We start from the raw sequence: 72089 nt of genomic DNA, 5'->3' as shown, positions 1-72089 counted from the left end.
AATAAAATCAGTATTTTGCATGAAACTCTACTGATTGCACAGCTTTTCTATATCCATGAAGGTAGATGTAAAAGCAGACATGCAATTCATGAGTGAAAGTGCTTCCATTAATAATGCAAATGAATCAGCTATGAGCAAAATATTTGTGAGGCCTTCAGGCAAAACAGTAACAAACATCAAGTGCTTTTTATTCACTAAAATAAAATATATTAAATCTCCTTTCCTGCTGTGTTTCTTGCCTGCAGGATGGAGTGTGATGAAGGAGTCCTTTGGAACACAGGTTCATTTATGCAGCTCTGGTCTGTGTGAGTCAGACAAGTGGGAGACTTACAGTAAAACAAGATCTCCAGGTACTTATGGTTTTGGAAATTTTCTATTCTACTTGGTTAGAATCAGTATCAAGCAAATAAGGAAGCTGTGGACAACCAGTGAGCAGTTGCTGGTCTGCAATCCAAGAGGCAAATCCCCTCTTCTCTGGTAAGTCATGAATCAATGCATTTTTTATTGTTTTATGTCATGTTAAGAAAAAAAATAACCTTTTCTCATATAAATCAGGTCAAAAATACAGTCCCAAGTTTTGAACACTCACCTCTTTTTGTTTTTTTTCCTTATATTTGTTTGTGGCAAGAGTAATGGAGCCTTCTAGAGTATCAGTAGTCTGACACTGTAATTAACATGTCATATTCATTTCATAACCAGTATCTCTATTTTAACTTTTTTATTTTTGCTCTGAATAAGAAAGGAAATATTCCTGGACTTGCTTTCTTGTCTGGCATACATGCTAGGGAAGAAATGCTCTGGTTTTAAATTTTCTGTCTGTTACTTTAAGGGGCAAACGTAAACGCATGTCCAAAACACTTTACTGCTTGTAAAGTCCTTCTGTATTTTAATGTGCCTCAGTATGACAAAATAAGAGGATATCTTTAAGTTTAGTAAGTCTCCTTTTCCTGTGTACTTTAATTTATTTTTCAGGCTTTTCAAAGTGACTGTGTGGCACTCTATACATTGTAAAAAAAAAAAGAAACCACCTCTAGAAATGCTAGTCATGTCTCAAGTGAGAATAATTGGCCCTGACAGAGAGGAAAGTAGTAATTGGAATGAGAGTTGTTTAAATAACAGTTTAAATTTTCTTTCCTTACTTTCCCGATTATGTGCACTATAAAGCAGGATTTCTTTGCCTTGGGTGTTTCACAGAGTCGTTTCTGTATGCAGCATGTCCACAAGTATAACTCAAGTAATAAGCCTGGCTATAATTTGAACTAGACTTTCAGTTTAGCTGCCTTACATACAAATACACTATTCAATTGGTATTAACACTCTATCATCAAAATATTCAGTTGGCTGTAGCAGGACAGGCTAATTGCATCCTCTAATTCTTCTAAGTTATCATTATTTCTTCATTCTGAATGGTTAAATGGAAATTCAGATGCAAAATGGAGGAAAAACATGCTTAAAAACTTGAGTTATGAATATACTTCATGTTCTGCTAAACACTCTCCTCACTGTTAGTATCCAAGGAAGAGTAAAGTTACTGTCTCTTAGCCTTTCCTGTATGTGATTTCTGATTTTTTTATATAAGCTTGCTCAGAGCTATGCAGAACAGGTGTTTTAAAAAGCTTTGGAGTATGTCAAAGTTTAGTACACTGACATGACTGAGATTATTTTCCTATTGAATACATCAGTCTCCTGCAGTAGATGTAGCCCTCATCTAAATAGTGGTGAGGGTCTGTGTGGTCACATCTGCCCTACTTCAAAATATTTATGGCAAATATAAATCAAGGCAGGGATGGACTTGAGAACCATCAAGTGGCATCTGCAATGGAACAAATGAAATCTAAACGTGCCTTAATATGCAGAATAATATGTAAAGAATATTGTACGAGCTTGGTAATTCCCTACTGCAGCTTTAATGGACAGAGCCAGAATGCATTAGCCCTGTTAATCTCAGGGATCACTAGTCTTTCCAACAACCTTTGATGTTTGTCCCCTGACCTTTATCTAAAACATTTAAAGTGTCTTAGATGAGTTTAGTATTTGTTTTCCACTTCTACTCCTTTTTTCGTTTTTTGTGTGTTTGTTTTTTTTTAAAACTTTTTTTTTTGTTGTTGTTGCTGGTGTGTTGGTTGTTCTTTTTTAAAAAGGAAACAAACTCATAGGTGAAATTTGACTTTATTAATATGAGCGATAAACTTCTACTGAATTCAATATCAAAGAATTTAACTCTTCTTAAGCAAACTCATAGGTGAAATTTGACTTTATTAATATGAGCGATAAACTTCTACTGAATTCAATATCAAATAATTTAACTCTTCTTAAGCAGTGGGTTGTCCACTTTTGAATAGTGAGTCTGAAATGTCTGAAATTCAGGACTCAGAATCATTTGAATTCTGAATGCTGTCTGAGCTGTAAAATGGAGACCAATTATAATAGTTTATAATTCATAAGGCCATTTTCTGTTACATCCATTTGAGTAAAAAAATCTGGACTCTTAACAGATGTACTCTCTTTTCATGCCTGCATGAAAAATAAACTACCCAGGAATTTAATAATACAGAGATAGCAAAATGAGATCAGTTTTTCCAGTTAATCAATATTTGCAATTTTTTCTGTGTACATTTCACAATATAGATGATGTGGCATTAGCTGCAGGTGTTTTCCACCTGAATTTTTAAATTTTTTAGTGTTTGCAAATATAGTCACTATTTTTTTTTTATAATGAGCTATATAAAATATATTTATATGTGGAAATTGCTAAACTCTGCTTGAATGTAACAATTCTAAAAAAATAATGAGGTAGCAATCAGAAAAATAAGGAGATTTTATGGAAATTTCTGACTTCAGGAACAAGATGAAAATTTTGGCCTTTACAAACTTTTCGGTTTAATTTTAATTTCTGTTCAGGTATACTAGTGAAATTCCTTACAAGAGGTTCAGTTCAGCTGCTGGTATCTTTTTCTCTCTGATGAATCAGACCTCTTCAGCTGAATGTCCATGAGACACCAATGGCTTTTGGTACTTGGGGCATTGCACAGTTTATGCCCAGATCCTCATCCAGCACAAGACAAGCACAAGAAACACTCTGTCTATATTTGCTGTGAGCATCAGCCTCTCATGAACATCATGATATTTTTATGCAGGAGCTGGCAGTAGGTTTAAGTAAATTTGGAAGCCAAAGAGCCTTCCTGCACAAGGAAAAATTGGGGTTGCATCAGACTGATTCCAGTCTGGCTTCAATATGCCTGGCCCTTCAGTATTTCAGATCAAGAGTTCAAGTATAAAATGACACTATGTTTTAAATAGGTAGTTTCAGTGTAAGCAGCAGCTGTAAGTGCAAAAAGCAATGATATTGCCATCACACCCCTAACAGTCAAAACTGTTTGGAAATCTCATTTGTTTTTCATTAGTTACCGCAACAGTTTGAATAAAATCCTGTTCAATCTCAGCAAAGAGTACTTTGGAAATGTTAGTCTGTTATTCTTTAAACAAAGTTCAACAGCTATTAACAGAGTACTTGTTTATGATCTTCTATAAATATTATGTTTCTGTACTTCTTTGAAAATGTGGACTTTTTAATTTCATTTTTATTTTAGTAAAAACTGTAAAATTATGACTCACCAGCTGCAGAGTGCCAAGACAGGATATTTCCCAATATATGGGGCAAACAACATTTTTATGTATTTTTGTTACCAATCATATAAAACCCAGCTTATTTTTATAAATGGCTTCATAGGCCTGCACCATAAAAGTTGCATATAATTTTATCCCAGTTTTCAGGGATTTTGGTGCCCATTCCTAGGAAACGTAAACTCACGTTCCTGAGCAAAGTTGGCATTTCAATGATCAGCAAAACCCTCTTATTTTCATGCAGAGGTGGCCACCTTCCCTCTACTCAGTCAAGATCTCACAATCCAGACAGAAAGCTGAACTGGACAAAAACTAAAAAATGGGGCAATGTTGCTATGAGGTTGCAGTACAACAGCTTAAAAGGAAATTGCTCCTAATTCCTGCGGTGCATATGCTTGTGGTATAGCCACACTGATATCATCACTTACCTGTAAGCCATCTAGAAGTCATAACTCGAATTAATGAAGGGAGCAAGCTTCCATTACATTATGATGGCTATAAAGCCTGCTGCAATAATACCCAAGTGGTTTTACCTCCAGAGCACTGAATGTGCCTGACCAAAAGGACTTCTATTGAGCTATTTGTATAATTAACATGGAGATGTTAGTGAGTAGTTTAATCCCCAGATGTATATTTTATAATAGCTTAACCTTCTCCCTTATGGCTGCTGCTATTAAAAGTAGTAGATTTAAGACTTAAATCCAAATTGATTGAGTTGTGGCACTGCTTTTACTTGTTTCTAAACCTTTCAGTGGCTTTTCTCAAAACTGAGTTTAGGTTTAGGACATACTAATGGATTTTAGTTTCACACATCTTTCTTTTTATCACTTCTTGAATTGCTTTTTCAAACTAGGGCTACATCCATGCCTATTAATTGGAAAAAAAAAAAAAAAAGTCATGTAAGATTTTGTCTCAAAGAACATGCTCTTAGTTTAAAATTCGAAGCTGAGTTTATGTTTTTTCTTTCTAAGTGGTTTCAAGGTATAATATGAAAACCTCAAATCTAACCTGAGTAGAAGGCAAATTAAATAACCAGGAAGTTTTTTCTTAAATGCTAAGAGCCTGAGGAATAAACAGGAAAAGCTGTAAGAGTGGTAAACAAACTCAGAGTAGAGGAGGTTAAGTAACTAAGCAAAGCATGAATGTGGAATTTATGTTGGTGGAAAGAAAGGAGGCTTATTTTAAAGGCTGATTAACTTTTTATTATCTGTTGTAGGAAAATCCTTCCATGGGTCTGAAGAGAAGGCATTTAAGGAAAAAGAGGCTTTCACATACAGTCACATGTACAACAACACCATATGCAGAAGAGGAATACACCTTTAGCAGGCAATTAATAGGGGCCAATAAGTTGCAAAGAATGATTTGGAAATTTAGCTTGGGTTGTAACCAAAGGGAACCAAGCTATGGGAAGGTAGGATGACTGCTGAAGACTTAAGGCTTGTAAGAGCCAGTATCTGATCAAAGGGACATAAAGACTAGGAAAATGTCAGGATCTTGGATGGTCTTAGTAAAACAAAAGAGAGTAGATTAGACTTGAAGTCCCTTGACACTAAGCCACAAAAGTTTATGAAAGGAAATCTAAGATCAACATTACTTGTGACCTCTGTCTGTTGTTCCTTAGCTTTGCACCTCCATAAGGAGCCTGACTCCTTCTCCCTGGTGGCATCTCAGGTCCTGTGTGCTGCTCTTGGGTCCCCCAAGATGAACAAGCCCAACTCTCAGGTCAAGTGCTCCTGCTCCAGCCCCCTCCCATTGTGGTTGTCTTTTCCTGAGCACATCCTAGGGATTCCTTTCTTGTGTCATAGAAGACATTACTGAAAGTAGCATTGAAGCACAACCTGATGAGCACTGACTGAACCAGGATAATCCTTTTGCTCTCCATGACCCTGTTGATAGAGTTCTGTGTTTTTTTGGCATTGCTGCTGTTGTATATCTGCTGCCCTACAGGACTCACAGTTTTTTTTAACAGGACTGCTCCCCAGCCAGTGACAGCTCAGCCTGTCCTGGTGCAGGGGTGCCAGTCCCTCTCATGTGCAGGATGTTGTGTTTGTCCTAGTTGAATTTTATGAAATTCTTGTCTTGAAGCCATTCCTCTAGCCTGGTTTGGTCCCTGTGAGCAGCAGCACTGCCTGTTACCCATTGCATGTTACCCACTCATGCCTCCATCTGCTGATGTCTGAGGGCATATTCAGGCTCCTCCTACTCATCAGCATTGAGAGTCGGTGGGGGAAAAGAAGAGGCAGAGAGTACTGCACACAGTGTTTGAGAGATTGGAACCAGGTCTGGAACCATACTTTTTAAGATATTTTAGATCCAATATATTCAGAAAAGCAGCTGTATCCTGAAATTTTCTAAAATTACATTTGATATGAGAAGCTTCTAAAGACCCACATTCAGTGAGACTGTGTATTGTGCTGTCTGCATGCTGGCTACAAGTATAAGGATAAAAAATGTTAATTTACTTCTGAGACAAAAAAAAATTCTGTCACATTCTTCTGGCTTGCAGGATACAGTATTTACCAAAATCTGTTCTGCCATAAAGTATCTTTTCAAACAGCAACAGGGTATTGCTGTATTTGGCAGCCCTTCTCCTGTGATGCTGGGTTATCATTCTTAGGCCAGGTATGACAGGGTTACGGGCTTTGTGAAGTTGAGAAGTTATGATTCTTTTTTCTTTTGCAGAGATTAAAACAAAATAGAGCAAAACAAAGCAGGATGTGAAAGGAATGAAGTTTAGATACAAAACCAAACCAAAATTAAAAAACCTCTTTGCAGTTCATGAGGTGACTCTTTACAGGCTCTCAGTAATTTATGATTATTCCACAGTACTTTATAAAATCAGTTCAATTCACAATAGGCTGCAGTGCTTGACTCTCACTCTGAATAATCTGACAGCCAGTTCTGGGACTAATCTTGGTGTGGCAAGAAATTAAATAGTCCTTTTCTTTCACTGTTAATTTCCCCTCTTCTCCCTCAACTTTTTCCTGTTGGGTTAAGTTGCAGTGTTGTCTTAATGGTGCTCAAGATTCCTTCCTGGGCACATGATGTTACTGGAGTTTTTGACTAGTTTTTTTTCCCAGCTTCACTTTATCTATCACACACTTCTATAGTAATTTTTCTTAAAAGTGAGTTTCTGAAGTAAAAATAATATTTGAACTAGTTGGAACATGTAAAATCTGTTCACAATTAATTTTCTGAATTCAAAAGCAGATTTTTATTGAGGTAGCATGAATTTGTTATTCAGACTGGGTAACAGTTGAAGTCATGTCAGGTGAAATTCACTGTGCATTGGCAGGGAGATTCATACCTCAGCAACACCTAAAGTTACTAGGAATAAAGGGTTTAATTTTAATGACATTTATATTACACCAGCTATGTCCAACCAAATGATTGAACCCTGTTATGTGATTCAATACAAAACATGTCACAAAACATGGAAACAAAGATCTCATGTGAAACAATCAGCTAAAAATAAGAGTTCATAGCTGAAATCAGACAGGAAAAATCAGCACCTCAACAAAAAATGTATAAATTAAGGATTAAAATTACAAGTGAATCTTGAAGGCAACATACATAGGACAGTAGGAGTTTATGTATTACTATTCAAATGTCAGATACCATTCCTGTGAAGACACTTCATGTAGCTCCCCCTTACTTTGTGTAACTGAAGTATCTATTAAGGGGGAGCCTCGAGTCCTGCTTTTCTGAGAGAATCTTGGACTATCACGTTGGAAAGCCAAGAGTTTCTAAGTGTCCATTTTAAGCACACACTATATTAATACTTTTCTTTCTCTCACCTTGCTTGCCACAGTCCCCAGTTTAACAGACATATTAGAATGGCTCCTGAGGCTGGTGGCTGCTGAGGCACTTTGCTCTCCACACATGTTGTGTGGAGGAGTTTAAATATGTCTGTTTGCTGAGAGGGTGCCTGAGGCTTTGTTACAAAGTTCAGTATTCTTCTGTCTAAACCCCTGTTCTCAACCTAATGCTTTCCCTTGCCCTTGTTTTTATAAATAACTTTTAAATCCCACTACAAGTTATCTAGCAACAAATGCCAAATGGTACACATACGGTGGACCACTTGTTTTTTGTTTTTCTATATAATATTTACTGAATACTTGAGGTATGTATGGTTTAAGAGATTTTTATTGTATGTGGGATGATTTAAGCAGTTTGTGGTAGTTTCCAAGCTGTCGAAAAGGACATTCTGTTTGATCAAGAACAGCTGTTTGTTCACCAGCTGTGCAACTGTGGTCATCCAGAAACCCTGGTTCGACTCATCTTCCTACGGACAATTTAAAATGGAGAATCAGAAGGACAAAGGAGGAAGTACAACCTGCTTGGAGAAGGTACTAGGTGTTCTAAAAAGGTTTCCTTTCCTAGATGAGGAAAATTTTGTCACCATTCTAGATATGTCCCTGATGCTTTGTGATTGGAGGCTAAATCTTGCTATAAATTGAGAAACAAGTGGTCTGGTTTGTGCAGGCCACAATAATAACTCCCAGGTTCAAGGAAGTGACGTGTTGGTGGTTCTATCTCAGACTATAAAAATGAAACAATTTCCAGTGGAAAATGCATGTTCATGGATGGTGTCTGTTATTCTGACTGAAGAGCCTCTGCCTCCAATTATTTCTACAGGTTAGTCAGAAAAACATTTCTTTCTCAGACCTGGGAGCTGCACCCCTGATAGAGTAAAAGCCTTAGGAACAAGTCTCTTTGCACTCATTTGAAATGTCAAATTTTAAAAGTGGAATTCCTCCCTGAGGAGAGCCTTAATCTGTGAGTTAATGGTTATTCTGGGGGGGTGTTGTTTCTGTGTTTCTGTTCATCTATGAGTTATGCATGTTTTACTCATCATTCTAGTTATATCTGGGTGATCTGGAGCAAGGTTTAAAAAAAACTCACATACCCACTTGAATATTGATGTATTATTTAACTTTTAAGTCAAAACTTTAGTTAGGACTCCACAGCTGAAATATCAGCAGATCAGAAGTAGTTATTTGCACAGCTCTGTTTCTGAAGAGGTGTAATTATGCTTGGAAATTTTTTTATAAAACCTGCTCTGAGTTGACACCTGATCTGTGAAACAATGGAGACCTGTCTTCATAGACTTGTCAATTCACTATTTTGTTCTTCTCAGCCTTAATTTTTGTCTTTTCTCAACAGTTTCTTATTCATTATTAGATACATACATATATATTCATATGCATACATATATATTTAATACCATATACATACATACATATAGGTCTATAGTTTGTATTAAGCATAAAAATAATTTTCTATCCCTGTTTTCTTGGATGAAAATTCACACAAGTGATAACAAGCTGTTAGAAACTAGGGTATGTTTTCGTTCTCTGCAATGACATAAATGCTACCCTGCAGATATTCCATGAGTGCTTACCACAGCATGATTCTACAAGTCCAATGTTTTTCCCAGATGATATTCCACAGAAAATGCTTCTCTTGAAATCAGAGGAAAATCAGAATGACATATCTGTAATATTAGAAAAGAAATAAAAGAAGAAACTATAATTTTTCTCTTGCAGTTGCATGACTCTGTCCTTTCTGTTGGAGCTTTGAATGGGCTTTCAAGAAAGATGTCTTTTCACTTGATCTCTTTCAACATCACATTTCATCAGAAGACCTCACAGGCCTTATTTGATTTTAACAATTAGTCAGAATAAACAATTGACAAAGCGAAATATTAAGACAGTGTTTAAGACCACATTGGATGAAGCTTGGAGCAACCTGGTCTAGTGGGAAGTGTCCCTGCCCATGTCAGGGGTGTTGGAACTGAGGATATTTACAGTTTCTTCTAACACAAAACACTCCATGATTCTATGGTTGGTGATAGGAAACATGGAAGGAATTTGGAATGCTTTAAAATGGGAAGATATAAAGGGCCTTCGGAATAAAAATGACAGCTATAAAGATAAAATTATTAAAGTAAACTGCATGTTTGGTGTAAGACAAAAAACACACTAAAATTACAACACAACCTTTGGAGATATATCAAGAAAAACTTGAAATACTGGAAAATGTTGCTTAGGAGATAAAATAATGCCTATTAACAGTTTTTTTGAAAGGGTAGACAAACATCTGCCAGCAAATGCAGAGGTACAATTGATACTGCTTCCTGAAATCTCCTTCAGGTCTTTTATAAGATTTTAGTTTATGGAGTTATTATTGGCTATATGACTTCAGCTGATACTTTTGCTTTTAGAAGAGCCAGTGCTTTGTTAAACTGACAGTCATATGCCTGAATCAAGCATAAGGATAACCTCCTATGTCTAGCAGAAACGACACAAGTTTTCCTTTTGTGGTTTCAGCTGCTTATCGTAGGTTTTAGAAAATATAATTATGGATGCTGATCATTTGTTTCCTGGAAAGCATAATTCTGCTACTGTATCAAAGGTGACTCAGCAACACAGGAAAGCTGATTACAGCCCTAAGATCCCTAATATTTTGAATGATATTTACTTTGATTTTCCCAGTACTCACAGGAGAGTGTGATTGAGAAGTATTTTGATGACACCAAAAAGAGGAAGAAAAAGAAGATAAGCATTTTCTTGTTCTATCCTGAATATTTTTTCTTGTAAAGACAATATTTCATTTATGTAAAGTACTAGAATGAAATTTTATTTTCATGGGAAAACTTCCAATAAAGAACTGTCCCTTAAATATGACTACATGTGACTTCATGCATATTATTTCAGAAACATTCATATTATCCAAAGCCCACATTTCAAAAATGATAGTAGTCTGAAGCGCATGATGAAGTTCTGTGTTTATTGTATTCTCATGCTTTCTCTATCAAATATGCTGAGTTTCACTTGGCAGATAACTGTAAATTTAGCCTCAAACCAGAGAGTTAAATTTGCAGGGCTGACTCAGACACACAGAGTCAAAAGAAGGGACTTTGGCAGGTGTCCAGTCCAACCTTCTCCTCAAACAGGATCAGCTCACGCTCAGGCAGACTGCTCAGGGCTGTATGAGATGGGTCTTTAAAATTCCTACAGGTTGGGACTACACAGCTTCTCTGAGCAGCCTTCTGCACTACCTAGCTGCATTTACCTGGAAATATTTTTCCTTTCATCAAGTCTGAACCTGTCCTCATTCAGTTTATGACCTCTGCTTGTTCCCCAGCTAGCTCCATCTCCTTGAAAACTCCCTGTGGGCACTGGCAGGGGCTGCTGTTGGGACTCCCTGATACTGCCCCTTCTCCATGCTGAACAACCCTGTCTCTCCAGCCTCCCCTCCTGGAGCAAGTGTCCACCACCAGAACTCTCTTCTGCTGAATGTTTCCTAGGCTATCAACATCTGTCTTGCATGAGGAGGCTCAAAACTGCATGCAGCATCCAGATGCAATCCCACGTATGCTGAGTGAAAAGATTTTTGACAGGGTAAAACCAGTGGCAGTAACAGGTAGACAAAATAGGAAGAAAAAACTTTTATCATTGAAATAAAGCACCTGCCACTGATTAGGTGCAATAATGGTGTGTGTTTAAGCAAAATAGGAGAAACATCCTACTTCAGGTTTGATTTGCTTTATGACAGGCTGGATATGGGCTGTTTCTTTCATTTAGCTGGTATGCTTTAATGTTTAACTTGTCTTCTGAAATACTGCCATGTGGAGAAGGTTAGAATGTTAGCTGTTTGAAGTCAAACTCAGAAGTTACTGTTGTATATCTTAGCTAGAGGTCTTATAGCCATTCCCAAGAACCAGTCAGTTAAAGCTCTAGTGAGTCCCTCAAAACTGAAATACCTAAAATTCAGTCTGTATTTAGTCAGACACACTTATTTTAGAACTTAAATCATAGAAATTGTGAAAATATATCTATGTATTCACACCCAAAACCTATCATATTTTTTCTTTTTACTTTTTATTTTAGTACAAACCTGTCTCTGGAGCACGATGGTTCAGAAGAACACCTGAACGTGGAAAGAATGTGCATTATAACTATGGTCTTTTGAGACAAATTCAGCGGTAATGATTCATTTCTAAAGAAACAAGTTATCACTGTGGGGAACAGTAAATACTTGAGAACATTGAGAAAGAGAGGAAGTTGAAAGCAGAAATTAGTCATAGCTTGTAACCAGTTTTCTTCATTATACTTTGATTCAGACATATCAAGTGGTTGCCTAGTTTAAGAGGGGAAGGCTCTCTGCTTTTGAATCTTGACTTAAGAGATTTAGCCCTTGCTGAAAGAAGCGTGAAACAGCTGTATGACAGGACGAGACATGATTGCATTTATCTGTCCTGTTTTCATGTAGGAACACAAAGGGCACAGTTGCCCAGGCTTTCAGCATGTGGCTGAGAGGCTGAAGCAAAACCAGGAGCACTTGTAGGGGCAGATTTGTTTTGTTCATGAAGCTTGGACAGGCAGCGAGGTGCTTACCTTGCCATAACAAACCATGCTCAATGTTTGAACAAAAAGGTTATCAGTGCTACTGTCTGTGCACAAAGTTAAAAACTGTTTTCTAAAACACTGCTCCAAATTGTCATTTTAAATATACTCTACAGGTAATGGCAGCTACACCAGCAGTCAGTGATCATCACCAGCTAATCCATCTTGTCTCCGTGCCAGCCGGCCAGGAAGCAGCACCAATGACTGCAGCAGCTCCATTCCTTCCCTGCCTGACCGTAAGGGTTTATGGGATGGGAAGACAGAAGTAATGATCTTTGCCTTGCATTTCACTTTAACCACAGAGTGTGTTTTTTTGCTTTGTTCAATCAGAATTTGAAATAACCTAGAGAGAGGGCTACAGCCAGAAATCCAAGCCTAGTGGGTGGCTACTCCACAGCCTATTAGACATTACCATATTTTTTTTTTTTTTATTTTCTACATTTTCAAGACTTTTTGAATTCCCTGAAGTTTCATTAGATCTGGTTGTCTTCTTCTTTCACTTGTCACTGTGGTTGAGGACCAATCCCTTTGTAATGTAAATATCTCTATTGTATACTTAAACACCAATGTTTAGATCAGAAAATAATAAATCACCCCAAAACATCTCTAAAAAACAATGAATATGTGCATTGCTTATGCATCAATTGTTGTTATGTCTCACCTTCCCATTTACAGTATCATTTCAGTCAGTACTTCTAGTCTGTGAACTGCAGGCATTTCTCTAAAGATGGTCTTTCAAGAAATATTAAGTATTAAAAGGTTAAAAACTAAGAAAACAGTAGCAAAAGAGAGAAAAAAAGAAGTTCTCCCATCAGGCCAATTGATTCTAAGGGCAGGGTCACTGAATGTAGCATTATTTCTCCTGGTCATGTTTCTTTCCTACCAGAGCTCCAAAGTAAGCTGACTGTGTAAGCAGGATTGAAATACACAACCCCCTTGTGACTGGAAGCAGTAAAGCATTCTCCACTTGCGGTTTTCTTCAAATGAGCCTGCATGGAATATGTGTTTGAAAACAGTGAAACTCTTTATTAATCAAGTACTTCACTTGCCATGCCAGCATAAAGTTTCATTTATGTCAAAACTCCCTTAAAAATGGTTTGGAGTGGTGTCTTGTACACAGACCTTCAACAGAAGAAATATTTTTGGAATTGTAAATACAATAATCTAGGCAAATATTTGCACCTTTTGAGAAGCTGCTGCAAGATCTTTGACCATAAGCTAGAAGTCCAAAATTTTACTTTGGTTTCCTACTGTATGGAAATAAGGAGATATACAACACTGCATCTAATATATAGTCAGACAAGTTATCCTAATTATAAGAAGAGAGCTTTTGCTACCCATATTGTAACTATGTTGCAATAAATGAGATAAAACCCTGGATGTCCCTATAAGATGTGGTATCTAAAAAGAAATCCAGATTTTAGTGTCTGCTCAATGTTATTTTGAGTCTCTAAGGCATTATCTGTCTGACAGTTCTATCTGAAACAATGGATAACTATGTAGATAGCTTTCTAAAGACTTTTTTCCCCCTGAAATAGAAACCCCTTAACTGCTGAATTAGCAATTACCATTCACAACACCCTATTTTTCAGAACAAAGGCCCATATAATGTATATGCAGGTGAACCCCATTTTACTTTATTTATTTTTTTTTTTTTGTGAATCCTTGGGAGAAGCTGAAGAGGGCATAAGAAGAATACCATGCCTATCCAGCATAAGTACTCAGAGCAAGGAGAAAAGCCTGGAGAAGAAAGAATTTAACATCTTTGTAAACAAAGTTACATTAAAGAGATGCCTTTTTTCATTGCCTCCTATTTTTTTTCCCTAACTGGAAACAAGCTGAATCACCTTGTACATTTGGCTGAGCACAAGGATTAGAAATGTTATCAGCCCTATTGACAGAAAATCAAATGGACTGACTAGCTTGGAATCTGTTCTCACTAGCATCACCTTTGTGCTCAGTGTTTGCAATGGAATGTGGAGCTCCCCTTCCCTGTAGGACATCAGGGATTGAAATATATTTCAGACAATTTCAAACACACTGCTTTTTATCCAAAACACAGGAGCAGTGGGACATGTGTGTCCCCCCCAAGCCATAAAAGGCTTGAGTAGCTGTGGGGAGCTCAGGTCCATGGAGATGGAAAGGTGCAAAAATGCCTTCAGTTTTCTGTGCACGCCTAATTTCATGGAGTCCTCAGCTTGTTCTCTGTAAATATTCCATTGAAGCACCATGGCTTACATCTTCTTTAAAATTCTGTTTACCTGGCATAAGGACAGCAAAGTATAGCCTTGTGTTATATATATTTACTTGCATGAACTGTTTTCTTTTTTCCACTGGCTTAAGAAAGATCAGCCAATGCTCATTCACTCACTAGAAAAGACCCACTGATCCTTTGACAGGTACAGCAGAAGTTATTTTTCATTGTGGCATGAATAGTTTGTTTTGTTTTACAAAAAAACACTTCACACCAAAGCAGAGCCAGGAATTATCATTCTTCCTATGCTTGTACAGGTGCACTCTCTGAATTAGGCACACAGCCTCCGGTGGCCTCCTAATGGAGTGATGACACTAACACTGCAACAATAGAAGAGGCCTCCAGGGATGCAGGCTCTGGGAGGGCAGTCCAGGTAGGAATGTGCTTTTTAAGAGGGTTACAACTTAAAGCATTCCATGAAGCTGACAACTCTTTATACTACCTCTGTAGACTTCTCACTGCACAAATAAACACAAGTACAGTAAGCCATATCTGACTGAGGAATTTACATCTCACTAACTTCTGTGTGAAGAGCTTGCAAGAAGTAAGTTTTCAACACGGTTCACCACAAGGTGTGTGCTGAGACATCCAGTTCACAATGCAGATCTTCAGCTCTTGTCCTGTATTACTGATTCTTTTGTTGTTTTCAGCTATACGTCTTTATAGCTATTTATTTATTGAAAAAGGGATCTGGACTCTACACACTGTGTGTGTTTATGTGTGTATGTGTTTGAACAGGGTCAAGTACAGCCATGTGAAAGAAGGAGTCATGGCAAAACTGTTTATTGCGACGTGTGAATGAAAGAGCTGAAGTATAAATAGTTGTGTGAGTGGCAGGGGCAATGAAGCCTGGTTTCCTGCAGAGCTCAGGCTGAAGGCTGAGATCCCGTGCGGATTCACCGGTGTCTAGCAAATGGAGAGGATAACATTGCGCTCTGTCAGTGGGATCAATATGCTCACTCTTCTATTCAGAAGCTTATTTTAACAAAACTTTCAGGAACTGGAAAGCATGAAGAAGAGAAACCTCTCTGATGTATTTATATGGCTGCTGCATTCAAATGTGTCTAGAAGGAGACCAGTAGCAGAAATACCACATATAGTTCATATGTTTAGGAAACCAGAATAAATTAATATCACAAAATACAATAGTAATAATGAAAATAAACATCCCTGTTAGAGTATCTGAAAACACATTGTTCAATGCTGACCAAGATATTTGGGGTTCATTTCTTGTTCACTATTTCTTTTTGTATTGCTGTTGAGCCATGGCTGCTGCTCAATATGATTGTTGCACTGAAATGCCTCTGAAAAGTCAATTATTATTCATGTCTTCAGCCCATTCATGTTTAACAAGGTACATCTGATTCAGTACCTTGTAACTGTGTGGCCCATTTAATTCTGTAGAGCCACCAACATGCTTGAAATGCAGACTTGATTCACTAACTTGTGGAACTGCAGTCTTAAATAAAAAGTACACACTACAAGTACATGGATTGTGTCCATTCAAGGTACAGGAACATTTGGAACAATTTCAGGTTTTTCAGTGAACATAAAGATTCATACTTCTAGGATCAATCTTTCCTCTGGAGATTTTTACCTCTGCAGAACCCACTGTAGGTTTGAAAGCATTGAAGAAAAGTTGTCTACCACATATTTCTTCTGTGGAGTTTGGGCAGGTAGATGGAAATTGCCATTTACATGGGATGACCATGTTCAGATAGTGTTTCCTAGGCCCTGGTTCCTTGGGGGACATTTTTCCTTGTGTCAGCTACCAGAAAGACCAAGTTTCAAAATAGTGCAGAAGACATCAGCATTTTTCTCTACAGCTTCTACATTGCACTTCCACCAATAATTGAGGCTAGAGCACATTAATCATACCTTATGGCACTTTGGTCTCCTCTGCTTTTAATTGCACTCCTAACTAATTTAGCAGTAAATACTGTGGGTTGTGTTGTGTGTCTTGGCACTGAGGCATTTTCCTGAAGAGTAGAGATGGCAAAAGGTAGGTGTAAGTGGGATGTGATGGTCCCCAGTGGGATTTCATCCAAAGTAAATATCTTTATTTCTTACTGAAAAGATGTTTTGGTAGGAGCTTTTTGTCCCATATGCATCTGTCTAGTCCTGCAATTTTGTCTCTCTTCTTAATCCTTAGTATCCTTAGTTGCTGCAAAGAAGATAATTTTATTGATGTGGGTGAATGCCATTAGAGTGATGTGTTGAAGACATGATTTGAGAGGAAGTTGCTCACAGTAGTTTGTAGAAGAATTATTTGAAAGGTTAAGAAAAAGGTTTACAACTAATCAACACAGCTCAGCAGATCACTGAAGTGCTGTTTTGTTTGTCTGAGCTGATAGATGTCTGCAGCTAGCTTGTGCTTTCACAATGGTTAAGTGTTATGGTTTGAAACATGCAGCAGAGCTGACAGGGTACGGCTGTTTGTGAGATAGTATGAAAGCAGTGTCACAAGAGAGACTGTCTCAGAGCTATCCAGCATTTTGGCCAGTTGTGGCACCATTTTATGGAGCATTCATGAGCTCCTGTCCTGGAATAATCTGCATTCCCTGAGATCAAATGACATTGCAGGTCTTCAGTCTGTGCCTGCTCTAAGACACAGAGTGTTACCTGTTCCTGCTTGTGCTGCACAGCCCCTTCACTGCAAACTGTCCTGGGAACACAAAGCAGTGAGTGGTCACCACACCTGCTGCCACTCAGCACGTTGTAAAAATTAGAGTGCTGCTGCTAGGACGTCAGTGGAATTTAAATGTCATCTCATAAGAGCCCAGAGGTACCTTTTGAAAGACAGCAACATGATGACCTTGCTTTTCTGGATCATCCCAAGCTTGGTTCTGTCTAAAATTAACAAGGTTTGTTTTTTTACATGACTTCTCTCTTGACAGCCCAAATGAGGTATCCCATGAAATTATATCAGTATTCTTGTGCTCCTTGCATGTTCCACATATAAGCTTAAAGTCAGTTAAGTGGATCACTGCATTTCTTTGTTTTAACTGCACTTTGTAAATAATCATAAGAGAAACTTCAGTGATGCCCTTTATACTGATTAAGAAGTGCAGTGCTCAATCAAGGAAAGCAAATTCTCCATGAGCATCATGAAGTCACACATGCCTGTCCTCACTATGGCAGATCCACAAATTGCTGGGCTCCTCTCAGCTGAGGGTGCTCAGGCAGTGTCAACTGTGTCAGGCAGCTGTGTCACTCCTGGACCTTCAAGGACAGGTTTCATTTTGTGGGTTTATTGTTACAAAATGTCTCCTGAAACATTCTGAGGAGAGCAACTCTTTGCTCCAAAAACCATTCTTGGCACTCTGCCTGTGCTGTTTTACAGGGACAGATGGACAATGTTAGGGATATGCTTATATTCCCAATGGTCATAAATCCCTAAGAAGAATATTTTGATAAAATGGAAAAACTGCAGATTTTATGGAATATTCATATGAATTATATATTTAATATAAATATATATACAGACAGATAAAGCAATTAATATAATGTTAATTGACAGTTAACACTAACAAGCAAATAGTGGAACACATATAAAGTAGACCTCTTGATTCTCTGATTAGAGTAGATCTCTTGATTCTTGCAAATATATTTTAACTTTAGATGTGTTTTAGAAGACTCTATTTGAGTAAAGTTCCTCTTGCACAAGGCCAAGTCATTTTTAGCAAAAGAGTTGAAGAATATTCTGTAGCTGAAAAAGTCCTGAATTTTTACAATACAAGTTTAGGGGCCTATGTGTGAGTTATTCAAAAGTGTCTGAGTGATTTTGAATCACATATTCACTGAAAGTCACTGGGAATTTGCTCCTAAAATGCTTTTGCACTTTAAAAAAATTTACCATATATAAAACTCTAGATCTAGAGTTAATTTTTATCTTTAGATTTATATTTAGAGTTAAATTTTAAATTAACCACAGTTAATTTAAAATTAAGCTATAGTGTATAGTTTGTAAAACTGAGATTATGGTGTCACACTTGTTTTCTCTTGATCCTACTTACTGAATATGTTCAAAGATGTCCTTTTAAATTGCTGGTCCTAGAAGATCACTGAAATCTGAAAATCAGCAAGTTTTCTTTGGCTCAATTGTCACCAAAAAAGTGTGTATGCCATAAGGTAATTGTTTTGATGATGGTAAAGTCAATCCAAAATAGCATCCATATGGAATGACTTCCATATCTCTCATCTGTAAAAAACAACAATGGAGAGATATGATGGAGCTCAGCAGAATTGCAGAAGTACAATTTATAAATCCAAAATCTTAAACCAGGGAAAAGCATTCTTTCCACACAGGAGTATAATCAGCCACATGACATTATAGTGGTCAAGAGCATAAGAGAACTCAAAAAGGGGCTAGAGCATATGGAAGAGGGGATTATTTGTTACTGGTGTATGCATTGAACCATCTAGAAATTGGTGCCCATAATATCCACAGCTATGGTTTGTTGGAAGCCAGGAAAAGAAATGGTGGAGAGGACTAACTTACACAAGTAAATTCTTAATACTTCTTTCACTCTATTAATTATCAAAATGCAGACATTAGATGCAGTATGGTAGTTCTTAAGTGAATATTTATTGTTCCATAGATATTAAAGTGTAACAGAAGTGGAGAAATGCAAACATACACTTCTGATTCATAAATACTGAGAAAGATTGGTTTGGATTCTGGTATTATCAATTTCTTTGAGCGCAGAAAGGTTGGACATGTCTCTTTCAGGAGCTTTTTGTCCATGGGAACAGAAAGAATTAACCTGACATTTCTGTGAAAGGTATGTTCCTAAGGTTCACTGTAGTATGCCTGCATTGTCCCAAGCTCAGCATGGCTCAGAGGAAATTTATTCTTCTGTCTGACAAGTTGTGTTTGCATGTTGAATTATCCTTCAGCTGACAGCTCCAGAGCCTCCAAAATAAGGAGGATTTCCTGAAGTGATAGACTTTGTTTAATTCTTTAGCTGGCCTTCCCAGTAGCTGTGTTTTTTGAACAGCTGCCATGCTGTGGGAGAGGCATCTTTTTGTGACATTAATGGTATTTCAGTTATCACTGCAACCTTTGGGTGCAAGGAAAAAGAAATGTTAGATTTCCAATGCAATACATAAGCTTTATTTAGATCTTTACAATTAAGGGATAATGCCCTTAGGACTCCTCACTCAGGAGTTGGGACACAATAGTCACTTCTCTGATCCTGTTTGTAACTTCTGAAAAAGGTTACCTGAAAAAAAATTCAGGTAGTGACTGAAATTAAGAAGAAACTCAGTCTTTCCATCCTAGTGAAATAAAGAAACTTGAAGCTGGAAGTATTCAGGTGGAGAATGCTGTCACTTTCAACACTTCCTAGATGAGTTGAAACAGTCTTCTGTCCAAGGATCACGATACCTGCTGATGGTAATTCCCTTTTTTTCAGAGATTTTTGATAAGTTTCTCCATCCCAACAGCTTGTCCTCTTTGTAGAGGCATGGGAAGTCCATTATTGGGGCAATATCACATTATACCATCCTTGAGTTTCTTAATGGGTGTTCATTTAATTAATTAAGGGCATCTGTTCAGTACAATTGAGACAAATCTTCTGGAAGCTATTGTACATTACACTTAGATAGAAAATGTTTAAAGAATATGTGTTTGAGAAATGCCTATTTTGAATGGAGTCCAGCCATCACAGGGCATTAGAACTAATTTTGAATTGAGTATGTCTTTCACCCCTATGAATACACGATCATGAATATACCTTCTGCCACACAAACCGACTTCACTTGAGTGTGAACTCTCTAACTTGAAGTGAATTAATACTATTTTGTGTTGCTATGAAAGGAAGGCCTCTTTTGTAGTCATTTGTGCAATTGCTGAATTTGTCAGCTACTCCCACATATAAACTTATACTTTAGTACCTATGTAATCTACACTGCAGTGGTTTTCATTAAGAAGATGGAAATAACATGAGACGTTAGCTTTTCTCCTTGGTTTGAGAAATTAAGGCAGGTTTTTTTTTTTTCCACTAGACTATAATTGATTTATGTATTCCTAGTTCTTTATATCCAGGCACAGAGCTTATGAATGGATATACAGAACATAGGTGCACTCTGCATGTTTCTCCTTCCAGGCAAAAGATTTCCTTCCGACCTCTCAGACATTCCCAAACAGAGTTTAAATGCTGCCTGTGGAGTACATCTGCATGGAACTTTAGGTGCGTAATCTGCCTGGCATTTGGTCATCTTAAGTTTTAAAACACTTGGCTCTTAATGTTTTGGCTCAGAAGGAGGGATTTTGATCCCTACACATTTTATAACAGGACTTCAAATATGGTCTAGGGAAAATTAAAATGTTACCCATATATGGAAGAAAGTTGTCAGTCTCAAAGCGTGTTCTAGATGGTTGCGAGCTGGGAGTAGCTAGTTTTATAGCTAAAATGAAAAATGTGGGGTTTTTCTAATATGAACAGCTCACTGAAAACATAGCCAAATATTCCTTTTGATAATATTACTTTTTAGTTTATTTCCAGTTGTCTAAGACCAGGCATTTAGACAATGATGGCTGTTTTTCTGGAAAATAATGGAATGGCTCAAACTTAAGTTGAGAATCTTCAGTAGGAAAGAGGTAGCAGAATTTTATGCTGTGCATAATAAATTTCTGATATCTCAAATATACCAAGTCAGAACCCCCCCACACCATTTAAAAAAACATTTTAATGTAGAAGGAACCTATTTTATTTTTTTTAAACTTAATTTGCAACAATAATTAAAATGCGCTCTTTTCTGCTTATGCAGGTATGGACTTAATGGAGACCAAGCCATAAGTGACTTGATGGACTGGCTGGGTCAACCTGTCATAGAAAGGTCCTTTTGAATTAGGTGTTAACACAAACATTTTGAAATGTTAGCCTAAATTATATGTAAGAAGGAACAGCCTGGCTGAATGTTTGGACATATTTGAACACATCAGCTTCTGATAATGCATATTGTGTCATACTACCTATATGAACAGCAAAAGTCACCCCCCTGCCCCATTATTGTTATTAGGTGGTTTATCAGATTTTACTTGTGCATCAATTTTACTTTGTTATTTCTGTTCCAAGAATGAGCAAAATTCATCCTGTGATCCAGAATTCCCAGCTGTATAAAGATCGTTAGATTACTTTATTTAGAGAAATTGTTGAATATAATTATATTTCATGCTACAAAAAGTACACTCTCTATAGCTGAGCTTTAGATCAGCAACCATCTTTACCATATTTGCACTAAAAATTATGCTTTCTTTTTAACAGACATGTTAATACACCAGACCAATACAAGGCATAAATGACTGATCTTTACTTCCAACTAATCAGAAGAAAAGATTAGCAACAGTATAATTTTGTTTTGGAACAAATTGAAGTTTTTATTCTTATAGAAGTTTAAATAATGCACATAAGGAGAGTACTGCTTTTCAATCTGTTTGTCGATTTTAGTGTTCGTACTGTGCCCATCAGAACAGTGTAAAAAGTGTCTCCAGGGTACGTAAGTGCCTAAAAGCATTTAAGATCCAAACTCAGGAAATGAAAGACCAAACTCCCCCACTGTGATGGAAACACTTATTTCAGTATGATTTTCTCCAGAAACTACCTGCAATGTGAATAAGAAGCCTATGAAAATCAAGGTATTGACACTTCTCAAATATGCTGCAGAATACATCCATTTTGACTTTGTAAAAGGACCAGCGTGGTGTGACTGTCCCCTGGACCTGGCAGCCTGATGGAAGCAAGGCAGGGGCTCACACAGGGTAGTAGAGGAGGCACCATCCAGAAAGCAATTTTGATTGATGGGGTGAATTCCTGTGCTAACATTTACCTTTTCACTCCATCTCTCCTAGAAGATTGTCTAATCCTGAATATTCTTAAAACTGAATTATTTATCACAGAAATCAGGAATAATATTTTAAAGTGGGAAGCAATGGAACTTTAATGTCCTTGTTGCTTTACATGTGTTTTCAGCCAATAACAAAGATGCGTTATTCATCATATGAAAAAAAAATTCCTCCACCTTCTTTCATTACAACCTATAATTAACAGCTTCCATCATCTAGCATTAGTTGTTACTGAGTGATCAACACTTACTACTGTCTGTTACAATATTTACTTAGTGATGGTAAACATCAAGTTTCATAAATTTTATTCAATGGCATCTTGGACGAATCTGGCACAAAATACTGCAACAAACAAAATCTGGGCTTTCATAAGTTGTGGATGTTACATCCAAAGCTTCTCATTATACCTGGCAGTAGCTTGGCATAACATAACTAGGATGGCTTCATTGTAGCATTAGGCAAGATGAGAAATAGTTTGTGGAAGGATGATTTAGAGCTGCTGCCTGAGTGAGATCAGAAAATATATGAATCCTTTACAGAGTGGGAGAAAACAAACAAAAAAGCCTCACAAATTTTTATTTTTAAGATCAAACGAAAAAAAAAAAGTAAGTATTAACCTCTCCAACAATAAGTCATAAGTCCTTTAAAACTATCCATTGTTGTGTTATGTTTACTTGTACTTTTTGTGATGATTCAAGAAATTTATTGCATGTGAACATATTGTTTTAAGAATAATAGTTTGTTTTTAAAAACTACTTCTCAGTAAGAAACACCCAAATAATTTTCAAATCATACTTTTCAAAAAGTCCAAAGTATTACCACATACTTGACTCTTAGCACTTGCACTTTAAAAAATTATATAGACATCACAATACATTTTGCTGATTGTATTTCATGTTTCATGTGAAGAAACTTTTTTGTTAAGATCTTCAGATATTTTTGGGGACCACCTGATTTTATTGCTTTCCTCTGGACATTTCATTGCTGACCATGCTATTAGAGTTTAGAAATTTGTCTCACTGTGCTGGGCACTCAAACAGGAGGTGCTTGCAGCACACAAGCAACAGGAGAATACAGGCATGTGTTTATTTAAAAATGCAGACACATCATATCAGGAACTCACGCACTCCAAAGTGCTTAATGACCGTGTACACTGGAACATCCCAGTATAGTTTATCAGTGCAGTATGATTCAACAAATTACTTAATGACTTAGAGACAAGGGCTGTATCCTGAATCAAAAACCTGTAACTTAACTGATGGAAATTTTCTTAATCTGGGATCACAGCACTTTTACCTGTGAAAATAAGAAAGAAAAGTATTTCATAGATTTCAACCTTTGTATTCAGAAGAGAGTGAAAACTGAAACTATATTCCCTTTGTAAACCTTCAGCAAGAAAAACGAATCAGAATGTGTTCATTCTTTAACTAGAGGGAAAGGACAGATTCATGCACTTAGGGCAGTAAGCTTGATTCATGCGCTCTAATTGGACTGTGTTAAATATATAACTCTGTTTTAAGAAAATTAATGTTTAAATTCAAATTTTTCCCTTGTAAAAAGCAGTGAACAAATTATTAAAAGGTAAAGCATACGTTTTGCATATTTCCTCTAAAAAAAAAAAAAAAAAGATATAAAGGTAAAAATGCAGTAAAATTCCTCCAAAGTAGTCTCTTTAACAGAGCAACATTTCCCTCTAGTGGTCACCCACAAGCAGTCAAGCCTTCCCAAATTTCCAGAATTGGGATGTGCAGCCAGCTTTCCCAGAGACCTGCAGGCAGCTCTGCACAGGAACAGAAGCACCTTCTGCCATAACTGCTGCATATATCCAGCCGGTCTCTGTTTTTCATTATATATATATGTATAGCTCCATTATCAAAGTCATACTTTTTATTTTTCAGTTGTTGTTCAAGCCATTGAAGAGAAAGTATTCTGCTTCAAAACATTTTTGAACAGACTAGGAGGGGCAAACAAGGACATAATCATGTTGTAAGAAGCACTCAGGATTGCAAGGAAGCCAAAAACCAAGACAGGCACCTGGAAGTCACAGGTCATGCAATGAAGCCACCTAAGCCCAGCACAGCCATGGGGGAAATAGCAGCAAATTCGAATTGTGATGAGCCCATACGGAACGTTTTAGAGGTGTTAAGTTCCTAATTAGAGGTACTCGGGCCTCAGCATGCTGTGCTGCACAGATGTATCACTGCTCACAGCAAAACTGGGGCTAGGAAATGTGGGCAGTCATGATAAAAAGTGGAATTGATTGAAAACATTTACAAATACCAGACGGCTGGGTCAAGGAGGGGCTGTGCCAAAGCAGGGAGGTTTCTTGTGTCCTTTTAACTTACTTCTCTCCAGTTCTCCATTTCATTTAGAAAACTGTTGCACTTCTGAACCTTGGGCCCTATGCAGTGTTCAGAGTGCTGAATTTTATTCAGCTTTGAATTTTAGGCTGAGAAGATTTTGATTGAAAATAAGATGTGCTAATTTCTGAGAGATTTTTTTGTTCATAAAGTGGTAGGAAATGGTTGGAGAGAGGGTGGAAGAATGTTCATGCTAGCAAAGACACAGATAAATGTTCACACATTCCTGTTCTGATGGGGAAAGGAAGAGCAGGAGAGATTAAAGGAGTAGAGGAACACAGAGGAGGAGGAAGGAGATGAAAGGAGCACATAGATGATGATAGAAAAAAGAGGAGAAATGTCTCAAGCTGTGATATCTTCAATTTTGTAATGAATCTACAATATTTGGCAAATGTGCTGTGCCAGACTTTTAGTGAACCTTTCAGACCCTTCCGAACTGATACACAGACACACTCCAGCTAATAAAATACATTCAGCAGTATTGAGCAAAGGCTGAATGACTGACATGACATGAGGAAAGAAGAAACAGCAAATACATTTTTTTCAGACATAGTTATACAAATATTTTTTCAGGCTTTTGGCTATTTATGAATTAAGAGTCAGACAAGAGTGAACAAGTTAGACTATAATCTGTCCCCTTTTTTTAGACCTTGGCACTGAAAATAATGTCTGGTCATTAGGAGAAGTGAAGCAATATATAATTAAACTGAATTCTCCCTGGGCATAAACAAGAAACATTGCTTGAAAAATTGAAAATTAAACATGATTAATTATTTCTTAAATATCCAAGACACAAAAGCTGGTTCCAGATCCTGTAGGGAAGTTTGTTTAGCTAATTCTAGAGCTAAGCCAGGTGGGGTGTCTGTGAAGTTCAGAAGTGAATCTACCAATCTCTGGGTTTTGGGTGTATTTTGTGTATATAATTGGTCATGGGAGAGAGCAGATAAATATATGATTTTCTTTCTCAGTGATGCATGGTGACATTTTTATGCACTTTCTCTTAGACACTGTAATTAAAAACTACTTCTGTTAAATACTGCTATATATTATATATGTCTTGTTCCATAGACCATTGCCTAGTCTGAGGATCCTAAACTTTTTTTTTCCATCTATTCCTCTTACTCAAATATAAGACATCATAAATCTGTCATCTTCCACACAGTCAGAACTCACTTAGAGCGGCATGTACTTTTCCATATTTTTTGAACAGCAATATTATGGGGATGAAGATATGAGATTAACTACTCATCATATGACCAGCACCAGAGTATGCCTGGTTTGTTCTCTCTAAGCACTGGGAAATCTACTGTAGTTTTGAAAGGTTAATTGTGGCAGCCTGCAGTCCATAAAGCAAAGATATGGCCTGTAGACAGTATCTCCTCTCCTCTCCTCTCCTCTCCTCTCCTCTCCTCTCCTCTCCTCTCCTCTCCTCTCCTCTCCTCTCCTCTCCTCTCCTCTCCTCTCCTCTCCTCTCCTCTCCTCTCCTCTCCTCTCCTCTCCTCTCCTCTCCTCTCCTCTCCTCTCCTCTCCTCTCCTCTCCTCTCCTCTCCTCTCCTCTCCTCTCCTCTCCTCTCCTCTCCTCTCCTCTCCTCTCCTCTCCTCTCCTCTCCTCTCCTCTCCTCTCCTCTCCTCTCCTCTCCTCTCCTCTCCTCTCCTCTCCTCTCCTCTCCTCTCCTCTCCTCTCCTCTCCTCTCCTCTCCTCTCCTCTCCTCTCCTCTCCTCTCCTCTCACTAGAGATCATTAAGTGGAGTGTACAGCTTGTCCTCAAAATTCAAGCTTCTTTAACAAATATTTGGTATGTTGAAGATTTCCAGAATACAGCACTTATTTTGTTTGCAAATTATTAGGATTATACTGATTACTCAGTCTAAGATGACTGTTTTGAGTGCACATAATATAAATGGGAATGTTTCTATCCCTGTGAAGATAATGGCTTTAAGCAGCTTATATGCTTATTGTTTACAAGAGTTTAAAACCCAGAAAAAACCCTAAAAGCTTTCCAGATTTTTCTTTCCGTTGACAACAATTTAATTTTTTCAGATTCACATATTGATTCCTGCCATGTAAATTGCTCTTCAAGAGCTTTGTTCCCTTTAGATCTGCGAGACAAAGATGACACCATGTATATCTAATGCTGGAAAAACACATTGAAAGAATGCAGAAATGTGTGACCATCTGGCTGCTTGTCCACTTGAGCACAGGCTATAGGGGTCACTGAGACCCCTCAGAGTGCTATTGATACTGGACCCTGACAGGAAACACTTCAGCTGGTCCCCACAGGACAGAGGTGAATGCACTCAGAGGTGTGTTACATCTTCAAACACTGGAGCTGGTGACAAACCAAAGGAAACTTCTAGCTGCTTCTAAATGCTCTTCCTCCTGGTAACATCCAAATGGTTCCTGTCCCCTCCTGATAATCTGTGGCTTGGATAAATAAATATCTGTCAGAGGCTTTCTTGCCTCACTAACATCCCCTGTATGAAGGACAAGTTAAAGTACAAATTGGGGGAATAATTTTTTATAAATATTGAAGTCATGATGAAGGAGAAATGAGGGCTGAGAAAAAGCATTTGTAACTCCACAACTCTTTGAACTGTAATTCCTTAAATTCATTTGCATGGTAGAGAAACAATTAGAGAAGTAATAGAATGGGAGATGCTGCCCATAAGAAAACAAGGTTTCCCAAAGGTTTTCCCAGTTTTACATTGTCACAACTGTAAACTCAGATAGACTTCACATAGGAGGTCACTTACCCACTCACTGCCAATAAATGCCCTGGGGTATTGGTATCCAGACTGCCAGGTATCTTCTTTAAGTAATGCACATATTCATAAAACCACAAATAAAATACTATACACACATAATAATTTAAGAAGACAAAGATATCAAGGCAAAAGACTGTTGCTGAGTAGTTGGTTTGGTTTTGATTTTAATGTTAGTCCTTTCAATGGCACTCATTACTCCTTATGAACACTCTCTGTCCCTGTCTGCCTCAAAATTCCTTCTCCTTTCTTTTTTTCTCTTTTCTGATTCTATACTATCTTCATATCTTTTCCTTATAAATCCCTATGACCTATATAAGTGTATAAAAATGTATGTATATGCCTTTGCTGTTGAAGGATTATTGTGAAAATTTTTAAAAAGCCAAGTTCTTGAAGCAAAAATATTTCCTAAGTATAATTCTTATATTTTTAACTAGATCATCTTGTCTAAATTTGGTGCTTAGGGGCATGGTTTAGTGGCAGATTTTGGCAGTGCCAGGTTATTGGAGCCAATGACTGTAAAGGTCTTTTCCAACCTAAATGGTTCCATGACTATAACGATCTGTCTATCTATCTATCCATCTGGATCATTAAAGAAGGAACAAAGTAAGGTCAAATCCTCTCAAATGTGACAGGATTTTGAACTTGCCTCTTGTCTCCTTAGCTGAAACCCAAAACTTTTCCACCAGTGAACAAAACAGAAAATCTGTCATGAAACAACAGTGCTGACACAGAGAAGGGTCCTGGTTTAGAATAGTCTTAAATAAAATGGATTTCTAAGTGCTGCTGAGTTAGTGCAGTGGGCTAAGAAATCCTGGGCTGATACCAGTGGTGCTTCACAGAAGACTGGACAGACTGGAGGAACCCTTTCACCTCCTGCCTGTGAAGTCTGGGAGCTGCTTTTTAGGTGGTTTGTGCCTCGTGGCACTCAGCTGCCTGATGATTTTAGTCTGTGTCAGATAAGAGCAGGCAGCTTGAACAACTTTGATCTTGAACAGAAAGAAAAGTAAGGCAGCAAAGAATAGGACTCCAATACAAATCAACTAAATAATCCTTATTTTTCATGATATAGTAATTAGCCAGAAGAAAAAGTGGGGACAGCAAAAAGAGCCTGGATTAATCAAAATGACTGACACAAAAGTACACTACAGCTATCTTGGAAAGTAGCTTGGGATAAAAGTATAAGAACTAGAAAAGGAAAAATATAGACTGGACAGTAAAAGGAACATGCTTCTTTCCAAGATATTTAGCAGTGGAAGTTGTCTACATAAAATAAGAAAACATTGCAAATTATGCAGATATTTTTTAAAAGTTAGGCGGAAAAGTACATGGGCAAGGAGTTAAGGTAAATGTCAATATATTTTTTCACTGTATAGAAGGAAGCATCTACTCTTTAAATTTAGTTTTGATATGAAAATTGATATCTACCAGGTATTTTGAGATCTGTGTACAATTTTTACATTTAAGTCAATGAGGCATCATTAGTACAAATGTAAAAAGGATTTCTTGTCTTCTGTTCTAAGTGTTAATGACATTTTCATCATTCAAGTGTTAATGACATCTGACTACTCTAAACAACTTTCTGCTGTAAATTTTTGTATGGGCTTAGATTTAAAATAAAATTCTAATAATGTTATTGCAGGTAGCAACTTTTCTTCCATAGACAAATATATTACAAATTTTATGCTGACCTATGTCTCTAAGGCCTAAAAATGCAAAACTTTAGTTGTGTATAAAAAATATATACGTACTGTTGTGGTTGCAATTTTTTAAACTTTACTGTAAAGGCACAGTTATTACAGTAAATCACATAGTGTTCAGTCTTACAGAATGACTTAAGCCTCTCTCCTCTCTCCTCAGCATAAAGCCACATATCTGGAAGTTAATATTCATAATAAACTAGAATAAAAGTTGAACACACATATTAGAGTTATCTTGTTTGACTTAAAAAAAAAAATTAATGAAATGAAAAGGAGCAGCATAAAAGAACAATGTTGTTTCTGTGAGAAGTTATATCCTGATCGGGTTGCTGCACGTCACTAAGAATACCACAGACAGCTTAGTGGTTTGTTGAGACAAACTTCTCTGGCAAAGGTGATCTTATATTCCAATCACCCCTTGTTAAAAAGACATAAAAAGAAGATTAGCATACAGCCAGCAGGGCTCGTGCAGTGGATTCTCTTGGCTCATCTTGAAGTGCTCCAGTGAGGTCTGGCTTGTTTTTTACTGTTCAGGATCATTTCTTTTGCCACTCATGGAAGTCTCAATGATTTAAAAATAATAATAGCACAAATAGAACACATGACCTCTAACCCGTTCCTCTTTGATTAAGTCTCATTTTATAACAAAACTATGACTAATGTCTCTTCCTTTGCCTTCAATAAACTATCATATAATCTGTCTATTATTCTTAATATCCTCTTGCCCCAATAAGACATTTGTGTTTTGTTTGGATTCCCCTGAATGGGGTGAATATTATATCTATAACCTACTGGAAAGCATTTCTTCTTAGACATATTGGCAGGGCTAATTTTGTTTTTACAGGTGTTTGTACTTGGAAAGGGGTTAGCCACAGTCTTGCAGGCTCTACCGCACTGGTACATCACAGGAGCACAGTGTGCTGTGGGTCCTTGAGCTGTTAACGGGAGGCAGGGAGGGAAGGTTAAATTAATCATTTATGCTTTATTTATACTTTCTCTTACTGTGGAGTCAGACAAGCGGATGCCAGTTTTCCTCAGCTAAGGACTGTCTGTATGACATGATGTTTGATATCTGGCAAAGCAGAATTTGTGTGATTTATATTGTAAATCAAAAAAAAGAAAGAATTACATTGGAACTGCTGCAGTGCTGCAGTTTTGTCTATCAGTGGATAAGCTAAATAAATCCCCTTAGCTTGCCTTGAGAAATTTTGCTTTGATTCAAATGGATGTATCATCTAATATTGCTTTCTTATATTTGCTAATATTTCTCTTTTCATTTTCCTATACAAATTTGGTGATGACTCAATTTAGTAGATTTCTTGTAAGATGATCTGAGGAAGATTTTTCTGGAGTGACTGTTGCTGAACTTGATTCAAGATAAAAACAAAGAGTAGACAAAAATTAACTTGTGTTTCCCCCACCCTTCCTTTTATTTTGGGGATTTAAACATTTCAAATTTTAATTAACATAATTTAAAGAACATGAACCTATTCAGAAAAAAAAAAATCTCATGAACTTATAAAAATATGTATATGTTCCATCAAAAGAAATAGGTTTAGTGTTTTGTTGAAAGGGATTTAAACACATGGTTAATTGCCTGCAGCATGGTCTTAGACTATGTCCTCCTGAAAACCCTGTACTCAGGTTAAATGAGCACCAAACAAACTTGTCATGTAGAAGGAATTCATGCAACCCTCCTGGATGAACAAGCATTCAGTCAAACTTACTGCAACTGCACAGAAAATGATTATTAGAAGCAGAAGGAGAGCAGAAACAAGCTGGGGAATCAATAGGCTCAGCCACAAGTTCAAAAAGGAAGTATTTGCATATCTCCTGTTAATGTTTTTCTCACCAGAGTCTCTTTAACAGGGAATTTCCAATGACTTGTTTTGTCTTTTACTGGCCATAGTACAATCAGCCACGGGCAGGTACCAGGCAGGGTGATGACAATCCTGTGCCAGAGGTGCCCTCTCTGATCTCAGTGCAAAGCGCAAACCACAGTGGAACAGCACTGCTAAACCAGGGATATCAATCCCAGCAGTACTAAGCATCACTCCCAAAACAGATCTACAAGTGAATGTGGAACCTGGTTTTGCATGGCAGTGCTTTGAATAAGGTAGAAAGGACATGGTTTATTAGTAAAATTTTTCATGTGGCAGAAATATGAGTTTTTTTCATAACTTAATACTTTTTTGGGGGACTGGTGGTTTCCTTTGATACATCTATTGCCTACCTCAAATATCCAATCTGACAAGTCATTAGATTTACATATCAACTCCATTATTCTTTGGCATGATACAATAGTAGAAAAACTTCATTTCTGCCTAGTGATTTCATATTAGAGCACAAACCCACTGTATTTGCATTTATGACTATAGTTTGAGGCTAGAACTGGTTTGCTGCATGAACTCAGAAGCCAGTAAATGCTGAAGTAGTCATGTGCGTACTACTGTGACTTGTACAAATGTTATGAGGCCATGAAGGGCATTTGAGGAGATAAAATTCCACCACACATCCCTAAATATATGTGCTCTACATGACATTGCTAAGAAAAATAAATGAATGATACTAACAGATTTAAGTTTGCCAGCAAGGACATTTTCTTAGAGATGCTGAATCAAAATAATGGAATAGTATTTCAAATTAAAAAATATTTCAAGTTAAACTATCTATGAGATTTTCAGACTTTAAAATGAGTATAGATGAGGAATTAAGTCTTCTAATATATGTTTTCACTTTAGCTTGGTCAGCAAAGTTATATTTTAGGCCATAAAACACAATGATCTGATATATATTACCCAAAAAACATGCTGAATTTGAGTGACACAGGTGGGAAAAAATAATTTGTATATATAATCACATTTATTACACTCTTTCCTTATTTCTCTGTTCCTAGCTATGTCTAGAAGCAGCATACTGCAAAGTGTGTTTCAAAATGGCTGCATCCATGCTCTTATACCCAAAAGCACATTTTTTCTAGATGAGAAAACCAATTTTTAATGTTCTGGTTTAATTTCCTTTCAACATATAAGTTAAACCTTTCTCAAAATGTCCAAATTTATAGCAACTACAGTCAAAATTTTTCTGTATAACTCCCTGCCTGCAGGTTTCTACTGCTGATATATAGCAGCTTAAGGGTAAGGCTACCTAGTGTTTTCTTAAAGAATCTCTGTTCCTCTTAAAGTTGTTTCATCCTCATACTTGGTGAGTTTTCTTTGTTAATCTGAAATGCAGTCTCAGGATTTCACTCGTTTTGGTGAAACTGGTGCAACTGTTGTGTGTATCTGCACTACGATCAGCTTGCTCATGCCCTACAAGAGCCATAGATATTTTAAAAGCAAACAAACAAGGGGATCAGGAACCCAAAACTCCAGTAACATCTGCAACACACATGCAGCCTTATTTCTATACATCTCTTTTGATCCTATATCCTGGATGCTCATCTGCAACACCATCCCATTCCTCTGCTGTCGCTGGGTGGTCAGACACAGATCCTGAACGGGTTAATACTTTGGCATCTAACCCACACTTGTAAAGTGCTCATCTCAAATTTTGTCCTGCAGTACAAATCATCTACCTTGTGCTCTTGAACATTTGGGTTTGGTTTTTATCCTGTATAATCTAACAAGGTAACAAAGAAACATCCAGGTAAGGCTGGTGTTTTGTTTGTAAAATCAAGCGCTTCAATATGATTATTCAAGAAGCTTTGACTCTGCTCTGCTGTGTGTAAGTCCCTCCTAGAGAAGGAGAAGCAGCCTGTGATCATGTGTTGATATACCACAGGGTAACTGTGAGCTGCCATTTCCTGACTTTCAAGTAGCTCTTGATTCTTCCAGTTAAAATTTTTGCACCTTCTAATATAGGCTTCAGTTAGGTGGGTAATTTTTGTGTGTTTTCTGGTATTTTTTGTTTATTTGTTTGTTTTGTTGTTTTTTCCTCTTTAATTTCCTAAGTTTCTGGAAATTAAATTTGTGGTGTTGGAAACTTTTTTTAAAGAAGAAACAGAGCTACAATTATGACATAACCTTCGGCTATAGATTTATGCCATTTTCACTACAAAGCATATTGGCACATCAACTTGCAACACATGGTCATCATGCTTAGAGTGGAAATCATGTGTTGAGGGTTTGAACAGTTTGAGAATGACTGAAAATGGGATAGTTATGCTTTTTTCTCTACTGAAAATTCAAAATATAAGCAGGAAAACTAATATTTAAAAAAAAAATCTTCCACTGCACACAGGTTAGAATGAATTCTGTCTGGTAAAGAGAAGACAAATTTAATCTAAGTTTAATCTCTAAATTTAATTTCAAGCAAATAGCAAGAAGGAGAGATGATGACATCTCTTGAAAAATATTGGCAAATATCTGACAATGGCAAGTAACAGGCAAGTTAAAAGGTCAGGTCTTTGTAAGAATCAGTGATGTGAATTGTGCTCTTGAAACCTACTTTGAAATTCTACATGTTGAAATGATGCACAGGGAAACTCCTACATCAAGTGACAAGAAATGAGAGGTGACTACATAAATGAGATAGGCAAAATATCCTAATAAAAGGCTTAAAAAATAGTCATGTTTTCCTATGAAGTTCTCTTGGGGATTCTGAGAAAATCACAAAGGAGCAAAGAGGATTACAGTCTAGAAATATGAAGCAGCCTCCTAAGACTTTCAGGCTTCCTTTGATGCCATGACTTGAAGAATAACAATAGAGCATCCCCTGTATAAAAAGAGATGAAAGTATTCCTGTTTGTCCCACTGAAGGGTTAGCATTTTACCACTGTCTGGTTATTATTATGAATGTTTATCTTAGTGCCAGTGATATGTTTGACCCTGCATTAAACACAAGAGTAAAAGGCAAAGCCTACGTAATTTGCATTTTAAAAATATACTTTTACTTCTGTGAAAAGCAGAGATGAAGGGATATTATAGAGTAAGAAATTTTTTGAAGCTGCAACTAAATCTCTTGGTCTCTTTATAGGGGAAAATAAGTTGTTCAGATAGGTCTGACAATGAGATAAGTATTTTATAAGATTGTTTCTCATTTAACTGATGCAGTTCACTTCTTGCTATATCCTGTGGTCTCACATGAAATGCAAAGCATAACAGCCCTAGAGTGTAACTGCTCTGCTGTATAACACATTGTTCACAATGTCCCAGGCTACTTCTTTCAAAAACAACACTCAGCTTAGGGGGTCTACCAAATCAGAAATTAATTTAGTGCCCTCTCAAAATTTTAATAATATCTGCTGCCCTCACCTCCGGCTGCTCCACTGGGTATGGTGGAATAACGCCGGATCTGCACTCTCCAGAGCTAAAACCTCCTATTGTCACAGTGAAAGTTATATACCCAGTGTGATTTTGAGGTACTTATAAAAGCCCATAAGCTAGCCAAAACAAACTCACTAGATGTGAATCAGCATTTCAATGTGGAAGAATTATGATTCATTATATTTAAGGCCAAGATATAAAAAGAGATACTTGGCTAGAAATGTAGCTAGGAAACTGTCAGCATATCCATTACGAGCTCCTGCTATCAATCCTTAGCAATAAATGGATGTTAAAGTCTTCAGCAAGAGTAAGCAGGTACCTGTGAATGATAGCTGTTTTTGCAGCTCCAGCAAAACTTATTAAACATTTTTATTTCAAAAAATGAGTAGCTTTATTCTTTATTAAACAGGAGCAGGATCAGGAAAATCACCACATAAAACCAATAAACTCTTGATTTTTTTATGCCTGCAATGAAGTTATTCACAATTATGATGTTACACCAATTAAAACTAAATTGTTTCTCTTTGAGTGCCTGAATACCAGGCTGAAAAATCTCCTTACACTGAAAAATTTTTCTTCTTTCTTCATCCTAAGGAATGCTTTAAAATCTCTGAAATCGGTTAACTGTAATAGAAACTCATGCTGCTTTTCAATGCCACTAATAGTAACAACTGAATTTCTATAAAATGTGCTGGTTTAAGCTCCTGTGATCCAGGAACAAAATAAGCGTGAGAAGGAATAAGGACATGTTCCTAATGAGACAAAGAAAATCTGTGGGTCAGAGGACTGCTGACACGATGTCCCTCTGCTGCATGGTGGAGTCCAGCTGTGGCACAGAGCCACCCAGTGGGGTGAGACCAAGGAAGGGTGAAAGCTGCCAAATGGCCTCTGTGTGTCATCCTAGCAGAATGCTCCACATATGCCTGGGAAAGCCACCTGTGCCTCAGCCCTGTGGCTGCACAGACACTGGGGTGGTGGAGGAGAAGGGATGGCATTGCTCACGTGGTAGAGATGTGAGTTCTGTTGCAGAACAGGGTAATGATGGCCAGAGAATCTCCCAGCCTACAGTTCTTTCTGCTCAGCTCCCACTCACCCCAGACCATGAGCATGAGCCATTTCTTGGAATAGTAATAGGGGTCTGTTATTGCAGATTGGTGCCTTACAGCAGGACTTGAAGCAAAGGAGGATTGCTTATGAGGAGTTGTATTACCTTGGGTAGGAACCTTCCTTTCCATTCAGGTTCAAAAATATTTCAGCTACAGACCAATTCACATTGATATCAGAGGAGCTGAAAATGAATTATGTTCACAGCAGGAAAATAAAAAACCAGTAACGTTGTTTTCTGAGTGGCTTTGGGGAAAAGGGAAAGGGAAAGGGAAAGGGAAAGGGAAAGGGAAAGGGAAAGGGAAAGGGAAAGGGAAAGGGAAAGGGAAAGGGAAAGGGAAGACAGTCTGAAGGTGCTAGTGGGTGGGGCTTTTCAAGACTGAAACAGACACTCAAAATCTCTAACTTTAAAGTCAATACCCCTGCTAGTACTACAATCATCTTCTGAAAAAGCAAATTATCCATACACATTGTCAGGTACTTGCCACTGTTTTTTTTTTTAGGGCACAGAAAGTTTAATGCAGGGAGAGATGTGGTTCAGGAAGTTTTTACATCAGGAACATCTTTAATTTATTAATGGAAATTAGCGGTTACTTTATTGGAATAAGGAGTGGAATAAAGTCTGATTTCTGTCTATAATGGGCATGGTGACCCTTTACAGCCTGGGTCAGGCTCAGCTTTTTAATGCTCTTGAGCTCAGGATAAGCTTGAGCTCAGAGTTGCTGTGAGGCCTTGTAGGCACTGGAGAGAGAAACACTGGGAAACAGCTCTCCTCTCCTCTCCTCTCCTCTCCTCTCCTCTCCTCTCCTCTCCTCTCCTCTCCTCTCCTCTCCTCTCCTCTCCTCTCCTCTCCTCTCCTCTCCTCTCCTCTCCTCTCCTCTCCTCTCCTCTCCTCTCCTCTCCTCTCCTCTCCTCTCCTCTCCTCTCCTCTCCTCTCCTCTCCTCTCCTCTCCTCTCCTCTCCTCTCCTCTCCTCTCCTCTCCTCTCCTCTCCTCTCCTCTCCTCTCCTCTCCTCTCCTCTCCTCTCCTCTCCTCTCCTCTCCTCAATGCACTAGAATGTATCGAAAGACACCATAAATAAGAAAATAAAATGGTCATGGAAACTGAAACTGCCTCGTTCTTAGCTTCAGTAAGCAGTAATTTCCTATTCCATCTTCCTTTTGAGATTAGATATACTTTCATTCAAAGATAATCTCTTACTATACTGAAGGTCAGTAGTAGAGGAAGATCTTAATCTGTCTCCTACAACTTTTCTTGCTGAGAGCTGTTCCAGTTTGTGAAATCAGTTTCCCACAGCATAGAGCTTAACTGGGAGGAAGGCAGAGTATGTGCCTTCTGAAATTAAGAAGCCCCTGTGGTGCTGTTAATAAGTAATTATTTTTGCTGCATACAAGCATTATATTTAGTCACTCAGCTTTGAACATTAGGGTGAACAATACAATGAAAGTTTGAAACAGTTTAGCTTTACAGCTATTTCATCACTTTTCATAGTACTGTTGCCAGTTGAAGGGTGTTACAGAGGCTCCACCTCTGATCCCCTGTGAAGTAGGAAAAAGCTGGGCTTTTTGAAAACATTGCCTTACTTCTCTGTGAAAACTCAGTTTTCCAATACTGTTTTGAAGTGTATTAGTAAAACAGCTACACCTTTTTCAGTACACGTCCAGTTTTGGAATTCTTACCTAAAATTTCCCAAAATATTCGGTTAGAAATGCCAGACAAATTTTGTGGTAATCCTCAAAACATACCCGAGTTCAGACACATAAAACGTGCACCTGGATTGAGAGCAAATCCTCAAGAAAAGCTGTGGCTCAGTGGGGCTGTATGTGTGCACCTGGGCTCTAGATGAATGTGTTTGCTCTTAAATAGCTCCTGTCACTTACAGAAGCCCTGGATTGAATGTGCCAGTCTCTAGGGCTATCAAATGCTTCTGATACATTATCAAATTAATGACACACAACTAATGATGATGGGAGAAATATGCTGCTAGTATTCCTATTGGGAATTTTCATGCACTGCCAAGATCTGACAGATATAAATTGACTTTAATAAAAGTCACAACAGGAGAGCTGAGACCTTAATTACCAACATGTCAATACTCAGTGAGTTTGAAAGATTTTGGTCTGAATACAATTATTATTATCTTTCCTATTTTTAAAAATGGAAAAAAGGAAGGGGAAGGCACTAAAATAGAAAGAGAGATTATGGGAAAAGGAAGAGAAATGAACACATTTATGCTTTTACATATATTTTTAAAAATAAATGTACAAAAGAAAAGAAGGTGACCTCTTGTGTGATGACTTTTTTTATATTTTCATTTAGGTTTCTCTCATCATCAGTTTGCCTGTTCTCAGTTTGTGCTCCCTGCAGAGGCAGGCCAGGCTTCCTGAAGTGTTTGAAAAGTAGCTGCCACAAATCCAGTCCCAAAAAACCATGTTTCTCATGACTAGTGAGGTAAAGAACCTAAGAGACAAAATACCACAAGAAAGGGTTAAAATAGTTTTTCAGTACTCCATCTGCAGTATAACAAATGCACCACAAATGACCCAAGGATGTTTGTTGTCTAGCAATTAAGAACGTGAACCCCATTTGCATTCACTAAGTTATCTCTGAATTTTTACCTTTGTAAAAATTTCTTTAAAAAGGCTTTAAATTTCCTGCTGCTTGTGTTGTAAAACAATAACATATTTTGGCTGTGGTTTTGTGCCAAAAGTACAGATTTGTGATTGGATTTTCCTTTTCTAACTAGAATTGTACATTGCTGAATTGCTGCATCTATGTTGAATTCTGGTAGTCATTTTCCCTTGCTAATTTAAAGCTTCATGCACATCTAGGAGTTGTCATATTAAAGAGAGAATTTTTTTCAAGGCAGCTACAGAATTTTCTTGATGAAGAGAAAAGTAAATCTGTATGTCATCAATGCAGAACAGCAATTTAATAAATGGTTTTTCCCAGAGGCAAGGTGCGCATGCTAAAAAATATACAAAGTACCAACCAAACTAGTTCAAGTCCCTTTGGGATTTCACAAAGTGTAAAGTGCAAAAGCAAAGCAAGGACCCTGCTTATATCAAAAACTGTCCTGAAATAAAAAACAGTTTTTAAAAAGGCTTATAAGAGAGGAACTAATCTTTTCCTTTGTTTATATCTTCATGATGTGCCTTGGCCCCCTCTCCTCCCTGCCCCTGCTTTTAGTCTGAGAGCAGTTCATACTTGTTATTGACAATGAGAGAGATACTCTTTTAGGCTTTTCTTCAGAGGAGCACTGAAAATCAGCCACTGATATGTTTATTTGAGAGCTGAGGCTGGAGCAGAGAAAATAAACATTGTCAATATGTTTGGTGTTAAGGTGAATGGCATCAGGTCCTCCCAGTTTGACTTGTAAAGTCTCAGCAACTGTGTTGCTGTGTGCTGGTGTTTTAGCAGGCCATAGACTGGCCTCTAAAAGGAAGGGAAAAGTACATGATGTTTGTACAGCTGAAAACAAGATGAAAAACCACAGGCCCCGTCTCACACTCCATTAGACCCTAAAGTCCATGGAGTACTGCACTCAACACATAAACACTCAGTTTGTGGAAAACTTTTTCAATGTGTGAAAGAAGGGAACAAAGCCTGGAGTCAGAACAATGAACATCTATGTATGCAGTGAGCAGCCAGTGCAAAATGCAATGGCAATGCTCAGTTAAACAAACAGCTGATACAGAAACACATTAGTCACATTAATAACTCCCAATAAGGTCTCTTGGGAGTGTGTCTTGATATTCCAAGTGCACTGTGATGTGTGCGGTCTATAGATAAAGTAGTTATTCTTTTCTCCTCACCTTTTATGACTGGAAATAAGAAATAATACCTCTGGTGTATGCTAGCAGAGACCTTGGCATGGGCAATAGGAGGATGTGGTTTGCTTGTCCTGTACTGACATGAAAACTCTTCTGCAATATTTTGCAATAGTATATTAAGGGAAACAAAAAAAGTCAGTTGCATGTATTGCAGCTCTACTCTAAACTGTCTTCATTCTGCTACCTAGTATACCAAAATAGTACTCTCCTGTGTCATTACTTTGCAATAAGAAACGTAGACTATTGGGAAAATGATAAACAAGGGTGTTACATTCAGTTGTAAAAAGCTCTTCCTATTTTGAAAAGAGCAGTAAGAACTTTGACTATATTTTTATTTGAATTCTTTGGGACTATCCAGCTACAAATTTTCAGAACCTGTACAGCTTGTGAGTTAGATGTGCATCAACATAACGATACTAAGAATTATGCTGTATGAAGCATGACCTTAGGACTAACAGGAAGGTGTCAGATGGGGTGTTTACAGTGTTTGCAGCTGATGAGACTTGTGAGCAAAACAGATTTGCTTCTACAGATTAAAGAAAATATTTAAAAACATTGGGATTGTTTTAATACTGTATTTGCCAGTATCCCAGAGCACTGAAGTCTGCAAACAAATAAGATCTCATTCTCCCAGCCAGCTTATTTATTTAGATAAGGAGGATCAGCTGTTTAATTTGCATGGTGAGATGGTGTCAGCAGAGAGTTTCATAATGCACGGCCTCTTGTTCAGTTACTGCACTTTGCCACTACTCTCTCACCCTTTAATCAAGGTGTAAGAGTTAGAGCTGCAGCAAAGGCAGGGTGAAAGGGGCATGGCAAAAGGGAGAAAATACGCCTAAGTCCTACCAGCTGCTGTGAAGAAAGAGAAGCTGAAGGTTAACAGGAGTAGACAGGCAGGAAGCAGCCACAGTTGGGAGGAATCTGAGAAAGAGAACCAAGGAAAAGATCACTTTGGGTTTTAAAATGCCTCTCTCTTACCCCATGGGGCTCTATTGATAACAATATAGCTTCTGATTAGTTTGTGGCCAATTAAAACCTATACATGGGGAAAATGGGACTTCTATACCTGCCTGTTTGTAGACAGGGAGGAAATTGAATTGTAGATGCTGAGCTGAATGTCAGTTGAGATTTTTCAAATATCAGTGATTATTTTACTGACATCTTGAAACAGTTTTGAAAAACTGTACAGTAACTCTGCTTTAACAGAATAATTTCATTACTGTTTTGAGGTTTAGTGTTGAAGAATATGAGTTAGTTTGTCTTCCAATTATTAGTTCCAAATACCAGTAATTTTCTGACTTCCAGAAGTACTGAAATACATCTCTTGCATCTTTGCAGGGTGCTACCATGAGGTCTAAATATAAAGACATTTTTACACACAGTTTTCCTACACACACAATTTTCAGTGATATGTGTGTGTAGAGTAGGATTTAAACAACCTGACTGTAGAAAGTCAAATGTGCTTCTCTAACTCCTGCCCATGATCTTAATGCTTCTCTTCTAATTCCTATCAAGAAAGTCTGAATTAATTTTGGTTTAGACTTGATTCTTGAGGTGAGCTTGTCTACATCCCTTTCTTCAATTTCACACATCATGAAAGTCAACATGCAAAAATGCACAATTTTAAAATAATGTGCTTTTCCCTGGCTGGAAGCTCAGCCCAGGCTTCAGTTAATATAAAACAGACAAATATAAAAATATTATTGTTGTGTCCAAATGCATTAATTTAAGATTGATATTATTGCAGCCTTTTTAGAACTATGTTTTTACAGGCAACTCTTTCCTGGGGTACTCCAGTGAGCCAACCCCAAGAAAAAAACCTCAAAATTATTCAGGGGATACTTCGTCTTAATATAGTTCCCAATAAGAAATACAGACAAGACTGCATCAGGATTACTTTCCTCCGTCTTATGCATTTTTGAGGTAACAGCAGGGAGCTATGCACCCTGGACAGCTTCACACTTCAGGACATGGCACACAACTCCAGATTTGTCACTCAGTCATCGCACGGTGGCATGCAGCCTGACCCTATTATCTTAGTGAAACAGCACCTCCTCCCCCATCCTGCCAAAAAATCAGGTAAATGAGTGTAGGGCTACATGGCCCAGAGGAACCCGGGGCCAACTAATGCGGGGCTGTGGCCAGCCCAGGAGGGATCCTGCAAAGCCAAGGGGCCACGGGCCACTCGTGCCGGCCGTGGCAGTGGGTGAGGATCCCTCCCGGGGTACCCTGCGTATCCAGGCAGTGATGCTGCCTCCCAGGCCAGTGGCCACTGCAGCTGACCCTGGGATCAGGGGCCCTTACAGTGAACAAAGTCCTGCATCCTCCCCTCCCACTCTGAGCCTGCTTCACTGAGCCTGCTCTGCTTCACTACGGTGCACTGCTGCTAATTTTGGTGACTTGCAAATCTAACGATATAGTTTGCTTTGTTAATATTGCAATTATTACAAGGTTACTAGCTGTCAGGTTTGCAGAGAAGTTTTGAAGCATGAGCATTTAATTCTTAAACATGAAAAATTAAAAGTGAAGTTTATTTATTTTGATGTTTAAATCCCATGATTTAAAAACCAGTCTCTCTATTCACAGATGACTCCAGAAACAAAGCATTCTAAATGCTTTGAAAGTGCCAGTGGGCACTTGTAATATTACAAAGGCTTAAAATAGCCTTTTGTTTTTCCTCTTGCATTTAATATTTCCAATTCATTGTGAAAAAGAAAAATTAACAGCAGACTGCTGAATATTTACCTTAATTTTCTAAGATAGAAAATGCCTTGAAATACAAAGAAATATAAAGCAAATACTATCTGAGATTATGCAAATTACTTCACATCTCAACTATATACTTAAGTTTTGCAATTTAAAATATATATTTTTGTTTCATTTTCTTTAGAAAAAAAAGTAATGAGTGGCATTTGCTGAATAATGTTTAAACATTTTTGTAATGTACCTCCTTTCCACCCCAGCTCTTTCTTTCTCTGACAGCATTAAGTCTGTAACACAGAAATCCTCACATTCTCCAGATGGTAGCATAAATTTTCAGGTCAAGTGATATTAAAAATAGATGATAGCCCAGACCTCATGAGTCTCTACAGAAAGACTAAACAGTCACAATAGGGAATATCATTGTTTTGGTTTTCTTTATGAGGTTTTATGTACTCAGCTGTTTCTTCAACGTGCTCTCAGTGCAGGGAGACCCTGATCACTCTGAATTCCAGTTCCACCTCACTTCCTACCCTTTATACTTTCTAAGCCCCATGCCACACAAGTCAAGGGAAATATATCCACACAGCTGCACCATCAGCCCCTAATGTGCTCTGCACCGCCGATACCCCTGCTCTGCACTTCAGAGTATTTATAACCGCAAATGAGTTCTTGAATAACCTGCTCTTACAGCTCCTTTGGAGGAACACAGTCCACTCCAGGGCATTTTGTCTTTTTGATTAATGGCTAGAACCTCTCTAAAAAGTCTGCTGAAAATAAACTCTTTTAAGCACAGGAAGTTATGAAAGTGCATCATAATAAAATACATCTTTGAGTAATCATATTTTGTAGGCAGACAGTAGCTGCCAGCAAAGGGGTTCAGTTTGTCTCAGATGGTTTCCTAGCATGTCTGTGAGGGACTATTAAAAAACAAGGTAGCTTCAGGGTGGCACAGAGCCCCAGAAGCTATTTCATCTTTTATGTCTGGCTCTACTTGGGTCAGATCTTAAATAGATGTTTCTCACATGGCCATGGACATTTGCAGTTCAGAAAAATAGCTTTTCAACCATGAAGGCTGCTTTTCACACCCAAGTGGAACTGGCAAATAGCCAAACCATCTGCATGATTCATATTTACACAGTAATAATATTTTGGGAGGAAGAGAAACTCTGTGGCTTATCAGTTTCCTTTGACCAGATATTTTCTTGTCAATCCACATTTGAAAATTTAAATTTTTTCTGCAAAAGACAAAATATAATGAAGATAATTCTTCCCTAATGTCCCCTTGCAGTGGGGTGGATATGTCTTTCATAGGTAAGTCTACCAACTCAACTCGTTAGGGCCATTCCAGGAGAAAAACTCTGCTGGGCAAAACACCAAAGTGAGCTCAGGAATTGCAGTGAGGAGTTACTCTTACAAAATAGAGACAGGCTGCATCTACCATAGCAACTTCAGCCCACTAGGAGCAAATCTGATGGGCAAAAGAATCTGTGCTTAGGACCTGACACCCATTCTGTTCTCATTTCAGGGGTTTCCTTCAGCTTCAGTAAAGGCTCTGACCTCTGGAACAAAAGCTTGTGAGCATTTAGAGGTTTGATAGAGGTCTCAAGGTTTAATTTCATGTGAAAGGAATTCAGTTTGTGTGCCCTGAGGTTGCTCCACAATGTGTCTCATGTGTGGTGAGGCCAGGCTATTAGATGAGTCTCTTAAAATAAAATTCTCCTGATCTAAACCACAACATTAATATAAGCATAGCCAGCATGTAACAGAACTGAAACAGAGTTCCCTCCTGAGAAACTGCCTTTCAACTTAAATATTATATGCATAAATTTTAAAATCTCCATTCTGCAGCTAGGGATGCATGACTGAGAAGGCTTGCCTTCAACCACCACAGTGCATCCCAATTTTTCTCAGCAAGGGCAGATCTGCTCCATGAGATCAGGGGACACCTCTGAGGAAAGGTACACACTGTGGCCCCCTAGGCATGCTGCATAATTCCAAATCCGTGAGCTACACAGTAATGCCAAAATGCTCTCTCAGGAAACTATGCTGTGCTCCCAGCCACAGGAATAGCTGCAGCTCTGCAGAAAAGCACTTCAAGGATTTTCAGTATGTGCTCTCTAAGCCCTGACCAGACAGCACCATGTTGCCTCTGCTGAATTGCCTTACATTTCCCTCTATTTAAAGGTGTGCAAGTTGGTATTTTCCCTTCTTTCATTTTACCAGGGAGCTTTTCTTTGCTGCGGGCTGTCCCTAATCAGAGCGATGTTCTCAGTTGTCTCCAAAGCTCTTGTTTTTGATTGCTCCATTGGCAGCCCCCTCGGTGCTCTGGTGTGGGCACAGCAGCCTCTGCACCGGGTATCTGCTGAAACCCGTGCTCTGTTCCTCTGTTTACACTTCCCCGTGTTTGCTTGCTTTCCAAACTGCTACCAGACATCAGGTTGCTGGTTTTAAGTGTCTGTCAACAGTCATCACCAAATCCTTTCCCTGATCAGTGTTTTGCAGTCTGTGACTGGGGAACATACTTTCTACTCTTTTTGTCAACACTCCTCTTGTTATTTACTGTTTATTTAACAGCCTGGTAATCTCCTCTGTCTGTTCCCGCTTTTAATTCCAGATTTGATTCATCTTCTTCTCAAGGACAGAATCAGCCCTTCCTGTCTCATAGCTTTCTTGCATGCCCACTAGTTCATCTGTTCTTCATTTTAGGACATACAGTGTAGGCTTAACATTAAAATTCAGTGTCAGTAAATATTATACAAATAACCTTCATCTTATCAATGCTGTTTTCAGCTTATTTTGAGTTTCCATCAACCCTCCAGAGTAGAATATTTCTATGCCTGCTGGTACTACTTTTGCTGTGCAATCAAATGTATGAAATCACCCTTGGCATATTTAGTGCTTTAAGTTATCTCTTGCTCTTAAGTAACAGGATTAGCAAAGGAAAATAGCTCCAGGTGAGATCCATACAGGGCTAGTGAAAAGGCATCTGAAAAAAAGGAATTTAATTTGTGTGGTGCTGGGGAAATAGAAAGTTTGATGAGAGGTAGCAGCATCAGGAGATTTCAAGACATGCCTAAGGTTTGTCATTACAGCTGCTTCCAGTTCTTTAGTAATTAAATTTTGCATGGATTAACAGTTTGGGACCAATTTGAATCTGCTTCAGTAAATATCTGAAGCAAATATCTGTTCACAAGGGGACATCAATATTTTCTCTGTGAGAGAAAATTGTTTGTTGGAGGAAGATGGAAAATTGTAACAGACATTTATCTATGCATGCATATGTCTTGATCATTTTACTTGTTACATGGAAAGTAATAAATTAGAATTGAACACATGGTAAATGAACTACCCTAAATTTTTTTTCTGTTGGACTATTCCCTTAATTGTATCAGAAGTTTAGTGCATGTATTAGAAGTTGAAGGAGCAATTGAACTGAAGGAAGAAGAAAAATGCACATATTCAGCTTTTAAATATGAATAGGGTCCAGTTTTAAAAACAGACTCCTTTACCAGTATTAAACTCAATATTTAGAAAAACATAGTTTCTCTACTAACCAGGCCTTATGTTTTTGTGATCTTCAGTTACATGATTTTTTTGCATAAAAAAAGAATTTTGTTTTGCACAGGGGTTTGACATTTAGCTGTGTATTAAACTGGCAAAAAACCTGAAACATTTAACATTTTCTAGAAGCCAAGCTTCACAAATGTTTTCTTGTTTTGGATTGATGATACTTCATTTGACAGAATGGAAACATTTAATTTTCTTATGGTTTGTGTGGGTAGGATTTTGATCATATATTATATAAGTATGAAGCAGACTAAGAAAAAATAAATGAAAAGTTATGTCAGAATAAAATTTGAAATAATAAATTGTGAATATAGCCCCAAGGCATGTTTTGAAATTGTCAAAAGTGCTCTTTCTTGGAATGAAATTCTAGCAAAACAAACTGTTTCTGCCAAAATTGCACATTATGTATACAGGATTTGCAGCATACAGGATTTGCAGCTGAGTTTTTGCTAATAAACCGCAATTTTTAAATAACCTTATTTTTTACTGAACCTTAAGCAAAGAAGAATGGTCTAGTTTTTGAGACAGACACTAAACACAACACCCTCCATTGCATCCCTTGCATAATGATTTCTTCTGATTGTGTTAGTATCCAAATTTTATAAAATGACCTAGTTTTTCTGTGTGCTTGACAATTTAGTAAAACAGACTGGGTAAGATAAAGACATATAAAAGAGAAATAATCTGGTAAGGAAGGCAGGAGAAACTTTATTATGCAAAAGTTTGTTTGCGCTTTTAAATATCTACCTGAGCATTTTCCTCTTTGTTTATGTGTATCTCACCTCTTATTATCAATGTCATACCCTATCCAAGCTCATTTCCAGTTTCCTAAACATGGCCACATTTTTCTTCTGAATTCACCAAGATCTACAAAGTTGTAATATTCAGGCTGCGTAAATATAAGCCTTAAATACATATATGGAGATTTTTCTTTAAGCTACACAGACAGCAATGAGGGCTAACAGAAGTCATATAGAGTTTAGGAAATACTTGCTGACTTTGACAGGTACAGCCCCACAGAGGGTTATGCCTTATGGCATGCTCCCAGTGAAGTCAGATGAACTTCAACAATGCTTTGAAAAATAGTAAAGGATGAAAATAGTTGTATAAAGACATAACATTTTTTTCCCTGGAATTGATTTTATTTGTTTAGTAAATAATAATTTCAAGAATTTAAACCAGCTAGGAAAATTACAATAATCCAAAACCTTCAAGACTTCTGCAGATCCTGGTGTGAAAGGATGACAGCAAAAAGACAAAAGCAAAAAAAATTGTTCCTACACAGCTCCTTCAGAGTACATGATGTATGTTGCACTGTTTCAAAAATGCATATCTGAAAACTGCACTTCTTAAGGGAGGATGTGGTTTAGCTTGGAAATATCTCCACTTAGAGCTTCATTAGCCTAGTCCACCCTGGTTCCTTGATGACTTTTGAAGATGGGGGGATGAAGAAAAAGATTTAAGAGACCCCAGAGTACAAACATCAGTTGTGAAATAGGACAGGACAAGATTAAGCACACTCACAACACCTGAAATATAACTGTGCACTAGGGAGTGACCAATCATTTAAATGGTTGCTCCCTATTAAATCCATCTGCACTTTTCTCAGCCTTCCTTAATATTTAAAGAGCCTGGGCTGCCATACTGAGGTAGCTACAGAGCATACACAGCTCCCTTTAATGACAGTGAATCACAGGACGTGTGTGATTCCACAGGGAAAGGGAAAGGGAAAGGGAAAGGTCTGTGGCACAAGCAAATATCACCTAAATATATCCACAGAAAATTTTTTCATCTGTTATAAGGTTTGATATAATAGTCCATATTTTGACTCCAGAGTGTGATGAGTATATAACTTTCCACATGAATTTCATTTTTTCCTGTCAAGGTACATTATTTTAAGGGTGACAATAACTTGGCTTCAAATGAGGTGAAACCATCGCAGTGATAAATGAGTTTCTTGAGGAGGGCAGTTATACCCTGGGAATATAGTTTGAAAGACCACACACCTCTGCTTAACTAAGCCTGTTAGCTTTATAACACATTACAAATACTCCTTCTAATGCACTTGGCAGTGTAGAGACCTGAGCACTTGACTTTTGAAAATACAGTGTATGTTGCATGGGGAGACTAGTCTTGGTTTTCATGCTGGTCTTTTGTGCAAGTCGGCTGTTTAAAGATGAACACTACCTTTGTCCCTTTCTTGTTGTATGAGCATTTTTTTTTTATATTTTAATTTTTTTCTTTTTTAGTTCCACATTCAAAAAATACAGGTCAGGTTTTGACATGAAACTTTTAAATGCAGTCATCAGAGACCATCTGATTTATTTGCTGGGTAGTTCATGTTCCAATACAAGGGGAAAAAACTTCATGGGTCCTGTGATTATCTTGCTAAGACATTGTCATATTGCTCCCCTAATAGTGTATGCAACATAACAGAAACCTGAAGAAAAAAGCCCTGACATAACCCCTGGATGCACAGGAACATGACTGACATACACCATGGAAAATATGCATTATGCTGCAAGATTTTTTTGTAATTTTTGAATTAATGGCCCTGCAAATCTTTCAGAGTTACATCAAAAAACACCTGTGTGATGCTTTACTCCATTATCTGCTTTGCACAATTACTTGAAATAAACTAACAGCACAGCTAAAAGATAGATTTATTTTTTCTTAGCATTCGTTTTCTTCTTCAAGGAGCTGCCTGAGGGACAAACAGACTTGATTTTTCTTTTGATTAGATGCTGAAAGGATGGCAGAGATGGTATGTTTAGTAATGTACTTTCTCTAGTAGTGTTAGAAATACTAAGTTAAGCTACAGATTTTATTGAGATACTCAAATCCCTATTCCTAAAGCCCAGCCTCTGATAGATACATTTTTCTTGTTCACTTAGTCTCCCTCTATTTTCATGCCTTAGGAGAATGCTTTCAGGGCTAAGCAGACCTAAATGTAATGCAAATGGAACCCAGCCATCAGGGATAGCTTTTCTGAGAAAAAAAGTCTTCTGAGCTGCTCAAAAACTTTTTTAGAGTATTAACTATAGTGGAGTCTGAGAGCCTCTCAGGTGAATAATAATTCTCCATGATAAATAAGTAGGTTGGCTCAGTGCTGAGGCATTGGAGCTTTCTTTGTGCCAGGCAATGTAAGCCCAGGGGACTCATCTGCTTGAGCAGTGGTGTTGGAAAGCTGGACGCAGCGGGAGCTGCTGTGGCACTCCAACTCTTGTGCAGTGCAGCTGCAAAGCCTGTCCAGGAGCATTAGGAGTCAGCCAAGACCTGGAGGCAGTAGAATCATTGGAGATTTGTCTCTGTGTGGTCCCAAACTCCTCTTATCCTGGACAGTAGCAAACTGGTTGTATTTGGAATCAGGGCTCCCACTGCCAGGAAAGCTTTGAAGTTAAGGAGGAAAAGTTTTCGCAGTGGGACATCTCCCTTCTGAATTGCAGCATGTCAACACTTTCAGAAGTGAATGCAAACCCTCTCCTCTGTGCAGGTCATCTTAACACCCCCTCCCCCCCATACCTTTTGATGGATATTTGGAAAATGTTTGAAAGAAGGGAAAGGAAAAGAAAAAGATCTCATACAAAACCTTGGCGTGAAAGAGACCATCTTCACGTGTGTGTCTCTCCTCTTTTGTTGTCCCTTTCTGGCACCCTGAGGTCAGATTTGGAGTGCTCTGGGGAAGGTTTGAGGAGCCCTGGCTAACCAAGCCTGGCAGTGCAGCCTTTGCAGTGTTCCTGACCCCTGAGCTGCAGGGGCAGCCTGGCTCCCTGTGTGCTCCTGCTGGAAGGCTCGGAATCGGTGGCAGCAGCACCCACCATGCTCCCACTGGGACAGGTTTGGGGCAAGTGGCAGAGCCCTGTGTGCTGGCAGGAGACACGTTGAGACAGCCAGAAGTGGGAAACCCAAATACTTGCTTCTCCTTAGACACAACTCATATATATTAAAAAATATAAAAGTCGACGTGAAATTTCTTTGTTGTTTGTTTATGAAGGATGGGGCCGGCCCATGGGGATGCATGCCAGATACAACACAGGCAGGTGCTGTGCAAACTTCCCACCGCAGCTCAGCCAGAGCCCCTCAGTCCGGGCTGGCTGTGGTCTCAGAGCCCTCGTGATGGACAGAGTGGTGTTTTTATGAAGTGCTTGATGGTGGCTGCTGCCCGTTCCCACTCGCTGTAGGCCAGGAGAGCAGAACACTGAGCCTTTCTGCCCCAAGTGTCTGCACTAACATCCATCAATTAGCACCTGCTTTTCAGGGCGGCCTCTCCCTACCCAGGCAAGTGCTCCTGGCTGCTCACACCTGCTGGGGCCAGCCCTGCCTGCCACACACAGGCAGTGGGTGAAGCTGGGTGAAAGCTGATTGTAAATCAAGCCCTTATTTCATCTAGTTTCATCCCGCTCGCTGAAAAACAGCTTTTGCATTGGCATGAAAACTGGGCTGATGGCCACCAATATTTGGAGTGAAAGTGGCATTCATGAAGCTCCTGGCCAGGAAAGGCAGCTCAGCACCTCAGCCGGCTGCTGTGAGGGGAATGCTGCCTCCTGCCAGGATGCACTGGGCTCAGACGAGAGGTGCAATCCAGAGCTGCTCTGCAACTATCTGCTTTTGAAATGTTGCGGGGTTTTTTTGTAAAAATGTGGCAGGTGTCTTTTTTTTTAGAGAGCTGCCACCAATACGGACTGGAAAACATCCAGATGTTTTCAGGATAAGGACTTTTCCAGGAGTTAGCTCTCATCTCTTTTGCACTAAGTCCCCAGGTGCAGCTGTGCCTGGAGCACTGATTTCTGATGACAGTGGTGTGAAAGGCTGTTTCTGCAGGGTTTCCAGAGGCTGTGATAGTCTACTGAAAAGCCTGAATTTCCTGGCACCTGTTTGCTGAGGTGGAGCCCAAGCTGCTACAGCTCTTGCAGAATCAGACCCAGAAGCTTCTATGCCTTTAACTTCAAAGCACTGCAGCATCTGTTCAGTTAGCTCATCCAAAAGAAATGCAGTTTGTGTGCTATGAGATGCTCCACAACATGAATCAAAGTGCAGTTAAGTGGGCACCACCAAAAGATTACTTTGAGAAATGTTCATTCCCGACCTGAAATAAACCACCCTTTGGAATATCTCTAAGGCTATTAGGAAGATTACCTTTCTTTATTTAGCCCATGTTGAGTACCCCATCTGTGCTTCAGTTTGGCCTTTTTGTGCTTTGAACATCTCAGGCTTTCTTTTGTAGCTGAAGAAAATTACATATACATGATGTGCCCTTTATTCAACCTTCAGCGGCAGTGCCTCCTTTGCTTCTTCAGTGGAATGACATTGTTGCTTTATCCATCTTTCTATTTTTTTTTTCTCTGATGTACATCCTTTTCTACCCTTTCTTATTTTCCTTATTTTCCCCTTTATATAATTTTCCTTTTCCTTCCTTATCTTCAGTCTAATATTTTGTTTAAGACTGACCTTTCTAAGCATATAAAGGATTTATACATGCCAAATAGAAATAGTCTTAATACTAACTTCCTACTACTCATCATAGCTGCTTTTTGGACATGCTGATTTTTTTACCTTATGCTTAAATAATTTGATTTTTGGACAGATTTGTAATTTCATTTGTTTATTTATTTATGCACTTGGACTGTTTATAAATGCAAAATATTATGCTGACAGTAATATACATGAAACTGACTTTGCAAGTGTAGTTCAAGAGAAGGTTTGGAAATATTGAATAAGGACACTTACTTGCAACTGGTCAGGAAATAGTAATTTTTTTTTCTTCTTTTAGGGGAGAGTTAAAAACAATAAGACTTTTTAATCATGTAAGTACTTCTTTGGTTATGTTGGAAGAAAAATCTCCTGGAAAGAAAATGTTAGCATTTATAGGTGTTGTTTTCATAAAGAACTACCTAATAATTTTGCCAAAATGGATGACATTCATGGAGTTTTACACTTTAGCAAAAAAAACACTTTTCCATTAAAACCTCTGATGGAAATTCTTGACCAACTTGAGTCAGAAAGTTCATCCTTTCTTAGCACAGCTGCCAATGTACTTCTTGGTCATTTTACAATTTGGTCATTAGATGGTGCTCAAGAGATTAAATTCATGCTTTAGTTGTGTTTCCAGTTTTTTTTAAGAAGCTGTAGACTAGATGCAGATTCTATTTCTTTCTTCAGAAAATATATGTAATGTGTATCTCTGGACTAAGTAGTGGAAAATTTATTCTTCATTTTGATGGGATCAAAGTCTTTACTGATTAACTGGTGTGATGAAGAACAGGTATTGAGAACTACCACACTGTTAGACACAAACTGAAAAACCAGTCACGCTTTGGCTATGTCAACTAATCAATAAAATTGTCATATTAAAATTAGTAGGCTTTTGACAAAGATCTAGCATGTGCTTTTGTTATGATGTGAGACACATCTGAAGCTTGCTTTTGGTTAAGGACATTTAAAGAAATTCAATAAACAGAGCTTATAAAAATATTTCTGCTCTTTACAATGTGCATAAAATTTTTTAATTATGAGAAAGTTTTCACTGTGAACCAATCATTTCCATGACGACTTTTATAAGAAGTAAGGCTGGACAGAAAAAAAAAGTTATTTTTGAAAATTTACCATATTTCTAATTAACACTCCAAAGTGAATACACCATGAAGATTGGTCCCTTCACATAATGTAACTAAGTACTGCTATGGGGTTTTAATTACTATAAATACTTGAGGGATGGTTGTTTTCACAGCATTTTCTCTCAGTGCTGCTCATAGCTGTATTATAGTGTGTTGCATGCAGACTTTTGATCTTGTTATGCCTCTGCTTTGAGCTGCAGATTCCCAAGGTGGGAGTGCACCATCTGCCACACAGACTCTGAAGGATAACGTAATACAGATGGAGAGTGCTGGAGTGGTACCACAAGGAATGGTGTGACCTCAAAATGTATTGACCTGGAGATATCAAGCAGGGAAATATATCCTGCTCATTTCTTTCTCACATCTTTATTAAGCAATTTTTGCAAAAAAAGACATTTTTTCCACAGCATATTTTGTCGTTGTTATGTTCTGAATGGTGTCCCTGAGGAGGAAAGTCAAATGAACCTGTTATTTATTTCCTTTTATCTGTGCCTGTGAAGCGTGAGCTTTATGTGATGCATTTGAGCAGTACAATTTAGAAAGCAGCCATATATGCATTTGTTTGTTGCAAGTTTGGTTGGTTTTGTTGAAAGTATTGGGGCTTCCACTGATGTACCAGCAGAGATTTAATATTTAGCCAGGATTCTCACACAATTAATATTTTAGCATTTGACATTATCACTAACTTGCCAGGCTTTGAAAAAAAAAAAAAAAAAGTTATTATATTTTTTCTTTCACCTGTTGCATATTATAAACCTAAAATAATGTTGGTGACAAAGTACCAGTGATATAGTTGCCATTAAAAGATTTTGAGGGAATATTACCCATAGTCTTTTGTTAACATCAAAATCCATAATAGATCAAAAAATAATAGGTATAAGGACCTTTCAGAGCTTTAAACAAAAACTAGAAGGTAATTAGTGCTTGATATAAGGATATTTTTCCCTGCTGACCACCTTAATTTGCTGGCAGAAAATATTAACAAGTCTTGAATGTATTTTCATGTTAATTGTTGAACATAAAGCTATACAGATAATACCTCAAAATTATTGTTAAGGAAGAATAGTGGTCATGCATACTGATTAGGTGGAAGATATAGCTAACATCCTAATAGGAGAATATTCCATACTGCAGCTTATCCTGAAACTACATATGAAGAATCCCAGTTAGTGCCTTCAGTAATTTGGATTTTCTCTGTGATGGTGTTTGCAAATTAAATGTCATAGAGATAAAAAAACTATGTAGCTTGCATTTTTATTATGCTGTTTATTTCCACTTTATCCAATGAATTTCTAGGTAAAAATCAATGGGAGAAAGTTTCCTTAACAGGGAAGTAGAACTAAGATCATGTTTCGGAGTGGGGGATAAAGGTCTGAATGACATTTGTCAAAGTATTTATCATGTCTATTCAAAACAGTTATGATGAAAAGGTTTTCCAAACAAAGAACACTTTGAAACATTTTCCAAATATACATACATTCTCAGCTAATTTTATTTCCTAATGCAGACTGATTATAAGAATTAATTTCATTTTCTGCATTATTCTAGATGAAACTAATTAGGTTGGTTCATAACTTGGTGTTCAGTTTCTAGTGTTATTGGGGCTTAGCCTATTAATGAACTTGAAATTTAGGACAAAAAATGGTTCTCTGCTCATGGTTCCGTTTCAGCTGTGGCAAAGGGAAGCTGATACATTGCATGTTAGCTAGAACCTGAAGCTTCTCTTTATGTTCCACATCAGCTAGTGTGAATGACTGCAATCAAGCCTGGCAATGACAAATATGACATACATTGACTTGTCCTCACTTTGAAATGAACATTTTTTAGCAAGTTAAATGTGAAATGCTTTTTCATCCTGATAAGCACACATTTCCAGCTGCTGGGAGTTTGTCACCCAGAGGCGTATGTCTATGCTGATATTTGAAGAGTTAACAACTACATAAACTGAGAATAAAATATGTAATTGAGTGTAGAAGACAAATTTGGTACCTAAATCCATTTTCTCTCATCCTCTTTCCCATTAGTCTTCTTAGGTATTAAAGACCAAAGTGTTCAATGAGGATCTGCATGGGAGCTTTACAGATGAAGACACTTGTATGGAAAGATTTTTAATTCATATTATCTCACAGAAGTGCTGGAGAAAGGAAAGACTGCTCACTGAGGGGCCTGTCCTGGTCCATCAGTTACTCCTGTTGCATCACATGAGCATACTAGAAAAAACTTAAGGGTCACTATTAAATAATAAAGGGAAATCAGGAATTCTGGACTCATGTCCTTAGTGTTCACCCACAGTTGTGTTCACCCTCTCCAAATTCAGCCCCTTAGCTGAAGTGTCTGATTCTCCAGTGCTGCCTGTGCAATTCAAAGGAACAGCTAACTTCAGTTCAAAGGACAGAGAAATCTTCACCCATGTTAACACAAAATAAATCAGGGCCTCTGTCTTTTCATGGTGCCAGATGATGTTGTTGAAAGGAATCATTTAGGGTCAAAAACTGCTAGCTACAATCCATTACACCAAGTATCATTTATTAAACTAAAGACTTAGGGAAAGGACTATGTTTGATAGATTAAAGTGAAAGACCACAGTCCCAAAATACAAAAGAGTAAAAAATTGCTAAAAAATATTGAAGACAAAGTGACTGTTTGTTTGTTTGGTTGTTTTTTTGGTAGCCTTCACAAAAAATATTAAAGCAGAAAGTTCAGGGTAATGGAAAAGATAATGAGAGTTTAACCATAGTTGTTATTGAAAAAGTGAGACATATTTGTGTTGCCATGAATGTTCCAGAAAGCATTAAGAAATATTGAAGGCCTTTTTTTTTTTTCCTTATTTTTCCTCCTCTCTTGCATTTACAAAACTAAATTAATGCTGTGCATTTCAGGGGATAAAGAGAAGGACCCTGTCACCTTTGCAGCTACAATTGTGCAATAGCACAGTTGCATGTGATCTGGTGTTTCAAGGTAACTCATGCAAGTAATTAGAACATCATATTGACATATTGACAGAACCTTTTTTCTTTTTTCTCTTTTCTCTTTTTCTTTTTTTCTTCTTTTGCTTTCTTTCTTCTTTTCTTTTTCTTTTTCTTTTTTCTTTCTTTCTTTTTTTTTTTTTTTTTTTTTTTAAGGGTGAGCAATGAACAGAATAATTTGAGAAAGTCAAATTGCATAAATCACCAGGAACCAGAAACTCTCATTTGAGGATTTTGGATGAAATGTAGTGCCAAGGAAAAGAAATAATGGTGAGAACTTGCAATAAATAATTGAAAGTAGAAAGTTTTTTTGTAGACTTGAAAGATAAAAAGTTGAGTAAATATAAAATAATACTAAGGGGAATTTTAGAAAGTACAGACTGAATGCCTTACTGATGTGTGTGTAGTATATAGATGTTTTAAGATCAAGGTCATGCCAAGATAAATCTTGCCTTGAAAGCTTTTACATTTTTCACATCATGCGAGAACAATATTGGGTTCTACTTCCATAAAAATATTCCCATTCTTACTTGCTGACATACACTGCAAAACTCTCTTGTGGTTCATATTGCTCCATTACTGTAAAATACACACAGGCAGGAGTGACCTTTCCTAGATGGAAACGCTACCGATGTGGGTACCTGGCACAACAGCACCCACAGCCAATGACCATTTGAAAAGACAATGCTGTCCATTCCACAGCTATCTACAGCATTTTCAAGGTAAAACGTTGGATTTTTTTTAACAAATGATAACTCAGATGGAGTACATTACTCACAATATTTCTTGGTAGACTATAACCAAATGTGTGTTCAGAGTAACCCAACCCAAGTGAACTACCCTTAAAAGTGCGAGCCAAGCTGATCTAAATGCAGGGGGTTTGGAACAGATGAAAGAAGGTTGTGAAAATAAGATCCTTTCAAGGGAAACAAGACAATCAAAATGCACACTGCCAATCAAAATACCTTGTCCCGATCCAAAACAAATTAAAGAAAACACTCAAATGAACATTGTACATTAAATCTTGTATAGCTCCATCAAGATATATTGTCTTAACTCATTTTCCACATCCAGTCAGGGCAAGACTGGCAGCACAGATTTCTGGGTTAATTCTCAAAGAATGAAAAATCCTTAATTTGAACTGGCACTAAGGATTGGCCCACAGAAATGCTTCTCTGTGGCATGTTGGAAATGAGGACAAGAAAACAATAGTTGGAAAGTGTGGGAAAAGAGCAGAAGGATCACTTTCAGTGTTAGTGTTTAATAGCAATTGGCAGTAAGGTCAGCATGGACGATGTAACACCAAGTTGGATTTTTCAGAGAAGGAAGCCAGAGGAGCTGTTCTGTTCTCCTTCAGGCGCCTTTTGGGTACTTGCTTTTTAGATGTTTCCAGTTGGACTTTGTTGTCTCTTACAAGTTTCTGTTACCCATTTCACTTTAGTGCTCTAGAGACCTTTTATTATTATTATTATTATTATTATTATTATTATTATTATTATTATTATTATTATTTTACAGTCTGCCATTTATGATAATGAAATATTTCACTCTTTCACCTCAAATTTTATAAATTCAGCTTTGCCTGCAAATTGTGTAGCACGTTTTAAAAATAAAAAACACTTTTGCTCTTGTTTTGATACTTTTCACATGCCATTTTAAAAAATGCTTCCAAAAAGCCTACTGATGCAACATAAATTTTCATTTTTATTTTTTTGTTCAAAGAAGGAAAAGTCCTACTGGTGTGTGTGAAACCTTTATGTATTCCATGCAATTTGCCCCGCTCACATTTTTGAAGTCTTTCACTTATGAAAGAGATAAACATTTTTTCCTTCTTCAGACTGAATTCTGACCCTGATGCTCAACAAACAAAGTCCACATTGTTGACTCTGTTTCTGTTGACTCCCAGCTTCACACACTGGGATGTATTGATTTTCTGTGAATGACAGTGAAATGCATCTATTGATCTGGTATACCTGGCAAGATGTAACTGGTGTTCTAGGAAGCAGATCTGCTAAAATTATCAGGATTTCTCAGAGTTAGTATCTGCAGAGGAGTCTAGAGATCTCTAATGAAATCTTGCTTGAGTAGAGATAGGTGGAACAATTGAGTTTAATCTTGTCATTTCTGATTTCTCTCCAACATTGGAAAGCAGCTCTTCTAAAGTGACTGCTCCTGATCTTCCTCATTTTCTGGTCTACTACATAAACTGCTCCAGAGATATGGAAAAACATATTTCCCCCATCTTGTTTGCTTAAGGAAAGCAATGAAGGAAGTGTTGCCTGTGTTGGGGGTGGACTTATTGTGTTTCATCTAGACAGCAGCTTGGCACACCTCAGCTCACTCCTTCCAGGCCCTTGGTGACTCCTGGGGACCTCCTGCCTTTTTTTTTTTTTTTTCAGTTCTCCTGCAGTTTTTTTTATTCTACTCAAAATTTTTACTGTTCTGGTAATTGGAAAACAGATTTTAGGTTGCTTGGTAGTGTTGCCACGACTGTTAAAATGGATAGTTCAGAGATTTAACAAGTGAATCCCTGAATAGTATTTTGAGAAGGGGCAAATTAACAATGACTTTTCTTTCTTCTCTCTTCTTTCATACAAATTCCTGCCAAGTTGACCCCACAACTTTATCATGATATCCGTTCATAAAGTATTTTATTGTCATTCCAAATCCACTAGATCAGGATACCTTGGAATTACTTTTTTGACATTACAGATTTTTGTATCAGGAAAAGCTTGTTAACACTCGAGCAATTACATCAAACAGGCTATCTGCAGATGAGGAAAGGCTATGATAACCAAAAGGACTGAAAAATTAAATGTGTCAAAATAGGTGAGGATAACATCAGATGATCATTATCATTTTGAAAAAGACATTTGATGCAAATATTTAGCAAACATTTCTGTTTCATCTTGTATTTAGATTAGCACTTGCAATTATCTAGACACTTGCTTTTCTCTTGTGGCATTTTGAACTTTAGATTATTAATTATGCTAGGTTAATAATTAACAGTTTAGATTAACACAATTAAATCAAAGAATGTTGAGCTATACATTATAAACTTAGTGCTCTATTTTATAAGTACATAGGAACCTCTTGACACAAATGTCCTTTAGGCACAACACAAAAAATTCACACATTGCAATAGATACATGTCTGTTACTCATTTAGTTATTCTTTTCAAGGGTGAATTAAAAGAACTTCCATGTACTTTTTAGGGAAATAACATCCATGGAATATTTTCTTTATATGTATAAAGAATGAAGTAAGTTATGTGACAGATCATCTTTTAAAGGATGAACTATGCACATTCCAGATAAAAAAGTCCAGTAGACTAGTAAATATAAATCTGAATAATGAGACTTAGTATAAAACTAAACAAGATGTAAAATGGCAAAACACCTTGAAATTTATGAATATTCTTAAAGTGATAATTTCTTTTTTTGCTTAAAAAGCCTTTTTAATTTATTTTGAGTACTCTTCAAAGTACTCAAAATACTCTTAAAAGCTGGCAAATGGATCCTCAGTATTTTTCACCATGTTGTGGATTGCAAGACTACAGTATATAGAGAACATTGCCATTGAAGAATGTATAGAAAGCCACTGATTTTAGCCTGTAAATAAAAATGAGGGAAACAATAAAATTATTTTTATTTATTTATGGGGAATTAGGGAATGTGGTGTGGCTTTGGTCTTATTATTTTATAGGGTCATATACAGAACAAAAAAAATTAGGCAGAGCTTCTGTGTCTGTGTGGTCCTGCTCTCAGCTGTGGTCTGAGTCAACTCATTTCATGCTGGAATAAGCTGCCTGTCTCATACTCATGGAAGGAGAAAAAAGCCCAAACCTGGAATATGGTATGACAATGTATTGTGACATCTCTCAGGTTGCACCATTGCTTAAATTCCAGATGACGTATTTAGGTCAAAAATACCTACCTGCAACATAACTTTGTTATTATTAACAGCAGTGCAACTTCCACTGAAGCCACCATGACATATTACACTTGATGAAATATCTACTGCCTGTTTCTGAGTTTCAGTCTTCATTCCTGATTGCTCCCCAACCAGGACTTACATGTTAGGTTTAAAGCAAGAGATGTTTAGCAGCATGTGTTCCTCTCTCTAGGAACCCATGTGTGCATGCAAGTTGTTGTCAGGAATAGCCTTTGTCACCTCTTGCAAAGAGATGCCAACCACTTTGATCCTGCCTGAAAAATTAAAAATTGTAGAGCTTGAGGGAAAATCTGATTGCTCCTATATAGTTTTCTGTGCTTTTGTCCCTTTAAAATAGTCTGAGCATGTAGTAATTCTCAGTATGACTTTAACAGTGATGGCCATGAAGGCTGCAGCCAAAGACCTACCTCTGAGTCCATTAATTCTTTACAGCCATTTTTTAAGATAAAAGATCCAACCCTGATCCTTAATGACCCCTCTTGCTCTGGTTTAACCTGCTGGATTTCAGAATATGCCTAGTTTACCAGCAATAAGAAATTGCAAGGGGGCTACTCTGTCTGGCTTCTCTCTGTATCTTTCTCTCTAGAGTTTTCCTATATATTAAAAAATACATATTCTTACTAAAAAAACAAGCAGTGCGTATAGCTTCTTTAATAACTCTAGGGAATGCTGGTTATCAAGGATTCCCAATTCTTTGTTTTTTGCAGCCTGTCTCCAATATTCTGTTTCATATAGTTTTACAGCCACAGGGTTGGAAATCCAGAGGCTGTGACTGAAAAAAGGGTGATGAAAGCTTGGGCTTAAGAAAAAAGCCAAAAATTGAACAAAAGGAATGGCTCCTTACCACAAGTAGTTTTTCAGCTTAGCAATGAGGAGGTGCTGACCAGGGATACTGCTTACCCAGCTCCTTAGGTTGCTCAGCAATTAGGTGGTTTGTACTGTGTGGGCCATCTATGCCTGCTCTCCCTAGGATTTCTTACAGTACACACTGTAATACTTGAGAACCAACAGAAGTTGGTGGTTTATTTCTGTGGCTACATAAAAGTTGGAGCAAGCCTTTTCTGTGTTGTAAGCAAACATGAATCCAAATTCATTTTTGGTTATGGCCAAGATGAGTAAGAAGTCCCATGAAAGGAAAGCTTAGTACTGCAGCAGAGTGAGATCTCAGCAAAAGGTGGTATAGGGTGATGGGAAAGGTTGGCAGAAACCTGAGCTGAGAAAAATTAGCAGAGGTGGAAATGGAGGATGGCCCTAGGCTTTTGAAGGTGGGGGGTTGTAGCTTTTGCTGGATTCATTCCTTTTTTTTTTTTTTCCTTTCTTCTTGCCCAGCAGTAAGCCAAACCATCTCTTCACCTTGTGACAGTAGGAACAAGGATGCTGATGTACATCTGCTGCCTACCAAGGTGGCAGTCTGTTTCTCCAGCTTTGGGCCTCGTGCCACTGCTTTCCTCGCCATCCTCTTCAAGCAGGTATAGCCTCCTTTGAGCCAGGGGCTGTGGATGAGGTCTACACCTTTTTTCCTTTGTTCCTCTGTTCTCTCCCTATCTATCTCACAAATCTCAGTGGTGGCAGAGATTCTCAGTGGCAGATCCAGCCAGAAAGTAAATCCCAGGGTTTAAACTCTTTTGCCATTGCACAGAACTGATCTTACAGAAATGGCACAAACGTGGCTACACTGAAATGCAATTCAGATCTAATTTCACATTTGCCTAGTTGCTATTTGTAAAAATACTACAGTCATGCAATGCAATAGATAGATAGATAGATAGATAGATAGATAGATAGATAGATAGATAGATGGAGAGATAGATTGATAGATGTTGATTCAGTCTCTTGCTTTAAAATATTGCTTTTGTTTTCTTTTTAGGTAATGACATATACATTGTTAATAAATGGTTTTATTTTTATTTTTTCCCTTTTGAGTAGCAAATCAGATGTCCTCTAATCTTCCACCACATGTCCAAGCATCCAATCTTTCTGTTGCTCGTTAATACATTGACTTCGTGTCCAGTACTTTTAAAATAAACAACTTCTCTCCTAGCTCCATGGACTGAACAGTCCACAGCCAAATTCCCTGCAGCCTGGAGTGGATGATTCAAGCTGTGGATCACTATTGCTGATGTTTCCTGCTGCAGCACAGTGCCCTGCAGAGCTTGGCAGGGTAAATGCTGCTTGCCAGTCTCTTGTTTCTCTTTAAAGGAGCTATCTACAAAAGTCTACTTACTAGAGTTTCAAATGCATACAGCCAAACTTGTGACTGTATTTTATCAACAGCTTTGATTTTTGAATGCTTAAATTTTCTCTCATAACCTGCTAATATGCAGCTGAGAACTGACTGAATTAAAAAAAAAGGGAGCCCATTAAATACGATGACAGAAGAAAGCGGCTGACTAGCAAGAAAATCAACTTGGGAGGGTTTTTAAAGGCAAAATAAAGCCAGAACTGTAAATCAGAAGCTCTGCTCCACCCACATTAAATCCCAAAGGGGCTGTAGGTTAAAAAGGGTGCCCTAAAAAGAGGAGACAAAGGGACCACAGAAAATACAGTAATTCAGAATAGAATGAGTAGCCTTATATAGGCAACCTGAAGGCACAAATGAACAACTTGAATGTACTGAAGACCAGCAAGCAGTGGAGAAGTCTGAGATCAGCCAAAGAGGCTCTCTGCAAAGTCTTTTCAATTTGACAGTGCTGTCATTCCTTGATAGTGAGAAGTTGTCTGTGACAATCTGAGGATAAATACATGTGAGGAAACTGTGCATCTGGTATGTAAAAACCTGTTTTTCTCAAAAAGCTTCTCCCCTGCATGTGCTAAATAATGTATTGCTGTGAGCTGCAGGAGGAGCTGTGGAATTCCACTGAGTGCAGCTGGGAAGATTTTATGCTTCTAAAATCCCAAACCTTCTGAGCCTTGCAAACCCTTTTAACAGTTCAATTTTATTTTTTTTCCCAAAATCATCCACAGCAGGCTATTTATCCATCACTGTCTCATGCTCTAGTTACAACTAGCATGTAGCAACTGCTCTGGGAACTGACAGATACAGTTGGATTTACCAGCTTTGTTTTTAAATGCAGGAGACTGAACTGAGGGAAAATGCTTTTTGCTTTTCATGATGAAATTCTTTCATAAGCTAATCACAGTGCCAGGATATACTTTCATGATGTAATATCTTTTATCTAGTACCAATGAGATGTACCTCAAACAGAAACAAAACACTGCATCGTGCTGGAATGTGATTTTATGATTTATCTCTCTAAGGATGTCCCATAGGCATAGTTACTACAGACAGCACATAAGTAATTTTCAAAGTCAGTGGCCTTTACACTATGAGACTATTTCAATAGTTGCATAGCTAAATCAATGCTATATTTAGGAACTTTCTGAAACTCCTGGTCTTTGTTTTCCTATGGGTGAAACAGTCAGTAAAAGCATAACTAATGAGATATCTTGGCAGATTTTGTTCCTGTATTTTCTAGTGATTTTTTTTAGCCCATGTTGCTTTGTGTGGGAAGATGAGAGTGCAGAAAGATTAGACAATGCATGTTTGTGTTATTGTCTGAAACAATCAATATATGTGTTTTCTGTAGTCATTGTTTCTTTTGAGCTTGCCAGCACTTATTATGCCTCAGGAAACATCATCTTGCTATAGAGTACCCTTGTGTCAGTGAATACAAAGCAGCAAAAATATTCAAGAGAATATGCCTTTCAAGTCTGTTATATTTTAGAATTAGTGGAACAGGTTAGATTTGGATCTTTATCCATAGCCATACTTTCTGTCAATAGTCTTTTATCTTTCTTTATAATTTTAAAAATATGACTAAGAATGCAGACTTTTTTAAGATTTAATTGGAGAGATGAGAAAACTAATTTTACTCTGAGATAATATATTTGATAAAAGTTATGAACACTTGAAATGGGAAGTTATGTTTGGAGCTTTCTTTGTACTAAATTAAATTAGCATATACTATCTTTGACACTACAATTACTGTAAGGTCTAATCCAAATATAGCTGAGCCTAAAATTTATAGGAAAAACTACATTTTTGCAGTAATTTGTACATTCAGACAAAGCTAAATATTTAGCAACTCTCAGATTTTCATCCACGCTATTTGGTAGTTTCCCATACCTGAAATTCTGTGTTAGTACGTGTATTTCTGTTTCTGTACTAATACAGCAAGTACAGGGGTGAAGGCCTGGTTGGAGGGAGAGGGCAGAAAGGCACTTAGGTTGACAGCCATACAAATGTGCGCATTCTTCACAAAAACTTTAGAGTAATATTCCAAACAGCTTATCCATTTGACCATTACCCTGAAAGATGCTGAGATTTTCACCAGACTAAAAAAAAAATTTGTGAAAGAACTGTGCTGATGTGAGAAAAGCAGCTATGCAGAAAGATGATACTCCGGAGATTATGACCCATGAGATATTGCTATTCCTTGTTGTGCTTTAAAGTCTTGTTAAAGAAAAAAAAAAATCTTACAAAACATTGTGACCATTAAAAATATAAATGTCCTTACATTTAATTACTTTGCTGCCTATTCTATAGTTTTACACTAAGATGAAACTGCAACATAAATATATTTTAATGCATTTATTTTTTCATTGAAATATGATTACTGGAGTTTTTTTAGAAAACAAAAACAGAAGTACAAATCTATATTTAAAACTGGCCTTGCTTGTCACTCAGAATTTTTTCCCTGTTTTTTATTTTACTTGAAGACCTCCTAAATAATGAACAGTTTCTAGTAATTAGTGATTCCCCCAGGTAAGTGAAAATGTAAATAAATCATAGCTTACTCAAACTTCTGTGTTCTATAATTTGTCTCAGAGCTAAAGTATATTTCTTCTCTGTAAATATTTCAAAATATTTAATGTTACAATAAAATCTACACTGCAATGTTATTGACCTTAGAGATCTCATTTTAATCCTCTTGGTATTCCCTGCATTTACTTAAATCACTATTTTACAGCTTCATTCTTATACCTGATGAATTCCAAGAGATCTATTTCTAATCCATTTGGAAAATGTAAATCCACAGAGTATTCTCTTTAATCATGTTAAATTACTTTTATGTGAAAAAAGTTAATGGTAATTTAATTTAAATTTAAAAAAAGGACTGGGATATATTTTAACTTTGTATTCAACATCTGTACATGAAGAATAAGACAGTGTAAGATCAGATACAAATGGAGATTTCTTTATCTACATTTATGATTTAAAACTACATTTGTTTTTGGGTAAATGAGTTGATGGCTAGGGATGTTCTCAAACTTACATTATAAGCAAGAATATGTACAAATAATATTATTGATGTACAAGCAAAATAATTTACATAAAAGACCTGATTCAACAAATTACATTACTCTAGTCAGGAAGCAGGGACTTCCATATATAAAACAAAAATATCCAATTCATTTCATTTCATGTAATAAATATTCTGGATAAACTTTTCATGAATAGCCCATAAAACATTAAATATTTATGGGAATTATTTAACCAGTGTAGGATAACAAATAACTCAGAAAAAAATTATGCATTGTGGGTGAATAACATTCAAGGTAAAAGAGTTCATATCACTGCGTAAGTTATTCATTATGAATTATTCTTTTGACTATAATGGCTAAGAAAGAAAAAAGTTTATTTTTCATATTTTGTTCAGTGTTTTTCAAAGTGAGTTACAGTCATTAAACTAGTATTATCCCAATTTCATACATGGATAAAGCTGAGGGACTTGGTGTTTTAGCAAGTGTTAGAAGCCACAGATTAAGTCAAATGGTGGGATTAGGAACAGAAGTGTAATTCTTGACTTAATTTTTCAGTCTCTGCTCACTAAATAATTCTTCCAAGATGTCTGTTGAAAGAAACAGGAAGATGGGAAGGCAAAGCCTTAGGCTCAAGCACCAGGAATAGGAATTGCCACAGGTTCCTATGGAGATTTCATTCAGATTTATAAACCCTGTCTCTGGTGAATGGTCTTCACAACCCATGTTGGTGGATTTAGGATGCTAAGATTATCCTAAACCCCTGGGTGATGGGATTGTTGTAGGCTTTCTGTTAAGACTATTCTCCTTCCTCTACCACCCCATCTCTCTCACATTCCTCCTGAGGTAACGTGGTGACCTTCCCCTGCCTCCTCCAGACATGAAGGGCAGCCTCTCAGTGAGAAAGGAGTTACAGGTGTCAGTCTCCACTGGGTCACCTCTATTCCATAGATGCACCTGCTGGTGAAGCCAATGGAGTCGCTGCAGGTGGAAGGGCACATCTTTCTATTCTCTTACTGCATCTGTTGCCTCTAGCATCCAATTAAAAAGATTTCTTTTGAGCCTGAAGGCTGAGTTGTACCAGACAGGTTGCTTTAAATACTTTAAGAGAGGAACTGTGTTTTCTCTAAGTCCTTGGGCTATAGATGCTCTAGAAGTCAGCTCCTAGGCAGTGCACATGATGGCTTGCTATAAAACCCAACTAATTTCTGCTCCATCATTTTCATTCATGCGCTGCCTGCTTGTTTATCTGTCAATGCACTCCTTACCAGTCTGAATTTGCATGCCTACTTCCCCATTTCCTTCAGGACTTCAACTGACATCCTCTTCCATCCCTTTTCTGTCTGTTTCATCCTGGAGCCTTCTCCTTCCTAGCCTGAATAGCCCCAGGCAGAAAAAAAAAATCTCACTTGCCTCTTTGCTAAGATATTTCCCCAGCCTCCAGGCCAGGATAGCTGTGATACATCTTGGTGCTTCTGTTTTTGTGAAAGACCCTTGATGCTCATAACAAAAAGTTTTTGGCTTAGACACACTGACCATGCAAGCCTTGTCTTGGTCGTGACCACAGAGAATGCTCTCCTTGCCTGCACTGAGCTCCCACAGACAACAAGAAATGGGGGAACTTGCTAACCCTTGAACAAAGGCATATACACCCATGTTGGTAGTGGGATGAATTTTGGCCAGAATATGGTCACATTTACACATTAGATAGATATAGATATAGATATAGATGATATAGATATAGATATAGATATAGATATAGATATAGATATAGATATAGATATATAGATATAGATATAGATATAGATATAGATATAGATATAGATATAGATATAGATATAGATAGATATAGATATATATATAGATAGATATATACATATATATATATATGGACTGATGCATTTAGATAGTGTCTAGGAAGCAGAGCAGTGCAAGGCTCAGCTTGATAAAACTCCCCTCATAATCTTTTCCTTCTGTGTTTCCATGGGCAAATTGGAGCTAATGCAGTGCTCTGCATTACAATTGAGGAGTTCCCAGACCATGTGTGGTGCAGAGGTTGGAGCTGGTGCCCACAGATCATTTGAGGGCTTTAAACTGCAGGGCTTTGGGTTGTAGCTGGGCTGCACCTCACCCAACTACAAAGAAAACACAGCAGACCTACACAGAAGCAAGAGTGCTATGAAATCCTCCTATGCGCTGCAAAGTTGTCATTTAGGACACACAGAATTAGGCAAGATATTAAGAATCAATAAATGGTCATTATTTTTCTTAAAGGCTGATTTCAAATTCTATATAAGTAGCTCATTTGTGTCCACTTTTCTTTTTTCTGATCACTATGAGAATATCTTTAGTCTTTATTTTTCTGTGGTTGTCATCAGTTTCACTCAACAATTTGGAAAAACAACACTAATTTTCTAAGAAAGAGTTTTAAGAAAAATTTAAGAAAATTAAGGGGAATATGTCCCTTCTTGCCTCAAAGACTGACACTATCAAACTGAAATCGTGCAAATTTTAAAACTGAACTCTTAAAAAGTGGTAGAGTATAGCATTCTTACCTTTTGCTAAGCTTGTGAGATCATATTAAACCTGTTTTCTCTCCTGTTTTTCTCTTGAAAGATCCTCCTCAGACTTCAGGGAAAATGGAACAACTCAGAGATGCTCCAGGTGAAAGTTTAAAGAAGTACATCTTAAGAGGTTTCAAAAAGTAAATAGGAAAAGAAGTTTTCTGTCCTTCTGCCTGTAGTCCAGAAAAAAATTTCTTCCATGTAACTGGTACTGTTTGATCACATTTATTCCAGCCTAGATAAAATTGAAAGAAGAGGCTGATCTGTAGCTAATTATTTGCATCTGATCTTAAACTGTTCTATTTTCTCCAGCTTACATTCTACTTTGCTTCAAATATCTTGCATTTCACTGTGGCATCTGAGTACATTTGTTAAGCCATTTAAATAAATAAATAACGAAAAGCCCACAAAGCCCTGAGGATCAGAGAGAAATTGCTTTTCATGGAACACTTCTTTATACAATGATGTGGAGTTTTGCTGCATAGTTGTGGGTGGTTTGGTTACTAGTTATAGTGAACTGCCTAGAAAAATCTGTGTATGAATAAACCATGTAGACATCTGTAGTGGTAAGTATTTAGGTACTTAAATACCACTAAGTAATAAATGAAGCTACTCTGTCTCTCAATGGCCCCAGGTAAGCATGCTTCTGCAGTGTACTTTGCATGTAACTCTTTGCTTATCCTGTTTTACTCAGAACAGTGATGCAGTTTCTCATGTACATAAAAACCACTGAGAAATAGCAGTTGGCTGGAGAAAGAAAAGGAGAACTGGGCAGTGAAGAATGAAAGAAAAAAGGAGGAAAGTGAAAAAGCAGCATATCTAAATATGAGTGAGAAAATGGTATGATAATACAAGGTTTTTGCTACTGTCCTGTCCCTCTCACTGCTGTAGCTTTGAGGGGGTGATTTGCATTTGCAGAGAGGTCACAGTACTACTCATCCCATATGGAATCTTTTATTTGATTTTTAAACTTAGGAGAAGCACAATGTTGTTGAGAAAAGAAATGGTAGAGATAAAAATGGATTGAAGAATATTCTTACCCTCAACTTCAGTTTAAAAAAGAGAAGGTTGATACTACAGGCTTTAAGGACAACAGGAATTTACTCCATCATATGTTCTTTCCATGTTCAGAACTCTGCCATTCCCTCCAGGCCCTGTGTCTTACCTGTGAGACCACAGAGAAGGGTCTCCCACCAAAGACTTGAGTTTCAATCATTAACTGCAAGTCTTTAGCACTTCACAGCACTGAATTTCACACAGTTAATTTCCCTCTCCTTTCCATTTAAATTTGGAGAAAAAAGCCCACATTTTTGATAATTTTATACATTCAGACACAATAAAATATTCCTAGTGACACACTGAAGAGAATTTTTAAGTGGAGTTACAGATAGCGGTAATGTAAAGCTTTGAGTAAATGCACTTAATATTTTTATAAGAGCAGCCTTTTCCCTCTGCTCTTTTATCAGAGTAGAAAAAAGCCCATGAACTCCTGCACTACAGGAAGCAACTTTTTGTGGTCCTCCCCAGGCATGATGTGTGCAGCAGGGCAGCAGGTCGGGTTCTGGGCTGGCAGGGGCACAGCTTTGGACCATGGTGCTGCAACCTGACGGCATTTCATAGTAAGTACTTTTTTTTGGTGTAAAGCAAATTTTGGTAGATTTTTAAGAAGAGGACGTGTCGCTGTTGAGGAAATTGGTGACTTTTTCATGGCCCTACCTCTGCAATTTGCCAAGTGCTTCCTTCCCAAATCAGAGGTAGAGTGTAGCACATCTTCTAGGAAGACTTCAAGTTTCATGTCAAGATTCTTCATGACGGCGAATAAATAAGATCCCTGTGTAAGTGGTGTCTGTGATTAACTACCATTTTTCTTCCCCCAAAATTTAGACATCTCCTCTGGAGTCAGGGTATTTACATATGCATTTGCCCTTCAAGAGCAGTATTTGGGAAGAAATCTATCTACCCCAAAGCACCACCATATTAACAGGACTTTTCTCACTTGGTTTTTATTTAAGAGACCTCAAAATATCTCAGTGGCAAGTTTCCCAAGAGAAGATGCTGTCAGCCTATAATTTTTATTTTATAGACCCATTAACAAAACCTGACAACTAAATTATAGGTTCCACCTTTGGTCACACCAATAGTATTTTTGAGAGCATATGAATGACTCCAGGCATTTTATTTGTGGATTTAGATGATCTCCTTGGTTTCAAACACATATCGAAATAAATATGCACAGCAAACAGAAATGACTGCATTTTAAATATGCATCCAAAAAATGGTGAGTCTGTGCAGCCACAACAGAATTTCAAAGAACAGTGTCCTAGCATGAAAAACATATTTTGTGAATCAGTACAACTTGGTCTTAATTCACTCAAATCCACAGAGCTATCCAGTTTACACTGACTGGTGGTCTGGCCTCTTTTGCTATCTGTCCTTCATCAAGTTTCTTAGGAGCACTGAAAATATATATAAACCAAACAAGGAGCTTTTACTAGGGCAAAGCAAGACAGCCAGGGGTTGTTGCAGCCACAAACAAAATAGCTGAGTGCCTGGACCAGAACAGGGAAGGACAAAACAGACGAGACTACTGAGAAAGAGGAGTGAGAAATTGCATTGGTGCTGCTGCTTCAACAATTCCCCCTGTATCTGAAATACAAAAGAGTGTGTCCCTGCCTTCATTCAGGTCGATATGTTGGTTCGTTTCCTTGGAATACATGGAAAATTCCATTTTATATGAGAATGATGTTAATGCAGAAGTGAAGTAAATGCAGTCTAAGTGTCTGTATTTCAGTTTCAAGGCAGATCCTTAAATGATTACATAGATATCCTAAATAAAATGACTTTCAGAAATAGAAAGTAGCACTGCCTTTAGCTGATTTTTGAAATGACCCACAAGTTCAGTGTTTTTAATAATCAACATTGCTAGCATATGAATAAAAATTATGGTTTTGTTTATCAACACTTAGAAAGCTTTAACATGTTTATTTTTATTCTTAACATAGAATCAAACTTCTTCAGAGTACAGTAAGGCTACTCCTGCAAAGTAGTATGTAGAAAGTTGCAACTTTTATGTACAGTGTGATTTGTACTTTGCTGACGTTAATCAAATTGGCCCATCTCTTCTCTTATGTTTCATTTCAGTGTTTGTGGGTTTTGTTTTCAGTCTATCTTCACTACACTATAAATTGGTAAGTCATTTGGTATAGACACTGGGTCATCTAAAATAGGTTTAATCATTCAAAAACACCCTCTTTTTCTGTTTAATTCACAACCTTGAACTTGATGATAACTTCAAAACTGTAACTGCATGTGTTGCAAACAGATTGTTCATCTTTCGAGTAGGCCCTAAATTTTTTGTTGAGTTCCATTTTCCTAAGCACTGTTCTCTCTTGAAAAAAGAAAAAAAACAACTTGTCATTTGATAACAAAAGACATTACAGCTACTTGAGTCCCCCATGATCTTTTTCCCTCATGGAGTGAATTCTCCAAAGTACTTATGGACCCTCTTTGGTTTGGTAGCATTGCTTTACAAGTGATTACTGTGGTAGGATTGCTCTCAATTTCCAGCAGTAAAACTGAATTCAGCAGCCAAACCCAGTGGAGTATTTATCACTAATAAACTTGGGTAAGGACTTTCCACTGGCCCTGGGTTTAACTTTGCCAATTCTGCAGATGCTGTCCTGCTGAAGAGTAGTGATATGCACTGTCCAGAACATGGCTGATCTTTAAAACATAAACCATCTTGTGGTACATTATGAAGAACCAGACATCTCAGAATTGAGGGAGCATCTAGAAAATGCACTTGGTAATATGCTTTACTTCTAAGTTGCCCTCTGAGGAGCAGGGAGATTGACCTGATAATCCTTGTGTGTCTCTTCCAATATAAAATATTCTGTTACGTTCTATGATTCTAAGAGAAAATTGAAGGAAATCTTTCTAAGGCTTAATGCTGGCAATGGCACATCAAAACAATTCTCTTATAAATTATGCAATATTCCTATATAACAAAAGCAGAAAAATAGTTATTTCCACTTATTACAATAAGCCTCTGAGCATAACATTTTGCCTGGTAAGTATTTATGCTTTTTCTTATGTCTTGATATAAGAAGAAAAAAATGTCCCCTCCTACTATTAGCCATCACATGGACTATTTTCTTCATATTTAAAGTGAGGAAAGAGTTGCTCCTCTATCTGTACTTTTATGAGCAACATCACTAAATACTGGGATTCCTGTAGGTGACTTTCTTCACAGAGTTCTACAACATTGAACAGTATTTTAATTATTTGGACTGGAAATTGATTAGTTATTCCATTGTTTGTATTTTAAAATGGGCTGATCGGGCAATTTCTTGCAGGATTGCATTTCTCACTCCCCAGAGGAAGCTGCTGCTCTCTGGTATGGGTGAGATAGTCAGAGTCACTGCTCTGCTGACACAGTTTCCTGGATGTTCCTACAGCAGAATTACAGCTGTGTGGAGCTTGACCCAGTTAACATCCAATTTACCTCCAGATAATATTATATTTCCAGACAGATTTGCTTTCCTTCCTGCAACTCCAACAAGGTTTTTTCATTCAAGAGACACAGAACAACCCTTAATCTCCTTCCAGAATTTTACCTTTTCAAATTCTCTGAAACTTTCCTTCACATGAATTTGCAGTCCTTGAAGGTGGGATACTTTCATATTTAGTAGAAGCCTACAGCTTTTCCTGTAGAAGACTGAATCCATTTTCATCTGAAAGAATGATCCAGTAACCCATTATTCCACTTTATACTGTTCTTTCTATCAGTTCCTTTAATTTCTAGTAAGAAGAAACCAAAGTTTTTATAGATAAAGAGTAGAAATAATTTGTGTTTTTGAAGTTGGACAAGGCTGTCATTGATGATTTTTTATTTTTTAGCTTCTCAATATTCTATAAGCATCTAGCGCCTAGTTGAGGCAGAGTACATAAAGAAAAAAGTTATTTCAAGGCCTCAGGGCAAACCCAAAACATTCAGGTTGGATTTGGCTTTGTATTCATCCTCTAAAGCTCAGTGCATACTAAAATCTCTCAAAGACACCGAGGTTTTCTGTTGTTTTTTTTTCTTCTTTATTTTCCTTGGCAACTAAAACACATTTTACATAACCACATTATGTGCTTCACAGTAATATATGAGACTTCATAAATAGTATAAATGGCCTCATACAAATTCAAAACAGCACAAGAGTCAATAAACTTATATTGCAAGAGCTCCAGACCACAGCACGGAAATATCTGAGCCTTTCAAAATTAGTTCATTTTTTCCTAAAAAAAAAA

This window comes from Lonchura striata, chromosome 4 (genome assembly GCF_046129695.1).
Source record: "Lonchura striata isolate bLonStr1 chromosome 4, bLonStr1.mat, whole genome shotgun sequence".
Lineage (NCBI taxonomy): Eukaryota > Metazoa > Chordata > Aves > Passeriformes > Estrildidae > Lonchura > Lonchura striata.
This window is presented reverse-complemented; position numbering follows the sequence as displayed.